Here is a 63,315-nt window from a genome sequence, read left to right as displayed (position 1 = left end):
CTTTGATAGTGTGTCCCAGGGTGCCTGCCCCCAGCACCCATTGCCTGGCTTGTCCATGGCTGGCCTGGCCCCGGGGGGTCCTCACTCCTGGGTGTTCCCTGCGGGAGGGCCCCCAGCACAGCCTTGTGCACCTAACCCACCTCCCTCTAGTCTACCCAGCCCCTGTTCCCATCCCTTCTAAGACCCTCCAGACCCCCAGCTATACCCCTCCTTCTGCCAACCTGGGGGTGGGAGGCCTTGCTCTGTGTCCAGGCCCCCACTTGAAGCCACCCTCCTTCTCTGTGCAGACGAGTACGCCTTCATGGGCGCCCTCATCATCCAGGAGGTTGTGCGAGAGCTCCTGGGCAAAGGGTTGAGCGGGGCCAAGGTGCTGCTGCTGGCAGGGAGCAGGTGGGCTGGGCAGGGGCTGGGGTGGGAGTGTGGATCGAAGGGAGAAGATGGGGCTGAGCCAGGGCAGGTGCATGACCGGGAAGCTCAGCATCACGGGGCATCTCAGAGGTTCGGCTCCCAGGTGCCATGTAGCTGGAAGCTGTCCAGAGGATGCTTCTGGGTCCATGGTTGTTGGGTGTGAGGGAAGCCTTGGACTGCAGTGACCTAGGCAGTTGGTTAGGGGTTAGCTGTGAACCTATGTACCACCAGGGCTGGGGTCCCTGTAGGCAGGATCACACCTGCTGGTCACTGTATCCCAGCAGGCATGTAGGGGACCCAGGGGACATCCAGGGAATGGACGGAGGGGCCTGGGCCACCTAGTTCATCTTAATTTTCAGATAAGGAAACTGAGTCAGAGAGTGAGAGAGAGGAAGGGAAGGAGGGGTGGGAGGAAGTGGGATGACCTGACACTTAGCGCTGGGTCAGTGCCAGGAGCTCTGCCAGCCCTTCTCTGTCTCCAAGACCTCGAAGGGCCCAGGGGACTTACACATGAACACAGAACGTGTTGGCAGCCCAGAATGCTCTCAGATCCCTGCCTGCTCGGGGATGGGCTTGGGGATGGGCCTGGGGCTGGGCGGGCCCTGGTGGGTGAGCGTCCTCCTCATCTGCCTGGCCTGACATCCCGCCTTCCCTGCAGCGCGGGGGGCACAGGAGTGCTGCTGAACGTGGACCGCGTGGCCGAGCAGCTGGAGGAGCTGGGCTATCCAGCCATCCAGGTGCGGGGCCTGGCTGACTCTGGCTGGTTCCTGGACAACAAGCAGTACCGCCGCACAGACTGCATTGACACCATCACCTGCGCGCCCACGGAGGCCATCCGCCGGGGCATCAGGTGCCCTGGGAGGGAGGGCCCATCCTGTGCAGAGGGCCTGGGGTGTGGTGGCATCTGTGGGTGGAGAAGCTCATGGGGGGCCAGGGGCAGCCTAACCTGCAGCATGTGGCCTAGGTACTGGAATGGGGTGGTCCCGGAGCGCTGTAGGCGCCAGTTCAAGGAGGGCGAGGAGTGGAACTGCTTCTTTGGCTACAAAGTCTACCCAACCCTGCGCTGTGAGTGGGCATATGGGGTGGCGGGGGGTGTTTAGACTATCTGCGCCTACTGGAAACCCAGCCTGGAGTCCAGCCCTCAGAGGCTAGGCCCAGAGACCACTGTCCCACCTAGGATGGGTGACAAAGTCATCTGGGCTTGGCTGGGACTTTCCTGGTCTTAGCACTAGAAGTCCACTTGGTTCGAGGCAAACCAGGATGGTTAGTCATGCTTTCCACATCCACGATGAGGAACGTGCTTTGGAGCTGGATCCCAGTGCTGCCCCTGTGTGGGGCCTTGGCTGTCCCCCCCAGCCCCACACTTGAAGGGACATCATCACCATGTTTTGGTCAAAGTGGAGTCCCTGGGAGCCAGGCCAAGGTGCGGGGAGGGAACAAGGCATCTCTTCAAGGAAGGGTGCTGGGGATGCTGGCGGCCGGCACCCTGCACAGAGAGCCCGGTTGGCCTGTGAGCCTGCTATGGAGCTGACTGCGGCCTCGGGCCCCCGAGCCTGGGGTGGGGGGCAGAGCACTGAGGCGAGGCCCATCTGAGCCATCCCCCCAGGCCCGGTGTTCGTGGTACAGTGGCTGTTTGACGAGGCCCAGCTGACTGTGGACAATGTGCACCTCACGGGGCAGCCGGTGCAGGAGGGCCAGTGGCTGTACATCCAAAACCTGGGCCGTGAGCTGCGGAACACACTCAAGGACGTGCCGTGAGTGTGTTGGGGACCCCACTCAGCCCCCACCCCAAATATACAGTAAACCACTTGACTTAAAAAGAGAGGCCTCAAAGATGGAAAACAGGAAGCAGCCAAGGGGTCCTTGAGTACATGATAAACTGTGGTCCATGTAGACAAGGGGATTTTACCCAGCGCTAGAAAGAAGTGAGCGATCAAGCTGCAAAAAGACAGGAGGAACCTTAAAGGCGTGTTACCAAGTGAAAGAAGCCAATCTAAAAAGGCTACATGCTGTGTGATTCCAACTCTATGTCATCCTGGAAAAGGCAAAACTACGGACACAGTAAAAAGATCAGTGGTTGCCGGGGGTTGGGGGAGAGAGGTATGAATAGGTGGGGAACAGGATTTTTAGGCCTGAGGAACTACTCTGTATGGTACCACAATGGTGGGTACATGGCATTATACATTTGTCCAAACTCAGAACGTACAACACCAAGAGTGAACCCTGATGTAAGAGTGAACCCTGATGTAAGAGTGAACCCTGATGTAAGAGTGAACCCTGATGTGAACCCTGATGTACAGACTCTGGGTGGTAATGATGTGTCAGTGTAGGTTCATTGATTGTAACAAATGTACCAGCTGGTGGGGGTTGTTGATGATGGGGGAGGCTGTGCGTGTGTAAGAGCAGGGGATAAATGGGAGCTCTCTATGCCTTCCATTCAATTTTGATGTGAACCTAAAACTTCGATTAAAAGCTAAAGTATATTAAGAAAAAAAAGAAAGAAAAACAAAATATTCACCTGTCCAGGAGAGCCCCCACTCCGAGCAGGATTTGGAGGGTGAAAGGGACCGGGGTTAGTAGGCAGCATGTGTGCTGGGGGGGACAAGGCCTGGGGGAGCTGCTGGCTGGCACAGCGGCAGGAGGGAAGTAGGAGCCAGGCAGGGGACAGCCTCCCAGGAGAGGGGGCTGAAGCTGCTGTGACCTGTGGGCTTTGGGGGTGGGGAAGGGCTGAGGTGGGACATGGGTGCTCACAGGTTGTCTTCTCCCCAACAGGGCCAGCTTTGCCCCTGCCTGCCTCTCCCACGAGATCATCATCCGAAGGTCAGTGTCGCCAAGCCCCAGGACAGCTCGTATCCATGGCTCTCACTCCAAGCATCTGCAGTGCCCCCATCCCCAGCAGGCCTGCCCACCGGCCTCCCCGGCTCTGGCTTCTTTCGGGGGCTTTCAAAATCACTTAGACAACCCACTGTGTGGCAAGAATTCAGTGGGAGCAATGCCGTCCTCTGCTTTGGCCACACCTGAGTGACCCCCACCTGGGTTTCTGTCTGCAGCCACTGGACAGACGTCCAGGTAAAGGGGACCTCACTGCCCCGGGCACTGCACTGCTGGGACAGAAGCCTCCACGACAGCCACAAGGCCAGCAAAGCGCCCCTGAAGGGCTGCCCCATCCACCTGGTGGACAGCTGCCCCTGGCCCCACTGCAACCCCTCTTGCCCCACCATCCGGGACCAGTTCACGGGGCAGGAGATGAACGTGGCCCAGTTCCTGATGCACATGGGCTTCGACGTGCAGACAGTGGCACAGCAGCAGGGCCTGGAGCCCAGTAAACTGCTGGGGATGCTGAGCAGCGGGAGCTAGGGCCCCGCCCAGGCCACCTCCCCTCCAGGCCCTCCTGCCCTCCTAGGGCAGCAGGGCCCCGGCCATCCCCATCCTGGGTCTGGATGCCCTCCCCTGGCAGCCTTCACTGCCTCTTTCCCACTGCCTCTGGGAGGCCCAGCCTGAGATGGACCCACCGTCAGCCCAGCTGTGGCCCTGGGTCCCCTCCCATCCCTCCCTCCTGACCCCCGCCTCCAGCCCACAGTGGGGAGTCAGAAGCACTGGATTCCTCAGCCCCCAGCCCAGAAAGGGCCCCCCCCAGCCCAGCCCCCAGCCTCTCCTGCCCGTTTGTATTATTTTATAAAGTGACTTTTTTTATTACTTTAATTTTTTAAAAAAGAAAAATAAGCAAGAAATATATAGTGAATGATATTGTTTTGTAACATATTTTTTTTAAATAATGAAGAAAAAAGATAACAAAAGAGCCTCACCCTGTAGATGTGTTTATTTGAGGGAGCACTTTGCCCACTTCACACCCCTCCCCCAACCCCGACTCCCCCAAACCCAGGGCGGCAGAGAGACTGGGGGCGACCATGGGGCCTCTTGCCCTTCAACCCCTGCTCCTTCTGTTCATCGTTTCAGCAAACAGCAGTAATGGGCTTGTTTCAGGCGAGCCCCCAGCAAGGTTTTAAGCTCCCTTTCCTCTTTATTTTGTTCTTGGGGTGACATTCACGCCGCAACCCCGCCATTTCTCAGTGCATGATTCAGCATTTGTACATCCACAATGTTTGTCTCCACCAGCAACCTCCACTTTGAAAACTTTATCACAAAACACTCCCTACCCAGCTAACACTTTCTTAGAAGTTTGTATTGTATTTATTTTCACTACGTCACACATGCACATGGTCCAGAATTTGAAAGAAGCAAAGCTTTGGAGGGTGAAAATTCTCCCTCTGGCCAGCCCTTGGCTCTGCATCTGTGGCTAGTCCCAGAGGACCTGGCTTCCCATAAACACGTACATACACACACACACACACACACACACTTTTCCTTCCACATGTGACTGCATGCCATACACTTGTCGCCTGGTTTCTACTTCCCGTTGCATCTTGGGGCCGCGGAGAGCTCCATGCTGGCAGGACATTCCCAGTGAGCAATGAGCTCTGTGCTTCACACCCTCTTCAGGTACGAAGGGTGCAGCGTGGCTAGCCTGTGTCAGCATCACTGCACGCGGCCGTCGCCTCTGTGGGATGCGCCCAGAAGTGGCATGTGGGTCAAAGACAGTAAGCAAGCACCTGTGGTTTCAGTGACACACTGATAAGCTCCCCCAACAGGTGGCCAGGTCATGACCCTCCAACAGACGTGGCTTCCTCAGCACTCCCTGCATTAAGTGCCCCACGCACATGGCACCCTGACTCCTCCAGGCGCCGGGCAAGTAGGTCTTATTATAAAACCCCAATTTACGGATAAAGAAACTGAGGCCCAAAGAGGCTATGTGAAGGGTTGAAGGGACAGAGGGAGGATTCATGCCTGGGCTCTGCTCCCAGCCTCTGACCACCCAGCCTCTCTCAGGGAGTCTGCAGCCCCAGTCCCAGAGTGGGGAGAATCACGGAGACCCCATCCTCTCACCCACGCCAAGACTGGGGGTATCCCCTGAGGTCTTATTAGCTCTGGGCCCACCTGCGGCCCACTCATCACCAATGTCAGCTTCCCCAGGGGGAGCTAAGTGGCCCAATCATGGTTTCCTCTGTGGACCACTCTTGTGGGAAGCCACGGAGTCCCAGTGGCCAAGGGAAACAGTGAGGTCAGGGAGGGGAGTGGCAAAAGGCTGGAGATGAAGGAAGGGGTACCCAGGGGCAACTGCTGGTTTGGGGGAGCAGCCCCATCCTTGGCCTCCCTGGAGGGCCATGGACAGGTCTCCCCATGCGACAGTGGGCTCCCAGTGGGAGAGGCGGCTGGGAGGATCTGAAAGGGACCTGGCCTTCACCTACCTGGGGAGACTTGTTTGGAGGGAGGGGCCCATGCTTCGGTCAGAGCTGGGTGGGGGGGACCTCGGAGGTGCTGGCGCAAGACCAGTTCCTTGTGTGGAGAAGGGCGGCAGGCAGTGGCATCAGCACAAACAGATGTCTTGCTCTGTTTGAGGTGGGCTGAAAAGAGTCAGAGGGTAGCTTTGTGTGTCTCAGGCATGCCAGGCCCACTGAATGTTATACTTGTGGGTTAGGCCCAATGGGATTTCACCAAATGAATAAATCCCTTCTTCCCATGTTCCTGACAAAGAAGGAACATGGGGAGAAAGGCCTACCTCTGACCTCTGTGCTTTACCGTGGGGACTAGTGGCAAAATGAGCCCAGGACCCGTAAGGACAGTGGGTGACGCCAAACCTGCAGTGCTTAGCGAGCCATCAATGTGACACACTGACTTCCTGACTTTTCTTTTTCTATTTTTTGTCCGTGCCACACGGCATGCGGGATCTAAGTTCCCTGACCAGGGATCGAACTTATGCCCCCTGCAGTGGAAGCTCAAATTCTTAACCACTGGACCACCAGGGAAGTCCCCAACTTTTCTAGAAATGTTGCTGCTTTACATTTTCCACATCACAGGCTTCCCGTAGCAGCAAAAATGCTCAGGACAGAAGCAACCAAGATTTCTTTTCAGTAGATGATCGGGTAAATAAACTGCAGTCCATCCAGACAATGGACTGTTACTCAGCGCTAAGAAGAAATGAGCTATCAAGCCATGAAAAGACGGGAGGAACCTTAAATGCATATTATTAAGTGAAGGAAGCCATTCAGAAAAGGCTACATATGGTGTGATTCCAACTCTATGACATTCTAGAAAAGGCAAAACTATGGGGACAGTAAAAAGATCACTCGTTGCCAGGGGTGAGGATGGGGATGAATAGGTGGAGCACAGAGGATTCTTAGGGCAGAGAAACAACTCTGTATGGTCCCACAATATGGTGGGTACATGTCATTACACATTTGTCCAAACTCATAGAAGGTACAAAACCGGGAGTGAATCCTGATGTAAACTGTAGACTCTGGGCGATGATGACAGATCAGTGTAGGTTCATCGATGGTAAAAAATCAATGGTACATCACTCTGGTGGGGATGTAGATAATGAGGAGGCTGTGCCTGGTTAAGGGCAGGGAGTATATGGGACTCTCGGTGCTTTCTGCTCAGTTTTGATATGAGCCATGTTGAGAGCACGGACCCTTGACATGACGTGGTGAAAACAGCAGCTCCAAGAGGACAAAGACTCTGGTCTCCCTTGTTCGTTGCTGTTTCTCAGTGCCTAGAACGAGGCCTGGCACTCAGCAGCTACTGCAGAAGAACTTGTTTAGTGAATGAAAACATTAATCAGAAGGAATAGAAAAAAATAATAATAACACACTCCTGGAAATTTTAAAGCCACAGGGAGATGTGAAGAGAAGAAACCCAGAGGTTTTGGTAAAACCTGATATATGTGTACTACCTAGTTTTAATGACCTTTGCAAGCCCTTTTAGGAAAATTCTTTAAATATATTTTGAATAACATTGTTTTATTTGTACATACAAATACTTGTTACAATGTGTGAAAGTTCACTCCAGCAGCAATGAGCACACCTGGCACCCAGATCTTAGTCTCTTACACCATCTCCAATAACAGGAACCAGGGTTCCTTGGAAAACACCTAGCGGGAAACGTGCAGGATGAGCCCCGGGCGTCTTGCAGTGCCTGCAGCGAGGAGGTGCCGAAAAACAAACCCCACCCCCATTGCTGGGGGTATGTAAGGGGACACATGGAAGGCTTTGAGCAACAGAATAAAAAAATGTAGTTTTGGACTATAACCCAAAGTATAAAATAAATGTCAGGCTTCCCTGGTGGCGCAGTGGTTAAGAATCCGCCTGCCAATGCAGGGGACACGGGTTCAAGCCCTGGTCCGGGAAGATCCCACATGCCACGGAGCAACTAAGCCCGTGCGCCACAACTACTGAGCCTGCGCTCTAGAGCCCGTGAGCCGCAACTACTGAGCCCGTGTGCTACAACTACTGAAGCCCGCGCACCTAGAGCCCGTGTTCTGCAACAAGAGAAGCCACCGCAATGAGAAGCCCACGCACCGCAACAAAGAGTAGCCCCCGCTCGCCACAACTAGAGAAAGCCTGGGCGCAGCAACGAAGACCCAACACAGCCAAAAATAAATAAATTAATTAAAAAATAATAATAAAAATAAAATAAATATCCTCAAGTCCATACTGATATAACTAAATAATTGAAGAAATTAAGTGGGGGAGAAAAAAACAATCTCTTTGCAGATTTCCAAATAATTTATTTCGATACTGTCCCCTCAAGGAGGGGAAGCATACACCCCCCTTAAGTGTGGGCCACGCATGGTGACATCCCGCCCCCAGAGAGAACAGGATGGAAAGGGGGAGAGAGAAGAACTCCCCAGTGGAGACACCTGACAGACATACCTCAGCCAAGTGACCAAGGGCACAGCCACGGTGAGGAGTCATGTTGAGAGCACAGGCCCTGAAGGGATGTAATGAGAAGGGCACTTTTCCTCTGTGGTCTTCCTCCCCCAAACCCACAAGCCCAGATTAATAACGAGAAAGACATCAGACAGACTAGCAGAGGGACAGTCTGCACCTCCTTGCCCAGCCCTCCTTCAAACCGTCAGGGTCGTTCAAACCAGGAAAGTCTGAGAGACCGTCCCGGCCAAGAGCAGCCAGAGGAGAACGTGATGACTAAATGTCCCACGTGGGGTCCGAGACAGGTCCTGGAGCAGCAGGAGGGCATGACGTTAAAATTGAGGAAACCTGAATAAAGCATTCACTTTGCTTAATAATAGTGTATTAATAATGATTTATCAACATTGGCTCATTAATTGTAACAAATGTCCCATAAGATGTTCCCAATAGGGGAATTCCCTGGCGGTCCAGCGGTTAAGACTCCACGCTTCCACTGCAGGGGGCCCAGATTCAATCCCTGGTCGGGGAACTAAGATCCTGCAGTCTGCGTGGTGCAGCCAAATAAAATAATAGAGAATTAAAAAAAAAAAAAAAAAAGAGGTGTTCCCAATAGAACACACTGGATATGAGGTATATGGGCGCTCTATCAGTGCAGTTTCTTTTTGCATCTACAGCTGTTCTAGAAAATAAAGTCTATTTAAAAATTTTGTAAAAGGAAGGTTTTTTTTTTTAATCTTTTTTATTTTTTTGGCCGCACTGTGCAGCATGCGGGATTTTAGTTCCCCGACCAGGGACTGAACCCGTGTCCCCTGCAGCGGAAACTCAGAGTCTTAACCACTGGACCGCCAGAGAAGTCCTTTTTTCAATTTTTTTTTTTTTTTTTTTTAATTTTATTTATTATTTATTTATTATTATTTATTTATTTTTTTTGGCTGTGTTGGGTCTTTGTTTCTGTGTGAGGGCTTTCTCCAGTTGCGGCGAGTGGGGGCCACTCTTCATCGCGGTGCGCGGGCCTCTCACTATCGCGGCCTCTCTTGTTGCGGAGCAGAGGCTCCAGACGCTCAGGCTCAGTAGTTGTGGCTCACGGGCCCAGTTGCTCCGCGGCATGTGGGATCCTCCCAGACCAGGGCTCGAACCTGCGTCCCCTGCATTGGCAGGCAGACTCTCAACCACTGCGCCACCAGGGAAGCCCCCTTTTTTCAATTTTTATTTTTTTTATTTTTTAAAGCAAGTTTTTTATTCATACAAGAATATAAACCTATTTATACTTCATTTATTTTTAATTAATTAATTTAAAAATTATTTCTTTTATTTATTTATTTTTGGCTGGGTTGGGTCTTTGTTGCTGCGCGGGGGCGTTCTCTAGTTACCGCGAGCCAGGGCTACTCTTTGTTGTGGTGCATGGGCTTCTCACTACGGTGGCTTCTCTTGTTGTGGAGCAAGGGCTCTAGGCGCGCAGGCTTCAGTAGTTGTGGCTCTCCAGCTCTAGGGCGCAGGCTCAGTAGTTGTGGCACACGGGCTTAGTTGCTCCACGGCATGCGGGATCTTCCCGGACCAGGGCTCGAACCCGTGTCCCCTGCATTGGCAGGCGGATTCTTAACCACTGAGCCACCAGGGAAGCCCTACTTCATTTATTTTTAAAATTATTCTTTTTTTCTGGTTTAGGAAGTAGCACATATTTATTTTAAAACTGGAAAACACTGAAAACCCAAAGGAGAGCCAAAGCACCTGCTGCCCCGCGCCTCGGACGTGACAGTGGGGCATCTCAGGCTTTTACTCGGCCTTTCTCTCTCTTCAGAGGCACATGTGCCCACAGGTCCTTTTGTCTTCACACAGATCGCTGCCCTTGTGATCTCCCACCACGTTACCTGCTCTTCTATGAGGCGACTTCAGGGCGTCCTAAGTGTCCCTCATGCGGATGTGCTCAAGTTTACTCACCAATCCCTACTGATGAACTTTAAGTGATTTCCAGCCACATTTACTTTGTTGATATTTCCACACTGTGGGAAGCTGTCAATTTAGAATCGCTCTGTTTCTGTAATTGTAACACGTTAGCAAAAGCTCACAAGCAGAAAACATTGTCACCAAGTAGCCCAGTGGCCAAGCAGCTGGGAGTTGGTGTCTAGAATTGGGAGCATGGCCTATGGCAGGGTCCAGGGAGCCTCGCCATGGTCCAGCCATGAAGCAGCCGCCCAGACCGTGGTGGGGACCCTGAGCTACCCCGGGCCCTGTGGGCGGGCAGAGCCAGAATGGCAAAGCAAGGAAAGATGATTTTGTTGTGATTTGTTCTCAGAATCTCAAGGCCTCTTTCAGAGAAGGAGCTGATAATTTTTAAATTATTTATTATTATTATTTTTTAAAGAATCAATTTTATTTAGTTATTTATTTTTGGTTGCGTTGGGTCTTTGTTGCTGTGCGTGGGCTTTCTCTAGCTGCGGAGAGCAGGGGCTCCTCTTCGTTGCGGTGCGCAGGCTTCTCATTGCAGTGGCTTCTCTTGTTGCATAGCATGGGCTCTAGGTGAGCGGGCTTCAGTAGCTGTGGCACACGGGCTCAGTAGTTGTGGCTCGCGGGCTCTAGAGGCCGCTGGCTGGGACACTTCAAAAAAATCAGTGTTATGAAATATTAAAAAAGCAGAGACTATTCCAGAAAAAAGGAAAATGAGAGACATGACAGCCAAATGCAATGTATAATTCCAATCAGATCCTGGTGCAAAAATTAAAAATGCTATCAAGTGTAGTTTGGGGGCAGGTGGGGGAAACTGCAGGACTGTGTATTAGGTGATCATTCTTCAATTTCCCAAGTGTGGTCGCTGTGTTCAGGTTCTGTAGGAAAACGGCCTTGCTCTTAGGAGGTGTCCATGGAAGTATCTAGGGGAGAATTGTCATATCTCCAGAATTAATTAATGTTATTATTAATTATTAATGGGGGGGAGAGAGAGCACAAACAGGGCAAAGTATTAATAATTCTTTTTTTTTTTGGCTGCAGCCCGCGGCATGCGGAACTCCCCTGACCAGGGATTGAACCCTGTGCCCCCTGCAGTGGAAGCACGGAGTCTTAACCACTGGACCACCAGGGAAGTCCCAAAATATTAATAATTCTTGAATCTGGGTGAAAGATATATGAGTGTTCATTGTGCTATTTTGCAACTCTTCTGTAAATTTGAAATTTTCCTAAATGAGAAGTTGGGGGAAATACACATAAGGCTGTATATATAGTGTCAGAGGGGATTGGTTCCAGGACCCCCCAGGATACCAAAATCCACTGATGCCCAAGTCCTTTGTATAAAATGGCATAGTATTTGTGTATAACTTATGCACATCCTCCTGTACACTTTATTTTATTTTTATTTATTTATTGGTCGAATTGCTCGGCTTGCGGGATCTTAGTCACCCAACCAGGGAATGAACCTAGGGACACGGCAGTGAAAGTCCCAAGTCCTAACCACTGGACCGCCAGGGAATTCCCCTCCCATATACTTTAACTTATCTCTAGATGACTTATAATACCTAATAGAAAGTCAATGCTATGTAAATATTTGCTGGCTCATGCCAAATTCAAGTTTTGGTTTTTGGAAATTTCTGGAATTTTTTCCCCCAATATTTTCAATCTGCCGTTGGTTGAATCCGTGGATAGGGAACCTGTGGATACAGAGGGCCAACTGTATACACGGGATGTTCATAGGGGTTGAATCTAGGAGATAGAATTACAGGCAAATTAATTACAGGCAGATTAATTACTGGCAATCTTTCCTTCTCTTTTTCTGTGCTGATTGGGCCTGAGCATGTACTACTTTTACAGTCAGAAAATTTTCTTTTCCTTTTCAAAAACATTTCATATATTTTTAACATTTTAGACTAAAAATGGGAGAGTTGAGTTTTTCCTAGGTGTTTACATGTCTAGGAGGGACAAGTAAAGTGGTCCATTATGATCCCCCCAAATAATAACTAAAACTTAACTCCCCCAGGTCAGGCTGGGGGCTGTGAGAAGAATGAGGGTGGGCACCTTTGGGAGTGGGGCACAGGATCTCCACTCCCCTTTCCCACCACCTCCCAGGAATCAGAGCTGAGTGTGGGCCAAGGGAAAATGACAATGTGGTCCTGAAACCATCCCAGCTCTGAACCGAGCCCTGAAGGCCTCCCAGATCCCCCACTGCCGCCCTCTCCTCCCTGTGCCCCTCCCCCAGCAAGGCCAGCCTTGAAGCTGCTGGAGCTGGGGTGCCTGATCCTCTCTGCTCTTCTCCCTCCCCCTCCCCCATGGGCAGTGGCGCCGACTGACCGACAGAAGCAGGTGCTTTGGAGGTGGGGGCGGTGCCAGCAGCCAAGGGGTTAATGGTCCTGGCAGGGGCTCAGTGGATCGCAAGGGTCAGATGTCCCTCCCGGATAGGGACAGGCACAGGCACGCAAGCTGCTATTCCGGGGCTCTGATCACCGTCACCTATTTATAGAGCTGGGGGGGCCTCGGCCCTCCCCACACAGGCGGTGGAGAGGCTGCTCTGCTGCAATGTCACCAGCGTCACTGCCACTGCAGCCTGCTGGCATCTGCCGCTGCTGCAGGCTCCGGGGCCACCAGGCACTGTGTGAAGCAGAGACGCGGCCGGCCACATGGGCAGCACCATGGAGCCCCCCGGGGGTGGGTACCTGCACCTGGGCGCTGTGACATCGCCAGTGGGCACAGCCCGTGTGCTGCAGCTGGCCTTTGGCTGCACCACCTTCAGCCTGGTGGCCCACCGAGGCGGCTTCGATGGCGTCCAGGGCACCTTCTGCATGGCCGCCTGGGGCTTCTGCTTCGCGCTCTCGGTCCTGGTGGTGGCTTGTGAGTTCACCCGGCTGCACAGCTGCCTGCGCCTGTCCTGGGGAAACTTCACAGCAGCCTTTGCCATGCTGGCCACGCTGCTGTCCGCCACAGCTGCGGTCATCTACCCACTGTACTTCACCCAGCTGGAGTGCCCACCCGAGCCCGCGGGCTGCACAGCCAGGGACTTCCGCCTAGCAGCCAGCATCTTCGCCGGGCTCCTCTTCCTGGCCTATGCCACGGAGGTGGCCCTGACCCGGGCCCGGCCAGGCCAGGTGGCCAGCTACATGGCCACAGTGTCGGGACTCCTCAAGATCGTCCAGGCCTTTGTGGCCTGCATCATATTTGGGGCGCTGGTCCATGACAGCCGCTACGGGCGCTACGTGGCCACCCAGTGGTGTGTGGCCGTCTACAGCCTGTGCTTCCTGGCCACAGTGGCCGTGGTGGCCCTGAGCGTGATGGGCCACACGGGGGGCCTGGGCTGCCCCTTCGACCGTGTAGTGGTGGTGTACACCTTCCTGGCTGTGCTCCTCTACCTCAGCGCTGCAGTGATCTGGCCCGTCTTCTGCTTCGACCCCAAGTACGGTGAGCCTGGGCGCCCCCCCGACTGCCTGAGGGGCAGCTGCCCCTGGGACAGCCAGCTGGTGGTGGCCACCTTCACCTATGTCAACCTGCTCCTCTACGTCGCCGACCTGGCCTACTCCCAGAGGATCCGCTTCGTGCCTACCTTGTAGCCCGACAGGCAGCGGCCCACCCACCTCTGCTCTCCACGGGCTCAGGCACCATGAGGGGACCCAGGTGAACCCAGACCTCCAGGGACAAGCCAGAGGGAGGCAGCCAGTAGAGCCATGGCTGGGCTTCTGGCCGTGCTCAGCAGCTCAGCTCAGGGAGGGGCGGAGGGGGGACAGAACAGGTCTCAGAGCCCTGAACAGGTCACGGGGAAGGAGTCTCTGCCAGGCAACTCCCAGCCCCTCTCTCTCCCTCTCTGTCTATCTCTCTGTCTTTGTCTCTGTCTGTCTCTCTCCATCTCTCTTCATTTGCTGGCACACCCTGCCTCAGTGCTGGCCACTGTAACACATGAGAAGACTTTGAAGCAGGCGCTGTTGTGACCCACTTTGCAGATGGGGACCCTGAGGCTAGGGTTAAGAAGTTGGCTCCAAGCGTCCATAAATGTCTGGAGACCACATTTGGGCTGAGTAAACTAAGTAGTGTGGAAAAGGAGCGTGGTGAGCCTGCACTTCCTCTAGCCTTGAAGGGGCAGTTCCTGGAACCCTGGAAGGACAGCTATCCAAGCAAGGCCCTGCTGGGGCATCTGTGCCAACTCGAGGAGGAGCTGGGAATCAGGACCCCGCCTTGCCGCCTCTGAGTGGCCACAGCTTTGGAAGCTGAGCAAGGACTCTGGTGTGGTCACACAGGGCAGCCTCAGCAAGCTGGAGACAGTGCAGGCTTGGAGGGACCCATGGGGCCGGCAACACTGACAAGAGCAGAGCATGCTAAGGAGAAGCTGGGTTCCCACCCAGGCAGGGAGCCACCACTGGGCCCCCGCTGTCTGCCTCGACGCGGCAGCTTCTGCAGTGCCTGCCATGGGCCCCGGGGGGCTGGCCTAGGGCAGCCCTGACCCAGGGGAGGACCAGTCTGGGGCAGCCACTGGGCACCAGGCATCACCCTGGTGCTCACAGGCCCACCACCTCTGTTCAAGTGTTCATTTGCCTGGCTGCCAACCACGAGGGCCTGCTGGGGCCATTGCCCTCCACACTCCAAGCAGCTTCTCCCACTCAAGAACCCAGACTGGGCCAGCCCAGAGCAGCCCACTAGCTGCTGAAGCACAACAGCCGCTCAGCCCATAGGCTGGCCCCTGGCCTTGAGCAGAAAATAAACACCAACGCTGATTTGCATGGAGAAGTTTCTGCTTAGGGGGTGGTAGCCAGAGGGGGTGGTGGCCAGCTGTACCTCCTGGGCCATCCACCAGCATGTTCCCAGAGAAGAGCCTAGACTGGGCTTGGCTGAGGAAGGAGGCAGCTGTGGGAGGGCTGGGGCACTCTGGGGGTAAGAGTGGTCTCCTGAGGAAGTAGTGTCCTCTCCCCAGGTGGGTGACAGCAAGGGGAGGATGGGGGTGGGGAGCTCTCGGCACTCACCACCACCGCCAGGGTTTCCAAGGGCCCTGGGCACAGCAGTGGGCAGAAGGGCTGCTACACCCGTGGCAGCAAAGCCCAAGCAGCTGTTAGGCACGGGGTCCAAGGGCTCCCTGTGCTGGCGCCATGCACAGTGTGAGAGAAGTGGCCCGCCCACTGGGGAGGGCACAGGGGTCCTTTACCTGGAGAGGCCTGTCTTCAGCAGCAGATCCCTGAGGGGGCAGGGACCCCTGTGTCCTGAGGTGTCCTGAGGGCCCTGCTGGCTGAGGGAGGGGGGGGGTTGGGAGTGTGTTACCAGGAGACAAAGGAGCATATAGGCCACACCCTTCCCAGCTCACTGGGAGGCCTAGACAGTCTTCCTTTTCTAATCAAATTGCTGAAATGAGTTATCTGTCACCAACTCCCAATTTCCTCACTGTCCTATGGCCTTCTGCCCCCAGAGCTCCACGCACCCTAAGTTTCAAAGATCCTGAGGGGGAGAGAGAGGAGGGAAGGGGTTCCAGGGCTCAAGATACACATGGCAGATGTTGTCCGGCCTCCGGGAGGCTGCCCTGGGAATTGTCTTCATGCTATTCTCTCCCTGGATCAGAGGACTCTTGCATTTTGGAGGAAGGAGTTATTTGTTGTTGTCACTTGAGAAACAATACTTTTTAAAGGATGGACTCTGTTCTCTGATTATATACAGTCAGTTAAAATGGAGTGGGACCCCCAGGTTTGCATCTATGGGTTTGAGTCTGGGCCACTCCCTGAACAGTCCACTTTGAACCAGATCTTACTATAGATCCTCCCTCAGAGGGTGAGGACTGAACACCAGAATAAACATACAAGGAGGCCTGGACATTTGCCGTGTACACATGCTCACTACACAGTGGTCTGGTGGTGTTGATGTTGGTCATTATTATGTCAAGGAGAACTCACAGCCTTGCTTCTGGGGCACAATCATCCAAGTAACACTGAAATTACATTTCAGAACAGTTTGTCATCATTTAAGATACAGAACCCAAAAAATAAAGCAGCTCACTCCCTCCCCTGGTGGGGGGATGGGTTGTCAATGATGACGCTTCTTACTTTGCTCTTAACCCTGCTGCTGACTGGGACCCCAGACTATCCTGAAACCCAAATGCAGACTCAGCTCAGATGAGCCCTGAGCACGTCCTCAGGGGGAGATGACTAGAGCTTTGTTCTTCGGAAAACCCAGGGTCAAAAAATTCCACGGACCCTGCAGATGAGATGTCAGGAGACACGGGTGCTCCGTGGGAACTGGGGGCACTAGGGGGATCATCTTCCTCTATCTACTGGTTGACCACCACCCACCCTGAGAGCCTGTTTGAGGAGGTTCACGTGGTAACAGGCCAGTGGCCCCCAGTGTCATGCAGTTTTCAAAGGGCACCTGAGCCTTAGAAGAGACTTGGAGAGCAGAAACTCCAGGTGGGAAGGAGGGGGTCCAGATCTCAGGGGGACCGACCTAGACCTCCCAGGTGCCTCTCCGTTTTGAGATTCTGAGAAGGTCCGGGCTATCTCTCCAGTTTCCAAACCCGAGTGAGGGCCACGCCGTCAGGGATGCCAGCCTGACGTGTCCGTGTCTGTGTCCAACGACAGGGCCCCGAGAGAGGAGCCCTAGCCCAGGGCCGCTCTTTGAGGGCCCGGCTCCTGCCGCCCTCCCCCGGCGCCCTCAGTCCTCAGGCGCGGTCACGGTGGGGGCGGGGGGGGGGCGGCGGCGAGTGTTTCGGTGCGCTGGGGCCGGGACTGAAGGCGCAGGTTCGGGAGCGCGGGGGCGACTGGGCCCAGCTGGAGGGGGCGGGGGTGAGCGGATGATGCAACTGCCCCTCGGCACCTCCCGCGCCTCCGGATTGGCCGGCTCCAGGGCGGCCGCGCCGCGGATTGGCTGGGGCGGGGGGCCCCCGGCGCTGGGTGCCGCGTGGCGGGCGCGCAGCTGCGGACAGGGGGCGACCCGCGCCGAGTAACTGGGTAATTGGGAGCCAAGCTGGGGGTCGGGGTTCGGCTCGGGCGGGCGGTGGTGCCGCCGGGCAGAGGGAAATGCGCGTCCGCGCTCTCGCCTCCGGCGTCGGGGGGGCTCGGACCTGGGGGAGCGTGGGCGTGGCGAGGGGACTCGGGCGTGGGGTTGTCCCCCTTACCCCATGCCTCTTCCAGACCCTTTCCGGAGGCTGGCTCGCCCCTCCCTGCCCCCTGTCTGGGACCCTCGGGAGCAGGTCGGGACGCCGCGGTGGGCGGGGGCACCGGAGCGGGGGAGAGTTAGACCCGCTGGGATGGGGGTCACCGGTCGGCGGTGGAGTGGCCAGGCCTGGCACTGCCCGCCTAACTTCTTGTTCCGGATTCTGCCCCATCTTACCGCAGCTGCTCCTGCGGAGACGGTGCCAGCTGTGAGGGCAGTGGGCGCAGGCCTCCAGACACCATGAGCGTGGGCTTCATTGGGGCTGGCCAGCTGGCCTTTGCCCTGGCCAAGGGCTTCACAGCAGCAGGTAGGCTCTGCGGCCAGGAAGGGGCCAGGCCAGGAAGGGGCCAAGCGTGAGAGGGTGGGCCAGTTGCCCTTCCCCAGGCTGGGAGGTGAGGGTGGAGTCTGCATTAACGTGCCTCATTTGAGCGCTGTGGGAAACGGTAGCCTTGGAAGGTTTGGGGTAGGGCAGGGGTTGCTGTCTTACCCTGGTTGGTGCGATTTCTGTTCTTCCTGAGGATGTGGTGGAGGGACGCCAAGACTGGCCTTGAAGGAGGAACTCTGTCTCTCACAGGTGTCCTGGCTACCCACAAGATAATGGCCAGCTCCCCAGACATGGACCTGGCCACTGTTTCTGCCCTCAGGGTAGGTGCAGGGTGGAGGGTGACCAGTCAGTGTTTCTAGAGGCCAGTGTGTGACAGCCTTGACCCTGGAAGGCCAGGAGTAGGGGCCCCAGAGGGAGGCACCATGCCACAGTCCCCCACGCCAATGAGAAGAGGGTCTTTGGGCTGGAGTATCTAAAAGACCCTGCCTCCTGGCCTGCAGCTGGGTCCCCTCCCTAAGCTCTTGGGAATTTGGTGACTGGCACATGTACAGCTGGTGGTCAGGAATGGGGTTCCCCAAGTGGAGCCACCGCAGGGGATCACAGTATGGGGGCTAGGAGAGACCACCTGGGGGCTAAATACAGTTTCAGTTTGCCATAGCTGAGTGAGGGCTCCATGTCCAAGGGTGGGGACAGGCTACCAGCTTGAGACCACTATCCACACCACCACTCGCACTTGACGAGGTGGTCAGGGGTTTGGGGGCTGCAGCCCTAGGTGGGGTGGGCCGGGACTGTGGTTCGAATGCAGTTTCCCTTGTCCGCCCACAAAAAAAATACCTTCCAGAGTAGGATGCTTCCTCCACTTTTGGGTGGGAAAGGCAGTTAGAGGGTGTCAGAGCCTCGTGCCTTGAGCCCCCAGCCCTGCCATGCCCACATTCCCATCATCCTCTGTGCTGTTCTACACGAGGGGCTCTCGGCCTGCGGGGATACTAAGGGGGCCAGCCAGCCACAAAACGGCAGGCTGAGCTCGCCTTGGCGCTCCCTGCAGAAGATGGGGGTGAACCTGACGCCCCACAACAAGGAGACCGTGCAGCACAGTGACGTGCTCTTCCTGGCGGTGAAACCACACATTATCCCCTTCATCCTGGATGAGATTGCTGCCGACATTGAGGATCGGCACATCGTGGTATCCTGTGCAGCTGGCGTTACCATCAGCTCCATCGAGAAGGTGGGCACTGCGGGTCGGGGTCCGGCGGGGTCTGGAGATGGGGTGGAAGTGTGCACTGCAGAGGGCTCAGGAGCCCTGGCGTGCTCCACACCTGGTTCTCCCATCTGTGGAATGGGTGTGTTTGCATAGCTCACAGAACTCAGGAAGCGTTCAGTTGGGTGAGCATGTTCACACCCGCACCCAGCACAGCATGCTGGGCAAGGGGCTGGGATGGACACACAGCAGTTTCTCCCCCAGAAACTAACAGCGTTCCAGCCGGCCCCCAAAGTCATCCGCTGCATGACCAACACACCAGTCGTGGTGCGGGAAGGAGCCACTGTGTACGCCACGGGCACCCACGCCCAGGTGGAGGATGGCAGGCTCCTGGAGCAGCTCATGGGCAGTGTGGGCTTCTGCACGGAGGTGGAGGAGGACCTGATTGATGCTGTTACGGGACTCAGCGGCAGCGGCCCAGCTTATGTGAGGATTGAGGAGGGGCGGGGGCAGTAGGCAGTCCCCAGGACCTCAGGGCATGTCTGCCCATCTTCCACTCTCCTCCTTGCTCTGGGTCCCTGCGGGCAGAGCTGCTGGACTAACCACTGCCTAGAGGAAATGGAGAAAAGGCCTGGGACAGCAGCTTAGGTGCTTTCTCTCTGCAGGCATTCACAGCCCTGGATGCACTGGCTGATGGGGGCGTGAAGATGGGGCTTCCAAGGCGCCTGGCAGTCCGCCTCGGGGCCCAGGCTTTGCTGGTTAGTGTTCTTCCTGACCCTCTGGTGGGGGCCACTCCTTACCAGAACCAAGACTGGTGCTCTGGGGTGGATGGGTGGAGAGTCAGTGGGTGCTGCATTGGTTGGGGCTGGGAGCAGTACCCTCACAACCTTCAGCCCTTCTCTCTGGCTTCAGGGGGCCGCCAAGATGCTACTGGACTCCGAACAGCACCCAGGCCAGCTCAAGGACAACGTCTGCTCTCCCGGCGGGGCCACCATCCACGCCTTGCACGTGCTGGAGAGCGGGGGCTTTCGCTCCCTGCTTATCAATGCCGTGGAGGCCTCTTGCATCCGCACACGGTGGGCCCCTGCTGCTGCCCGCCCACTCAGTCATTCACTCACCAGATGTTTATCAAGCTCTGGCCTAGCAGCGGGTAGGGCGCGGGGAGCCCTGAGGTTCCCTGGGGTGGCAGTGTGCAGCATCCCTCACCACTCTCCATCATCCTGTGAAGAGGGGCTGCCCTCTGGGCCCACGCTGGGCTCCGCACGTGATTTCATCACTTGTGGCCTTCAGACTGGGGTGGTCATCCAAGCCAGGGAGGCAGACCAGGGGGAACCTCTGTGGGGCTGATGATAACACCTTCCTCTTGGCCTTGCCGGGGAGACTGAGAGAGTTAGAAGCACAGGATGCGCTGGCACAGCGACAGCACATGAGAGCTGAAAGAAATCCAAAGAGCAGGGGACGGACAGGCCTCCAGGATGGACAGGGCTCTTTCTCACCACACTGCCTGCCCTCCAGTCCAAGCCCACAGGCTTCTCTGCCACTGCCTGACAGTGAGGCTAGAACGCAGTGCTCTTCTCCTGGCACCAACCTGCAGGGGAGACAGATAAAGCATGTGTCCTGTGCTCAGGGCTATGAGGGCTCAGTGTCTGGGGGGCTGCTGGTAGATTTGGTGACCCTGAGCTGGCTTGAATGAGGTGAGAGGCAGCTGAACGGCAGTCTAGGGGAGGGGTAGCTGGTAGCAGGAACTGCAGGGGCAAAGGCCCTGAGGTGGGAGTCACAGCACAGCAGCACCCTAGGCTGGCAGGTGCTGGGAGCCGTGGGCTTCTTCCCACTTCCCACTTGGACCCCTGGGCTCGGAAGGAGGCGGAGCCCTGGACACAGCCCTCCTCGCTGTCTCCCCAGAGAGCTGCAGTCCATGGCCGACCGGGAGAAGGTCTCACCAGCTGCCATCAAGAAGACCATCCTGGACAAGGTGAAGCTGGACTCCCCTTCTGGCACCTCACTGGCCCCTTCTGGCCACTCCAAGCTGCTGCCCCGCAGCATGGCCCCGGCAGGCAAGAAGGACTGAGGTGTCCAACCTGCCCGCAGGCCACTCTCTGCCTTTTCCTCCTGGGCTCGGAGCTCCGTGCTGGGAGTGCCTAGCCCCAGGCCTCACAGGATGTCCTCACATTGGCCCACTGCCCGTGGCTCTGGTCCACTTGGGTCAGTGGAGTTGTAGCCAGGGAGGGGGCACATCACTTCCCAGTGGGAACCTCCATGGTCCCCAAGTGTGTCCTGGTCCAGAACAAGGAAGGATTCTCTGACTTCAGCCTCCCCCTTCCTCTGCCCCCAAACCAGGTCAGGACCACCTTCCTCCAGAGCTCAGGAGGCTTGGGGGGCTTCAGCACCCAGTGTCAGCTGGCTTGGGCTTGAGTACAAAGGTCAAGGTCCCCCCCACCCCCTGGCCCCAACCATGAAGGCCCAGCCAAGGAGAGAGCCTGATCCCACTCGTGCCCTTTCTCCACTCTCCACTCCTTCCTCAGTGTGGGAAGGGCCAGAGGGTCCCTGGAATCCAGCAGAAGGGCCCATGGTTCTTGGCCAGCGTGACATTTGAGAAAAGGGCTCCTCAGATGGTTGAACTCCCGAGGCCCCAATACACTCAGGCCATCATCTCCCATTCCTGGCCCGACCAACAGACGCTGCCATTTCTGTCTCTGACTTTCTAGGTTAAATAAATTGGTTTCCAGCCCCAGTGTCCTGACTTCTAATTTTGTCACCACCTGTGGAGGGAGGCCCAGACCTGTGCCAGAGGGTTGTTGCTGTCCGATGTAACATTGAAGGCTGAGCCAGCAGCCCACAGGCCCAGAGCCCTGCATTCCAAGGTAGCCAGTCTGGCTGGTGGGGCTGAGTCTCCAATGAGCAGAGGGGGAGGGGGCTTCTGGGGCCTCAGACACTAGAGGCATGACTGGAAGCTGGCACTGTAGGCTGGGCTTGGCAGGCCCTGCTGTGGGAGGGGCATCAGCCTCAGCACCCTCTGTGCCTCCTGGTTTGGTGGGGGCAGATGTCTCCCCACCTCACCCAGGTGAGGCCAAGGGCAGGTGAGGAAGAAGCTTCCTAGGAAGGTGTATTAGGGTTCTTCAGAGAAACAACCAGTAGGAGATGGCTTATATACATAAAACAGGGAATATAGAAACAAAGAGATTTTTTATAAGGAGTTGGCTCACACAATTAATGGAGGCTAGCAGGCAGGCTGGAGACCTGGAGAGAGCCAATATTTCGATTCAAAGGCCATCAGGCAGGGAGAGCTGATGTTGCAGGTGATGTCTGAAGGCAGACTGATGGAGAATTCTGTCTTACTCTGCAGAGGGTTGGTCTTTTGTTCTATTCAGGCCTTCAACTGCTTGAGTGATGCCCACCCACGTGTGGAGGGCAATCTGCTTTATCGGTTAAAATGTTAATTTGGTCTAATGTTGAAGTCTACTGATTTACATGTTAATTTCATGCAAAAACACCCTCACAGAAACAGAATAATATCTGGTCACCCCATGGCTCAGTCAGGTTGATGTAAAATTAACCATCACAGGAGGCCCACAAGATCAAAGGAGCTGCTGAGGGTCAGAACCCTTTATGGGGCCAGGAGGGCTCACATTTGTTTGATCAACAGTTACTGAACATAGAAACAGTAAGACACACACACACACCCGGGTGAGTATATCAGAGGAGCGGGGCTGGGTGTCTGTAGGGTGTTGGCAGGGGGCACCCAGGTGAAGCGATGGGTCCCAGGAGGGGCAGGGGAGGAGACCAGGAGAGCCCCTGGGCAGAGGTTTTCCAGGAACTACATTGCAAGGTCTCAACTCCAGTTCATTTCTTTCCCCTGGGCCCACTTAGAACCAAGGCCTGATGCAAGTGGGGTAGGTGGAGGGAGCACTCTGCGGACAAGGACCTGGCCTTCCAAATCTACAGGAGACGAAAAACAGAGCAAGTGAGGGGCAAGACCACATACCCTTGTCCCTGCCAGGGTGGCCTCCAGAGTCCAGGTCACACCCCATGTACGGACTGCCCAAGGCCCTCACGGGGCCTAGAGTCCCTACAGGGCCCTCCTAAGGCATAAGCCCCTGGCACAGGCCACCATGCTGGTGGGTAGAAGCTGCATGAGGTGGGCTGTGGGCCTCCCCTGGCAAAGTACTTGGCAGTGCAGGGAGACCCTGGCACCCTCCCTCTGGGGAAAAGATGTCCCAGAAGAGATTGTCCCAAAGGCCACACATCTGCCCAGGACCAAAGCTTCCCCCTGACTGTTCCCTTAAGTCAAGGTCAGTCTCACTGTTTGAGTGCCTGCTGTGTGTGGCAGGTGTTGACCAATAAGACAAGGGGGGCATGCTGCTCCCACATGTGCCCTGGGTCTGGCGTCTGGAGGAAGCCAGCAGGTGGCTCTAAAGTGAAGAATCACACGTCACAGCCTGGGAGGAGGCACAGGAGTCCAGACGAGCTTTGCGGCGGGCTTTGCGCCACCCCGTGAAAAACACACTGGGTTTCAGCAGGCAGGAATGTGAGCCTTGGTCCCAACCACCAAAGGCCAGATGTGGGGAAGTGGGGCAGAGCCACATGGGCCTGAGAAGGGGTGTGATGCGGGGAAAAAGCTATGAGGTGTCTCTGGTGTTCTGCAGGGACTGACACCTGGGGAAACCCCTGCAAGTGTGAGCACAGACCTGAGCAGAGCAGGCCAGAAGGAGCCGGCAGCTGGTGGTGAGGATGCTAGAGGTCCAAAAGGACCTCTTTCTTGGCCTCAGGGGCAGGTCTTTGTGATTTAGTACATTAAAAGTTGAGGGCTTTAGAAGTCTTGCCCTGGGCATATTAAGGCCCTATAGTCTGCGAGACTCGGGCTTCACCCAGTGCAGCGGGACATGCCCTGCACTTAAAGAGCATAGGATGATAAGACAACCACATGCAACCCTGCAAAGCAGAAGGTGACAAGGTGCTGTGGGGTTCAGAGGGAAGCTACTGGAGTCTGGCAGGGAGAGCTGCTGACGCCTTGATGTCCCCTGGCTCTGGGGGCCTCCTGGGTTGGCCTCCATCATTCATTCAATGGCACTGAATCCCTTTGAGGACCCAGCAGCCTGTCCCTCACTCATCCCTCTTTCAGCTCACCTGATTTCTACTGACCTGCCTGGCAGGGTAGGTCACCCTTCCTGGCTTTACACTTGAGAAGGTAAGTCAAAGTAGAAATTGGATCCCTTCAATGTCCCTTCTTCCTTTTGTCACCTCTTTCTCTGGGAATTTTGAACAGCAGTGAGAACTCCTTACAGAAAGTGCAGGAGCAGACATGGACCAGCGACCTGAGTTCCAGGCAGATGCTGATGAAACAGGGAAGGAAAGGTGCAATTCCTACGTCAACTATTAATTCAACAGATGTTTACCCCACACCCACCCTGAGCCGGACTCGTTCCAGGAACCGCCTGAGTCCTTGTCACTCATGTGAGCTCTCGGGATGTTGCGTGAAGACAGACCACACTACACAGAGGATCTTGGAGGCGGCCTTGAGCAGACCTAAGTTTTGAATCCTGGACAAGCCCTTCACCTCCGGGAGCATATGGGTCTCCTATGTGCCAGGCCACTGTTCCTGGCAGGGATGAGACCCGCTCCAGTTTCGGAGGCAGTGCATGCAGTCTGACAGGCGGCATCAGAAACACCATGAGAATCTTCTCCATAATGCGTGGGGACGTCGGGTCCGCACCTGCACCCTGGACACGTGGCCTTTGAAACGTCTACACAGAAAGCTCAGGAGAGCATTTGGGCAGGATCACCAGGCCCCGCCTCGAAGGGGGCGGGGCCGGTCGGGAGCGCGCGCCCGGGCCAGTCCCGCGAGACCTCACCCACCGGGCGCGGCTTGCGTTGCCCGGGCGACGGCGCCCGGGCGCGCAGGCGCAGTGCGGGCGTGCCCCGCCCCCGCCGCCGCCGCTGCCGCGCCTTCCCCTTTAAGCCCCAGCCGGTCGCGTCGCCGCTTCATGAATGGAGCCCACGTGACCAAACATCATGTGACGTCTGTGGAGCGGCGGCGGCGGCGGCGGCGGCGGCGGCGGCGGCGGCGGCGGAGGAGGAGGATCCGGAGCCCCAAGCCTGGTCCGGCCCGGCCTTCCCAGCGCGCTCGGCCCGGCCCGCGCAGGCGGCGAGCCCCCACTCTGGGCCCGGAGCCCCCGCGCGGCCAGCCCCGCGCGGCCTCGGAGCGCCCGCCCCGCCCCGCCCCGGCCTCGGCCCGCCGGGCCCGCAGTGTGGTGGGTGAGTGAGGCGGTGGCCGGGCCGGGGCCGGGGCCGGGGCCGGGGGCCGGGGCCGAGAGGGGGGCGGGTGGGTGCTCCGGTCCGGGGGCGGGTGCTCGCGGGGCCGCTGCTCCTTCCGGCGGCCTGTGGTGGCGTGGTCCGGGTGCTCCGGGCTTTGGGTCTGCCCTGTGCCCTGCTGGCGGCCCATGCCTCGATTTCCCCACCGGTCCGGAGCGGCTCCTGGTCCCTCCGCCTGGGGTGCTGGGGTGGGCGCGCGGGCCCGCAGGGGCGGGGCGGGGCGTGCGCTGGTCTTGCTCGGTGAAGCCGGGGAGTCCTGGAGGGAGGGACGGCCGGGGTGGCGGGAGGAAAGGGTGGGGTCGAGCGGGGCGCCCAGGGCTCCGTGGAAGAGCTCGGCGGCCCCAGCCTGAGCTGCTGATTCATCAGGTGTCTGTGTCAACGCCTCCCAGGCGCGGGGTCCTCGGCTGGCTAGGGGAAGGAAGCGGCACGTGGGGGGGCGGGCTGGGAAGACCCTGCCCGCTCCGGCTTCGCTCCGTCACACGCTTGCCAGAGCCCAGAAGGAGACTTGCTGAGTCATCAGCATGAGGTCACTCGATGCTCGTCCTGATGCCTGGGGGGATTAGAGCTAGGGGCCTGAGAGGCCGGGAAACGGGGGTGAGAGGGAAACCGTGGGGAGTGAGAAGGGGCCAGGCCCCGGGCTGGGGCGCCTGCTTAAGTTTGGGCTGATATGGGAGTTTAGGGTAAGGTGGGTGAGGAGTAAATGGAGAGGTCACGGTGCAGGTTATCCCGGGGTAGAGGGTGAAGTCTCTGGCCTGTCCATCCCCTCCCAGGCAGGCTCTTCTCAGGCTGCTGGTCCCTGACCCGCCTCTGGGACAGCTCCCCAAACTGGGAAATAGTTCTGAGTGAGAAGAGGGGAGGAGCTTAGGGGGGCCGTGCTTGCGGGCTGGGAAGTAGGCTTTCCCTATGACTGGTCTGGTTGGCCAGGCTGGGAAGTCTCCCGGTGGGAAGAGGCTGAGGCAGTGGGAGAAGGAGGGGTGCCTGTACTAGAGTCCTGGGTGACAGTGGACAGCGCAGAGGGCGAGTAGGCGCAGCTCTACCAGGAAATTGCAAATGAGAGGAGGCAGCAGGACTTAGACTCTCATCAGGGGAGCGAGGTGTCTGGTGAGCAGGCTGTGGCTCTCTTCGCAACCTGGCCTTGGGGTCCGGGTTGAGGCTGCGGGTGGTGGTAACTTTGAGGGTGCCCAGCAGGTGGACTGGTGTGGATAGCATGGGTTGAAGAATCCCAGTCACCCCAAAGTTGTTCCACTTGAGGTTGGGGCGCAATATTGTGCAGGTTAGCAAAGAACGTGGCCCTGATGGGTGTCAGGCCAGGTGGTAGGGAATCCTGGGGAGTGACAGCCTCAGGGTGGTGTGGCTTGAGCCACTTTTCCTGGGTGTGTGAATGGTTCCTGGTCTTCAGGGGTGGGGGAGTGTTTCGTCTAGACCAGAGCTGACCCTTCTTGCCCATGCGTTCATGGCTAGGTAAGGCTGACCTTGTAGTTTGTCCTCAGGCATTCCCTTCCCTCTCCCCCATTCCTGAGCTTATAGATGCTAGATGTTTTAACACTTCAGCTGATCTTTTGGCTGGAATTTTATGCCCCAGGAAAATGCAGATTCCTGGAGGGATGTTTCTTCAAATCTTCTTAGCTACTTATGCTTTGGTGGAAATTAAGTTTTAGACTTTTTTCAGAGGGCTTCTGGAGGAGGTGGGTCTAAAGGGCAGGGTGGGAGTGTAGCGGGCTAGGTGGGGGTGCCAGAGTGACCAAGGCCACATCTGCCTTGGCTTGGGAGGTTTGGCCACTGGGGTTTGCAGGACAGGAGAAGGAGCAGGGGCGGGCTGGGCTCTTGTCTACTGTCCATGCCCTGGAGTTTGGGCCCAGGGGAAGGGGATGGAGTTCTTTCCCCTTTCCGGCTGGCTCTCACCTTGAGTGGGTGGCCCTGGGTACCTTGGTGGATCGGTGCCCTTGGAACCACCCATGCCTTCTCCACAAAATGTGCTCAGCCTCAGGGGGAGCAGAGGCGGGAGGAGGGCTGAGGGTTCTCCTTGATCCGGTCTCTGGGATCCCCTCCCTCTGGTTTCTAGAGGTGCCCTGAGCCATCAATCCCAGCCCATGCCCAAAAGCTGTCTCTGTCCCATCAGTGTGTGTCCCCAGGTAGTGGAGACAAGGCCAGGAAGCTGGAAGCATGGGCTTTGCTGAGACCCACCCCTCCCCCACCTGAGCACAAGCACACCTTTGATTAGGAGGCGATTGGCTTCACTTGTGATGTGCTGAGTTCAGGGCTTCTGTGGCGGGTGAAATCTGCTGAGGAGGCACTTTTCAGCTCCCAGCCACCACGCTCGGCACTTTTCTGTGTGATCTCTTCAGGAAGTCACCGTGTGCTCAGCATTCGTGGGGTGGAGGGAGGATGGCAAGTGGGAAAAGCTGGTGCCAGGGCTTTTCCTTTGGACTGACAGTGGCAGGACCAGTGCAGTGACACTGTACCTGGACCTGAGGTTGGGGGAGCTCCTCCAGCTCTGCCTTGAGGACTTGACTCCCGGGGTAGGCGTGGGGCCCTGAGGACCTTCTGGCCTCCAGCTCCTCTGCCCCATCCTCTGCTCTGGAAGAACAGTAGGGCCGGAGCCTCGGGGCATGGCTGTGGGGAGGCGTCTCTGGCCCCCTTGCCTGCAGCCTCGCATCCTGGTACAGGGCTGGGTGAGGAGGGGTTTCTACCCAGAGTGAGTGTTTGCCTCCACCTCCCCAGCCATACTTTAGTGACCTGATAGGGCTGAGAAGACCCTGCAGGCCCAAATTGCCTGAGTGCTTGTAGCTTCTCCAGGAGCGCACCACAGTGCTTGTTAGGCCTCCGTTTACCTCCCTGCATCTAACCTGGAAGGTCATGGAGGGAGTGGGGGGGGCAGAGGGGGTCCAGCTGAGCCAGGAATCCCAGGACTAGGTGGGTAAAAATGTCCTTGGCAGGGCTGTGGAAAAGATGACCAAGTGGGTGGGAGGGGGGCCTCTGGTTTTTGTTCCTTGCCCTGTGGGTGCGGACCCTGAGCAGGGAGCCAGAGAGTAGTCAGTGGCCAGAGAGGGCTGAGCAGGCCGCTGGGGGGTCGATTGTGGGCACTCTTGTGCAATACCCTGGATGGGGTGGGGCAGAGTACAAAAGGCTGCAACCCAAAGCCACAGGATGGTTACTCCATCAGCAGCAGAGGTGGACAGAGAGGGCGAAGGGGCCCAGGGCCCGGCTTCTCTGGCTGGAGTGTCTGCCACCAGTAGGTCTGGGGAACTCCCACCAGTGTTAAAGACAGAGTCAGAGCTGGTTGGACAGCTCCGTTTGCTGCTCTTCAAAGTGAGCAGTCTGGGAGAATTGGCACTCTCCTGCATCCTCCCCTCTGCCCGAGTCCCCAGTGGGGACGCCCAGTGAGCCTTCATGGGAGCAGGGCTTTGCCCCAGGCCAGCTTAGGGGAGGTAGAGCCCTAGAGTACACACTCACAGGGGCGCTGGCCCCGGGCCTCACCTGCTGTTGGCCAGGCTGGCCTTCGTTGCCCCAGCAGCTTGCTGCTGCCAGTCCCCTGGAGCTGTGTTGGCGGGCGGCCTTGGGGAGTGCCAGGCTGGTGAGAGAGCGGGAGCGATGTGCTGAGTCAGCATGACTCGCGGGAACAGCCGTGCTCTGGGGCGCACTGGGGTTATTTTTAAAGCTCCTGGCTTCCTTCTAGGCTGGCCCCTCCCTCATCCTTCTAATCTCTCCCCTGGCCCCTTTTCTTGCCTCTGCCTCCCTAATAGCCCTCCAGTTCCCCTTCCCCCATCAGACCCTCCTGGTCTCCCCCCTGGTTCCCTAGGGGCAGGGCGGACAGGGAGCAGCCCAGCTTGGGAGAGGCGAGGCTGAAGGGCGGTCCTTGAGGCCAGGTATCAGGGGAATGGGCAGGCAAGGGGTGAGGCTGGGGACTGGGTGCCTTCCCCTGAGCGGGCAGAGGGTGTAAGGGGGCTCAGGGCTCTGTGTGGACTGGGGAGGGGAAGGGTCTCCAGGGTCCTGACCTGCGCTCCCTGTCTCACAGAGTGCCTGCTTGCTGTGCCCTCGGGTTATGACGACCCCCAATAAAGGAAACAAGGCCTTGAAGGTGAGCAGATAGGGTGGGCAGTGTCTCAGGGCTGGGGTGGCACAGGGGCAGACTGCCCCCACTTGGCCTGTGACCTCGTGCGCTATGCCCTCCCCAGGTGAAGCGGGAGCCGGGAGAGAATGGCACCAGCCTGACAGATGAGGAGCTGGTGACCATGTCAGTGCGGGAGCTGAACCAGCACCTGCGGGGCCTGTCCAAGGAGGAGATCATCCAGCTGAAGCAGCGCCGGCGCACGCTCAAGAACCGCGGCTATGCCGCCAGCTGCCGCGTGAAGCGGGTGACCCAGAAGGAGGAGCTGGAGAAGCAGAAGGCAGAGCTGCAGCAGGAGGTGGAGAAGCTGGCCTCGGAGAACGCCAGCATGAAGCTGGAGCTCGATGCCCTGCGCTCCAAGTACGAGGCCCTGCAGAACTTCGCCAGGACCGTGGCCCGAAGCCCTGTGGCGCCAGCTCGGGGTCCCCTTGCTGCTGGCTTGGGGCCCCTCGTCCCCGGCAAGGTGGCCGCCACCAGCGTCATCACGATAGTAAAGTCCAAGACGGACGCCCGGTCGTAGGGACGCGCTTGCCCAGGCGGGTCTGCAAGGGGCCAGTAGGCGCATGGCAAATTCAGCAGCCCTGTCCCCCTCTCCCTCCCTCCTCTTCCTCCTCTTCTCTTCTTTTCCTCCTCTCCTACCTCCTCCCTTCCCTGCAAAGCACAACCTGCACCCCAGGGGCGCCGGGCTGAGCCCCTTTGATCTCGTCGTTGTCATCGTGTGTTTTGTACGTTGGGATTGGTCAGTTTGGTGGTGACGTGGGGTCGCCCCCGCCCCCTTTGTACCACGGGCAGGTGGGCTTGGAGTCCAGAGTCGGCCTGTGGGAGTGGACAGAGAGAAAGATTGACTGGGTGCTCTGGGGCACATGTGTCCCTGAGCAGGGAGGGCTGCAGGGCAGGAGAGAGTCTGTTCTCGCTGCAGAATGGCCCACAGGCTCTGACAGCCACCAGGCTAGCGGTGGGGGGGGGGGGGGGGGCAATTCACTCTCAGCTCGACCTGCAGGCATAGACGGGCACTGCTCTGCAGAGTAGGCTGTCCCTGAGGGCCCTGGACAGGGGGGCCACCAGTCTGGCGCTGGGGGGATGGGGTGTCGTGTGGCTGTGGGCCGGGGGCCTTGGCACTCACACCTGACGTGTTGCACTGAACAAGACCAAATCACTGGTTGTGAGCGTACGTGAAGGGTGTGTCCAGTGTCCTGCGATGGGTCCCGTGTCACTGTTTACATGACCTATTTGTGTGGTTACATAGCCCTTTATTTAAAAGAGAGAAGTTCCTTTTACGAAGTTATTAAATTATATGTTTAAAAGCTAAAGAAAAAAAAAGCTGCAGAGTATTTATAAAACTGTCTTTTTAAAAAAAAAAAAAAAAGCGAGAACATTTGACCGTATAAACAGAAAAGGGAAGAAAGTATAATAGAAACTTTGCTAGTTTAAAAAAAGAAAAAAAAAAATCCTTTCTTGTAAACTTACAGACAAGTCTTTGTGGCTGTTGGAGTTTAGTTTTTATATACACAGAGTTATCAGACGTTATTTATAAAACTTAGTTAAAAAAAAAGACAAAAAAAAAGCCAAGCCGTGAGCGACCAGAAGGCGCGTCCTGACGTCCTCTTTGCTATCTCTTTTGCAATTGTACCGAAAGTGACTTACTCCTTTGCCCTTCCTGCTTCCGTCTCTTGCCGGTGCCGTGGTGTTGTCTGTGCCTGGTGAGGTCTTGTGCAGCGTCACGTGCTGGTGCTTCTGGTGACCTTTGACCTGTGGGTGTCACTTCTTGTGTCTGTTCTCCCGTGTTTGTTTTTTGGATTTGGTTGTGGTTTTACTTCTGCTGGCTTGTCAGGCCTGGGCTGTAGTGCCAGGCTGCGCCTGCTCCAGTGGAGCTTGGGGTGTCTGTGCCTCCAGCCCAGCCTCTTCTGCTTTGGCGCCCACCCCGAGCCCCCGGGGAGGTCAGATGCAGGGCTCTGCCACACCCCTCTGCTGACCCTTGGCTTCGCATGTGTGTCTCAGGCTTGGGCTGATCCAGTGGCAGGGTAGGTGAAACTGGGGGTCATCCTGGGCCCCCGTCCCGCCCCCTCACTACTTCCTTGCCCACCGTCTCTGGCCCTGGGTGGGGGCTTGCAGGGACCAAGGAGTCACTGTGGGTGCCCGCCAGGCCAGGGCCAAGCTGCCCCCGACTGTCTTCCTTCTGGCCTCCAGTCAATGTGTTTGGGCTCCAGCCACCAATCTGGGGTTTGTTCCGGTGGGTTTTGTGTAGGCCTCAGCAGGGGAACCCCAGGGGCCCGCGGCTCACTCATCCCAGAACTGTTTCCATGCTGCGGGACGGTGCTTCCCAGGCAGAACCAGGTGGTTTTGGGGCCCACCTGGGGCAGCGCCTTCTCCTTGCCTGAGGGCCTGGGGGTCTCCACCAGTGCCAGACAAGGGCTACGGTCTCCAGGGCCAGGTCCTGTCCCCCATATCCCACTGAACATGCTGGCAGCTCTTGCCTATGGGCCTTCTTTCAACTCCCTTTGGGGTCTGTGTCTTCCAGGGATCCACTGCTCGGCTTGTGGAGGTGCTTCCCCGGGGCTGAGCCCACCTCCCCGTCCTGGCCACTCGGTGAGGCAGCCAGGTCTCCCAGACTTGGCTCAGGCAGCTGCTCGTAGGCATGTGATGGGGCTGCCTGTGGTGCCTGCCCCCCAAGAGGCTACTGCCCTGGCTCTGGCCGTGTGGGGCTTGGCTACTCCTTGGGGTTGCTGGTTGGCTTCTCTGGGGGCCCTGAACCCCTGAAAAAGCACAGACAAGTGGGCTAATGAAAAGAAAAAACAGTGCGGCCAGGCAGGGTTTAACCTTGTGGACAGCAGAATCTTCATCCCAGAGTTTACAGTGTGCCTGTGGGATAGGAGGGGGGATGTGCTGTCAACTTCTGTTGTCTTGATGGGCTGATCTTGGCCCTAGATATTCAGAGACATTCCTGGCTGTACCCAGGTTGGCCTGCAATGGAGATTTTGACCATTGACTCTGAATCACTTAGTGGCTTCCTTTGCCTCCCTGCAGTCTGGCTCTGTCTACCTAAGGTCCAGACGAGAGTAGTTGATGTTTCTTGTAGCAGCAAGTTGGAACACATCATAAGAATCCCTTAAGAGAGATCATGCCCTGTCCTGGACAGGGGGAGGGACAGGCTCCCCGTGTCCAAGTACGGTCCCCACTTTTATCCTGGCTGGGAGGTGGGCCTCCATCTCTGTGCACCCCTGCCATGCTGTAGACCTAGAGAGAGGAGGGTTTGAGGGTGGGCATGTGCTGAACAGAAATTGCAGGTCCTTGGTTTGGTTTACAGCCGCTTCTGGAGTTAGTGAAGCTATACTTCCTTTCGAGGTTTTTGGATTTGGAGCAACTGTTCCTTGGGTCTGGGGGAGCATCCTGCTCCCATCAAGCCAGTCTCTTGGGGCTGCTCTGCCCCTTCTCCCCTTCTCTTTCGTTATTGACAGTAGATCCTGTGTCCACATGTGACCGTTTGGCGTCTTTCTGATTCTCGTTAATTCGTTTTCCCTAGTGTGAGCGTGTTGTGTTCTCTCTCCTCAACTTTTTGACACAGCGAATTGAGGGCTTTGGCTGAGGCCAAGTCTCCCAAACTTGTCCGCTAAGTAAACCATAATGTGCACCTTCCTTCACACCTTGCCCTTGCCCAACTCCTCCCTATCCCAACATGGACACTCAGATTTCAGAGGAGAACCCTTTGAGAACAGGTCAGCTCCTGCCCAGAGTATGGCCCCAGGGAGCCCACCCCATGGCTCTTGGCTGCTGCTCCAGGTGGCACTGCGTTTGTGCAGGTGAGAAGTTGTGGCTGCTGTGTGGTGTGCTGGTTTCTGCCGGGTGCCAGGCCTCCCTGGAGGCTTTTCTACTCTTGGTCCAGGCTTCAGGTCTGGGCACAACCCTGATCAGCAGCAGCAGCCTTGCTGGTCTGTGGCTGGGCCCACGGCTCTGATCAGCTGCAGCCTGCTTTGGGATGGGTGGTCGAGCCCCATCTTGTCCCTGCGACTTCCCTCTCTGGGGTGGCCGGTTGGCCAAAGCTTCCGTCCACAGCTGGGAAGCCACAGCCTGCAACACTGTTTCCGCTCTAGGATCTTTTAAGTTACTTTTTTAGGCTGTGGTTTGGTGAAAGGAACCAACACATTAACGATTTTTTTCCCCCAGAAGCCACTGAATAATTCTTGCTGGCCGGTTTTCGCCTTCCTTTTGGCTGCCTGGTTTTGAAGCAGATGGGAAGAGGCAGGGGTGTGCCCTCGAGACTGATGGCTTGTCCTGCTCTGGCCTGTGTGTCCTGAGCATGTGCTGTACCTGTTGGACCAGTCGCACACATTTCCACCCCACTCTGCAGCAGCAGCCTTGGTACGTGGGTGTCCCTTCAGTCTGAGCTGGAGTGTAGGAGAGCTCGTCCCCGATGACCTGTGAAGGGGGACCCCTCTAACAGCCTCATGTCCCAGCCCCACCCTTCCCCACATCCCCTCAATCTGAAGCCTTTAACCAAACGGGAGTGGGTACAGAAAGCCTTCTCCTGGCATCTTAGGGCAGCAGGACAAGGGCTGTCCAGTGTGTCCAGCTCTGCTGCTCTCCTGGCGCTGAGAGGTGGGCGGAGCAGAGTTGATCAGACCCTGCCTGCCCTGCCTAGGGCTGAAGACAGGAGGTGGGGTGGGTACGCTGGGATCTGCCGGGGTGGGCGGGGGGTTGTTGAAGATCCAGGTGGGGAGGGGCCCTACTGGAGCACTCTGGCTGACCTGGGTGGCGGCGGCCTCGCGCCCTCCCTGCCCTGTGCAGTATTTATTGCTAAATTATTGTCCAGGAGGGGCGGCACTGGGCCGGGCCCCGGGTATTTATTGCTGTACATAGTGTATGTTTGTGATATATAAGGTTTTCTTTATTTTGTATATGATCAATAAACACCTTTTAAAGAGACTGGCAGGTGCTTCCTTGGGGCGACGCAAGGGTGGGGCGGAAGGGCGGGGCGGGCCTCGTGCGCATGTGTCGGCGCGCGGCCTGCCGGGAGGCGGAAGCGGAAGCGCGAGTCTCCCCGGGAGTGATGGCCGCCGGGGGTCTGAGCCGGTCGGAGCGCAAGGCGGCGGAGCGGGTCCGGAGGCTGCGGGAGGAGCAGCAGAGGGAGCGCCTCCGCCAGGTACGGCGTTGCCCGCCCCGCGCCGCGCCCCCAGTCCGCGTCGTCCTCACCGCCCACCCCGCGCCCGCAGGTGTCGCGCATCCTGAGGAAGGCGGCGGCCGAGCGCAGCGCGGAGGAGGGCCGGCTTCTGGCCGAGAGCGAGGACCTGGTGACCGAGCTGCAGGGCCGGAGCAGGCGGCGCGAGGGCCTGAAGCGGCGGCAGGAGGAGGCGAGTCCGGGGTGCGGGCGGGCCGGGCGGGGGCCGGGGCGCGGGCGGGCCGGGGCCGGCTCACGACCGGCCTCGGCGTCTCGGCAGGTGTGCGACGACCCGGAGGAGCTGCGGAGGAAAGTCCGGGAGCTGGCTAGCGCCGTCCGCAACGCCAAGCACCTGGTCGTCTACACGGGCGCGGGGATCAGCACGGTAAGGAGACGAGGCGGGGACGGCCGCGCCTCGGGTCGGCTCCCAGGTTGTGCGAAACACGGACCGCCGGGGGCGGGCGGGGGGCGCCCCCTTCTGGGTGTCGGACCCCAGCACCAAACACCGTATTCTGTTAAGCAACAGTACCTATTCGCAAAAGCTCGCCTTAAAAGCACCTGTTGAGGGTCTTTGTTTTTTTAGAGAAACTCAGAATGACTCTATTTGGAACTTCGCTAAGTAGATAAACATTCTTAAATGCTTGAATTTTCTATTGTACCCAGTTAGAGACAGTAAAGGAAGAGAGATAAAAACGGGGTGTAATACTTCGGTGCTTGTCCCAAGGTTATATGGGCCGAGCTAAGCCCTAAACTACCTTCTGATTCCCCATTCATTGTGTGTCCTGAATATTGAAGTAAGGTAAGTGGAATACAAGGCAGTATGCATTAGAGTGCACCAGGTAAGGAAGAGAAATGTTTTGGCTTTTGATAAGTTTTATCAGGAAGCTACCTGGGTGGTAGAACGTGACTAGCTTTGACAGTGTGGGTAGCACGTTGTTTAATTGCTGGGTGCAAGCTGAGTGTGATCTACATGTAGGCCCAGCAGAGGTGAATAGCAAGGATTTCTGTGGAGAGGTCCGTAGGTGATGATAATAAACCATATAAATGAATGACTGTAATGTGAAGCTGGCTGTGCTAGGCTGCTAGAATAGAAATCCAGATATGCCCTCTGTGGTCTCTGAGAGCTGGGAAACCCATCTGGTTGTTTTTCTGTGAGAAGTGGCATTGAGTCTGGGCCTTGAAGGGTGAGTAAGATTTTACAGACACGAAGTAAGACACTCCATACAGGGATGACTGAAGAAGCCCAGTAGTGAGAATGTGTGAGGTATGTTAACTGCTTTAACTTATCAACACCTGGAGCCCTGGCACATGTGAATTCTTGTCATTAGATTATGTAAAAGCAGTAATACCACCTTTTAAAGAACTGTAAGCAGTTACTAAAGCCACATGCTGTTCATTAATTTGCTCTGAGTGTTACTGTTTAAGGTTCCCTTTTTCCATGTGAGTCAGACCCACTGGTCAGGTGGGCATTTTTCTGAGCTTTAGCAGCAGGGAAGAGACAGGGCTCCCTACGAGGGAGGTCACTCACACCTCAGGAAGCACAGGGCACCTTGATCCTGGCACACTCTCTGTTTTCTTCTCTCGGGGTGGCTCTGTTTCACTGGATTGGGAACTTGGGAAATTCAGTAATGTTTATCTCATTGAAGAGGTTGGTCTGTGTGAAGGTAGGCCAGGAAACATTTACAGCATCAGGATGTGAGAACGTGGAGGGAGGCGTGCAGTGAGCCTAACCAGTCCTCGCTCTCCGTATGAGGACAGACATGGCCACAGAGTCCAGGCTGTACTACATGCTAGAGAGGCTCCCAGGGCGGGCAGGGCTCCTTGGAGCCTAGAAGGATGAGCTGGACCGGGTTTGGGTGCAGGGGTCCTGGCAGAGGGAAGGAGCCACAGGGGGTGCACTCCATCTGGGAGGACAGGTTAGACTAGGAAATGCTCAGCCTGAGGAACGAATTGAGGCCAGTCTGTGGGCCAGCACTTCTCAAAGGGCTGGGAGAAATTATTGGGAATTCTGCCAGTGCCTACAGTGATGTCTTTTCACTGGGCTTATCTCCTTTCTGAACCTGCAGGCAGCTTCTATCCCAGATTACCGGGGTCCTAATGGAGTGTGGACGCTGCTTCAGAAAGGAAGAAGCATTAGGTAAGCAGCCTAGCACAGCCTTCCCACCTAGTTGAGCAGGGACCTGACCTTGAAGCTCTCCTCACCTTCATTTCCCTTCTACCTGGCAGTGCTGCTGACCTGAGTGAGGCCGAGCCGACCCTCACCCACATGAGCATCGCCTGCTTACACGAGCAGAAGCTGGTAAGAGCCCAGGGTGGCTGGTGTACAGCCATCCTTCGGTATCCCCCTTGGATACCAAAAGCTGAGGGTGCTCAAGTCCCTTGTATAAAATGGCGTAGTGTTTGTATATAACCTGCACACCTCCCCCCCATACTTTATTATTTACTTATTTATTTATTTTTAAAATAAATTTATTTTATTTATTTTATTTTTGGCTGCGTTGGGTCTTCGTTGCTGCGAGCGGGCTTTTCTCTAGTTGCGACGACCAGGGGCTACTCTTCATTGCGGTGCGCGGGCTTCTCACTGCGGTGGCTTCTCTTGTTGCGGGGTTCAGGCTCTAGGCGCGCAGGCTCAGAAGTTGTGGCGCACAGGCTTAGTGGCTCTGCGGCATGTGGGATCTTCCCGGACCAGGGCTCGAACCCACGTCCCCTGCATTGGCAGGCGGATTCTTAACCACTCACCACCAGGGAAGTCCTCCCCACCCACATACTTTAAATCATCTCTGAATTACTTGTAATACCTAATAAAATGCCAGTGCTACTTAAACCGGTATAAATACGACGTAAATGCTACACAGATGCTTGCCAGTGTGTGGCAAATTCAAGTTTTGCTTTTTGGAACTTTCTGGATTTTTTTTTCCCCGAATATTTTTGATCTTTGGTTGGTTGAATCTGCGGATATAGAACCGTCGGATATGGAGGGCTGATTGTACTCACTGGGTCCACGGCGAGGACCAGGAGGGCCACCTTGGTGCCCAGGTGACAACTGCATCCTACTTCTATCAGCCAGTGGACCCTGTGATGAGTGCCCACCAAGCAGTTTAGATTCCTGGTTTGAGCCTACCTCTACTCCTCCTGTGTTTCCTCTCCAAGAGTAGAGGGCCGCCTCTCCACTGAATCTTCACATAGAGGGTCCACACAGGCCCAGAGCTCGTGAGGGTAGCCCCTTCCCCTTGTGTTTCTCTTGCATTTTTCCCACAGACCTCAGGAGCCACCTAGATACAGGGGAGGCTAGTAGGAAACCTCTGGAGATCCTCTGCTAAGCACCTGCAACCGAGTGGGGAAGGGGTCGAGCCTCCTGGGCCTTCAAGGACCTGAAGCATGATGACCCAAGAGAGCATCAGTTTGGGCCCCAAGCTCCTTTCCAGCCAAGAGGGGGCAGTGCAAACATTTGCCCTCCTGGGGGCTTCTAGGGCTTCTGAGTCGTTGGGGGCGGGCCCAGTGCCCTCCCCACCGGAGCCTCCTGAGTCCTGCTGGGACCAGCCTGCTGCCCTGGGTTTGCCTTCGATGCTTTGTGCAGGGTCGGAGTTGCTGCTGGTTTGGGGGCTCTGGGGCGGGCAGGGCTCGGTATGGTTTCACTCCTGAGTGCTGCTTCCCCCCTTCCTCCTGCTGACTGCCACTGTCGCCCTTCCAGGTGCAGCACGTGGTGTCTCAGAACTGTGACGGGCTCCACCTGCGGAGCGGGCTGCCTCGCACAGCCATGTCGGAGCTCCACGGGAACATGTATATTGAAGTGAGCGGTCCCTCTGGGACTCGGGGGCCTGGGCAGGCCAGTGGCTCCTGCTCACAGGGCCCTACTCTCTTCAGGTCTGCACAGCCTGCACTCCCAACAGGGAGTATGTGCGGGTGTTTGATGTGACGGAGCGCACCGCCTTGCACCGACACCAGACCGGCCGCACCTGCCACAAGTGCGGGGCCCAGCTCCGGGACACCATCGTGCACTTTGGGGAGAGGGGGACACTGGGACAGCCTCTGAACTGGGAGGCGGCCACCCAGGCTGCCAGCAGAGCAGACACAATCCTGTGCTTAGGTTCCAGCTTAAAGGTATGCGAATGGCACCGTGGATGGGAACAGGGGTGAGCCTGCCCACATCTGGCCAGCTCAGCCTTAGACCCCAGCTTCCTGTAGCCTCCTTCCCTGGTGTGTGTGTGTGTGTGTGGTCTGTCTGTCCATCCGTCCATTCCCGCAGGTTCTAAAGAAGTATCCACACCTCTGGTGCATGACCAAGCCCCCCAGCCGGCGGCCCAAGCTCTACATTGTGAACTTGCAGGTAACTCAGGTGCTCCGAGGTGCCTCCTTAGACCCGGGCCTTAGGAGAGCCAGCGATCCCTGGGACATTTATGTCCCACACTAATGCACCACGGAGGTCTGGCTGAGTAGGGGCCAAGGCCAGCAGGCCATTGGGAAGGAGTGAGGTGCTGTCCTCACTTACCTTCTCCTGTCCCCAGTGGACCCCGAAGGATGACTGGGCTGCCCTGAAGCTGCACGGAAAGTGTGATGACGTCATGCGGCTCCTCATGGATGAGCTGGGCCTGGAGATCCCCCGCTACAGCAGGTGAGGGGGCACAGGCACATCCCCCGCTTCCCTGCCCCTGTGTGGATGGATTGTGTTTGTTGTCTTTCGTGAGCTGAGTGTAGAGAAAGCTCTGAGCTGTGGCAGATGGCATCTGAGGTGTGACTGTAGTGTGGTGGCCTCTGCAGGGACCAGCCCCAGCATTGGCTGAGGTGTCCTGGCTGGCGTGATTCCTGCGGGGAGAGGGAATCTGCCAGGGTACGCCTGGATGTCCCCCTTCACCTCAGGCAGCCTGGACGGGAAGGTGCCTTGAAGGGATGTGCTCTCAGCAACTCTGCTCATCAGGATCTGGGTGCACTTGGCTTGGGGAGCTGGAATACTTTGGGGAAGCTTAAACAAATTGTGCCTTAATACAGAATTTGTGATAATTTAGACGTGGTGTGTGTATTGAGTGAAAAGTTTACACTTTCTTTCTCTGTGAATTTTCAGGGTCTTATAGGGGAAATCAATAACTTCTTTTAATCAAAGGGTTCAAGAATTAAGGATCCCTTCACCTTCTGGGCCTGGCAATTCTTGTATGTTATGTTCGTGGTGTTCTGTAATGTGGGCCTATTGTGTACTGTACTTTTTTTTTTTTTTTTTCACATTAACTTAGCTCATTTTCTTTATCAGTGCTTATCTGTATATTAAGTTTATGATATGTGGTTCTACATCTCAGTCAGACACATGATCTCTTCACGGTGTAGTGTTTAGGCCACGTCTCCCTAGTCAGCTTCCCTCCCGTCAAGTCCTGCAGTCTGGGAAGGGGAAGAGGGTCTGGTCTACCTGTCCCTGGCCATACAAGTGAAAGGTGGGGCCCAGAGTTGGCTAGTGACTCACCCTTCCTGGGGCTACTGCCGCCCTACCCCATGTGTGCACAGCCCCCTCAATCACCGACGAGGACTGAGTTCTGCAGAGGCTGGGCTAGTCTGGGTGCTGGCCTTTGAGTTACTCGCGGAGCTTACTCCTCTCGCAGATGTTCTGGAGCTACCACTGAGCAAAGCGCAGCTGTGGTTAAGACGTGGGAGGGACGCAGGGTAACCTCAGTCAGCTTTCCCGTCCTGGGGCGGGTTGTGATTGTGAGGGGCTCCCAGGCACGCCTGACCCAGCTTTCCCTTTGCGTAGGTGGCAGGACCCCATCTTCTCGCTGGCCACTCCCCTGCGTGCGGGTGAAGAAGGCAGCCACAGTCGCAAGTCGCTGTGCAGAAGTCGAGAAGAACCTGGGCCTGGGGACCGGGGTGCACCACTTAGCTCAGCCCCTGTCCTGGGCGGCTGGTTTGGCAGGGGCTGCACCAAACGCACAAAAAGGAAGAAAGCAACGTAACCTGGTGCTTGACTGAGAACAATGATGGCACTTTGCAAATGGCCGGGACTCTTGTTCAGGGGCAAGTGGCACTGTTAAGGCCAGGACTGCCCCTGGAATTCTCTGGGGGTGACATTTTCACCCTGACGTGTTTAGCCATTTGTCCTTGTGGAAAGCTCCCTTGCACTGCTGTGGTTGCCCCCCGCATGGGCCTAATGATGGAAGACACCTCGCCCAAGCAGCCTCTTCTAAAGAGGTGGCAGCCACACCCTCTGTGAAAACAGGACTCGGGTTATTTCACACCTGGCCAGCTAAGAGGAAGCACACGGCTGCCTTACCTCATTCACTAGGCTAGTCTCAGGGGCCTCAACTCTTATTTCTACCACTTCTTACCAAAAATGTTAAATTTATAGAAGCCTTTTTCTGTATTGGGTATGCTGCAAAGGAGTGGTTTTTGAGCCTTGGCTCTCAGCAGGCCTTTTTATTGTTATTAAATATCTCTGCACTGTCTTCCTAGTGTCACCGAGTGACTGACTGTGTTTCTGAAGCGGTGGGTGGCAGCGGGCGCCTGGCGAGACTCCTGGAGGGGCGGATGCGCCCCACGTGGTCCTGCCCCATCCGCTGCTCCAGGTGGGAGCTGAAGGCTTGTGGGCGCAGGCCATTGGCCGGGAGCGGAGGGGCGGGGCCCGGCCCGGGCGGGGCTCGCCATTGGCCGCGCGGGGGAGGTGAGGGGGCGGTGCTCCACGCGTGGGGCGGGGCGGCGCTCGCCATTGGCCGTGAGAGGCGGGTGAGGCCCGCGTGACGGCGCGTGCGTGCGCGAGCTGCGGCGGCTGGGAGTGGGGAGCCGGCTGTGCCGCGCCGCCGGTTCGGGGCCATGATCCGGAACGGGCACGGGGAGGCAGGCGGCGCCGAGCGGCCGGGTCCAGGGGGCAGGCGCGCCGTGCGGGTGTGGTGCGACGGCTGGTGAGCGCGGCGGGGGGCGGGGGTCGCGGGCGGGGCCGCGGTGACAGCTGTGGCCGCCTTCGCCGGGGTCGGGCGGCCGGCTAGCGCGGGTCGGGCGGCGCCTCGGCCGCGTAGGACGCCTCGAACCCGGGCCACCGCGTCGCCGCGGGCAGCGCGGTTGAGGGTTGCTGGAGTCTTTCTGCGGATCCCTACATGAGCGCCTTCCCCGGACGCTCCTTCTCTCACGTTTGCCTTTAAGCCGGAGACCCAGCCAGGCGGTCTCACCTGCCTAACTCGTGCACGATAGTGGCCAAAGTTGCGTGTCTTACCTTGATGACTTTAATCATTTCGGTGCCCTAGGAGCTCTCTTTCTCCGAAGGAGCCGTGCACCCAAAATGTCTTCCCAGAGTTCTCCCTGTCCGGCTCGCAGCTTGCCGGCACAAAACCAGGAAGGTTCTCCTAGGTATCTGGGCAAGCGTCAGCGCAGGCATTGCCCGATCTGCGTAGGACCCTAGTGAAGCCCCCAGGCTCCTGGGTCCATCTGAGGAGGGCTACAATGCCCAACTTCCTTTCTTCTGGCAAGCCAGACAGCTGAAGTGGTGTTGAGATAGGTTTGAGGCTGTCAGCAGACAGGAGGAAAGTGAACCTCTAGTGATAACTTGACGTCTTGGTTGCTTCCTCAGACCTTATTTGATGGAAGCAGAGAAAGAAAAACATCTGGGCTAGCCCAGGGCTTCAGCGGCCAGCAAGTGGGGCTGCCATACTCCTGGGCCTGCACCTGAGTCACCTTGTGGAGGGGGCGTGGCTTCCTGTCCGTTGACTCTGACCTTGGCCCTGACCAGGCCTGGCCCCTGCTCCAGCAGGCCACAGCCACAGGCCACAGTGACTGGGATACAGCCTGGACCCAGGTCCACCCTGCATTCTGTGCCGTGCACCCTTCTTCTGCCTAGCCTGTCCAGTGGGCACAAGGGCCTGCCAGGCTCCTGAATTTGGACTTCCCTCTTCCCTTAGCCCAGGACCAGAGCCCTGTGCCCCACTGGCTTGTCTGCTGGGGCCTGATGTGCTGGGGTGGGGCTAGCAGGTGGCGCTGAGTAGAATGGTTTTGTACACCTGGGTCATCTGGAGAAGCAGGGACAGCTCCACCTACTCAGAGGGCAATACAAGGCTGGGAAGAAGCAGAGTGAGCATGAGGGCCCACCTCAGGGCCCACAGAGAAGTGGAGGTCCCCCCCGCCACACATGGCAACCCGAGTGGAGCTGTGGTGCTGTGTGTGGCCTTCAGCTGAGAGTTCACTCTTAACCAGGCCTGGATTTGAGGATGAAAGCTCTAGAACCAGGCGATAGGGAGGTGGTTGTTGGCCCCAGAGAGCAAAGCCTCACTGAGTTACCAGAGGCCCTGGGGAGCAGGCAGGATTTCTAAAGCCAGCAACAGCCCTTGTTCATTGGCTGGACTTTGTTTCGTGTTGGCCCCCGGGACTGTCTGGCTGTTTCACGGTAGTACAAAGCCCAGTCCACCAGTGAACTAACATTGGTTTCTATTATGTCTCAAAGGGACTGCCCGTGACAGTTTGCATTTGGGAAGGGGAGGGGCTGAGGGCAGAGTGCTGTCCCAGGTGTGGGGAGCAGGGGCTGTTCTGTGCACTCACCAGCCCTCAGGTCCGCCAGGCCTTGTCCCCGGGCACAGCCATGCTCGCTCAGTCTGACCTTGAGCCCAGGGATCAGTAATGTGGAGAGCTGAGCACCCCGCCCCTCTGAAAGCCCAGGCCCAGCCGGACCCTGGGAGCAGTTCCCCATGGTGGCTTCTCAGAGGGCTTCCTAAGGACACTGTAGAGGAGCAAGACTGCACCCCCAACACTGGGATGACGGCCCTGCCCTCTTCACAGCTATGACATGGTACATTATGGCCACTCCAACCAGCTGCGCCAGGCACGGGCCATGGGTGACCACCTCATCGTGGGTGTACACACTGACGGTAAGCCGGGCTGCCAGGCCCACCCTCCTCCCCCACGCCCGTGACAGGCACCATAGGTCCCCGTGGTGGGTAGGGCCAGGCCCAGCCGTCCTCCCCAGAAGTGCAGCTCCACAGGCTCGCCCCAGCCCCAGCCCACGCCAAGCCATCCAGAGCTTTCCCATCTTGCATCCTGTCATGAGCTTGGGGGGCAGGGGTGGTCCAGTGGATCAGTCCAGGTATGCCGCCCACTTCCTACCCCCTTCCTGGTTCCCAAGGCTTTTGAGGACAGAGCACCCAGCCATCAAAGGGAGCCCCGGACCGTACCTGGAACTCTGGTTGGCTGGGGGTGAGGGGCATGCAGTTACCCAGCAAGTGCGTCCGCAGCGCCTGTACTGGCTCACAGAGGACAGAGCAGGGCTGCTTCTTGTGGTCCTGCCTCGTGGGCTGAGGGCCTGATGAGAGACAGCCTCCCACCGTGAGCCCTCATGTAGCCGCAGACCCTGCTCAATTCTGGGAGGGGACTTCTGAGGAGGGGCCAGTGGTCCTGTGGCCAGCCTTCCAGGGGTCACCCACCTTGTCCTTTGCCCTCTTCTCTCCCTAGAGGAGATCGCCAAGCACAAGGGGCCCCCGGTGTTCACTCAGGAGGAAAGGTACAAGATGGTGCAGGCCATCAAGTGGGTGGACGAAGTGGTGCCAGCAGCCCCCTATGTCACCACGCTGGAGACGCTGGACAAGTACAGCTGCGACTTCTGCGTCCACGGGAGTGAGTGGGCAGAGCAGAGCCCCCGGGGCAGGGGACTTGGGCAGCTCCAGACATGACCATCAGAGGGCGTCCGGAGGTGCTGGCCTCCTCACACTTTGGGGAGCGCAGAGCCCTTTGAGGGTCTGAGGAAGCTCTGGGTCCTTCCCCCAGAAAGGAGCACACTCACACCAGGGCAGGCCTGGAGTGGAGGTGTGGGCCTGGAGGTTTTCATGGCTTTGGGTTAAGATCCTTGTTCTCGTGTGCGTGTCACCCCTTAGATGACATCACGCTGACTGTAGATGGCCGGGACACCTACGAGGAAGTGAAGCAGGCTGGGAGGTACAGGTAAGCTCTACTTGCTGAGTGCCCCGCTTTTCGAGGAGCGGGGCACCCAGCTCCCATCGAGCACCTTCTGCCTGTGAGGGCAGCGTCCAGGCCACGGCCTGTTTCTCGTGGCCTGGACTGGAGCTGGGGGTGCCATACATCTGCACCGCCCAGTACGGTAGCCACTGGCCACGGGCGGCTGCTAAGCAGGGGAAATGTGGGGTATGACTGGGAAGCTGGCTTATATTTGAGTCACTTTAATTGAAAAGGCCAGTGTGGCCAGCGGCTTGAGTGAGGCAGTGAAGCCTGGGGTTCCCTTGGCAGGGAGTGTGTAGTGAGGCAGGACCTGGGCGTCAGTGGACAGAACAGGACCAGAGCCACCCCTGTATGGCCTGCTCACCCCGACACTGCGAACTTGGGGCTTGGTGACAGCGTTCTTCTGTCCAGTCATTTCCTTTGGTTGATAAAATTTCAGTGGTCCCTCCACTCTCCTGGTCTTGGTTTTTTGTTGTGGCTGAGAGTAGCAAGGAGACGCCTGGGTCTGTGCACAGCATGGCTGGGGGCTGGACCACGGTAGACTCGGCCACAAGCAGAGTTGCCCTTTAGGTGGGGCAAATTAGGTGCCCGTAGGAGGTGCAGCCTTGCAGGTGTATCCCAGGATGAGAGCCCCAACCCCACCTCTTTTCCCAGAGAATGCAAGCGCACCCAGGGGGTGTCCACCACAGACCTCGTTGGCCGCATGCTGCTCGTGACCAAGGCCCATCACAGCAGCCAGGTGAGTCTTTGGGGGCCAGAGCGGAATCCCCGAGGTCTCAGGGCTGGGAGGGAGGGATCGCCTACCCCACCCTTGCCCCTCAGTGGGCACTAGGACAGCAAGCTTCGGTGTCCTGGGGTTGGTTGCGTCTGGAGGGCAAGGCCCCTCAACCCCCTGCCCTTCCGTGCAGGAGATGTCCTCCGAGTACCGGGAGTACGCAGACAGCTTTGGCAAGGTGAGTGTCGCCTGTGCTGTCCGGGCCGCTGCCCAACCCCCAGGCCACCCCTGGGGAAAGGCTGGCCTGGAGCCTTGCCCTCTACCCTGCTCCCTGCTTTCTGGACACTGACCGGGTACTGACCGCCAGTCTTGCCGGCTGGCCGGTCGCAGCGGCCACTGCGTGGAGGAGGAGTGAGGACTGCCCGCGAACGAGGGGTCTCTAACCAGGTGGCCTGGTCCTCTCTCCCTCTGTAGCTCTCTCACCCGACACCCTCCGGGGAGACACTTTCCTCAGGAGGCTCCTCCCGGGTGACCAGACGGTGGCCTCAGGGTGCCAGGTCCCCACGAGGGCCGTGTCCGCTGGCCGCTTCCTAGCGGGTTCGTTGCCAGGCCAAGGTGGTGTTGGCTGCAGCACCTGCTGTGGCCGTGGGGCAGAACCCCAGTCCCACCGGCCAGAGCAGCCCCGCCCAGCCTGGTCGTGGTGTGAACCAGGCACCTGCCAGCCAGGCATCTCTGCCTGAGATGTCTGCCTGGAAACAACAGCGGAGCGACAAGCGAGTGGCAGGCTGTGGCTAGGGGTTTGGAGTCCTGGCCTATAGCCCCCATACCTGCCCCCGCCATCTCACACCTGTGCCTCCCAGAGCAGACTGACAGGCGGATGTGGGCAGGCCCAAGGATGGGCACAGGCAAGGGACGTGCCTGCGAGGCCTCTGTCGCTGACCAGGTTGTTCTCGGCTTACAGTGTCCTGGGGGGCGGAACCCTTGGACGGGGGTGTCCCAGTTTTTACAGACATCCCAGAAGATCATCCAGTTTGCTTCGGGGAAGGAGCCCCAGCCAGGGGAGACGGTCATTTACGTGGCTGGTGCTTTTGACCTGTTCCGTATCCTCTGGGACTTGGGGGGGGGGGGGGGTTGTCCCTGCCCCAGGACTTTTCTGTGCGCTTCCACATCTGCCCCAGTGGGCTGTGGGGCCTAGAGGGGCCTCCCTGACTCTCAAAGGCCCAGGATTGGGGTGGGGTGCAGGGGCACCGCTATCAGCATGGAGAGGCATGAGCAGGTGGGTGGGAAGGTACCTGTCCGAGCCCCTGCTTCTGTGGGTGGCCGCTCCTCGTTGGTTCCTCGATCCTTAACCTGGGCGCAGACATCGGGCACGTGGACTTCCTGGAGAAGGTACATGGCCTGGCGGAGAGGCCCTACGTCATCGCCGGCTTGCACTTTGACCAGGTCTCAGCCAGGGCAGCCGGTAGCGTGGGGGCTCTGGAGGGGCTCCTAGGGTTGGGGTTGGGCACAGGCGAGGCAGAGGTGGCAAGCTTGGGCCTCTTCCCAGGGAGAAGCCCAGGGAGAGCCTCCCATCCAGGGCTTCCCCACACTGGCAGACGCCCCACGAGGGATTGTTGGGAGGGAGCACGGCCTCACTCCCACCCCAGCCCACCCCCGAGGTCACCAGCTGACCCAACCGTGCTCTGGCTCTAGGAGGTCAACCACTACAAGGGGAAGAACTACCCTATCATGAACCTGCATGAGCGGACCCTGAGCGTGCTGGCCTGCCGGGTGAGTGCAGGCGGGCAGGTGGGCAGGCCCAGTGGCGTCTCCTTCCCAGGCTGGAGCTGCTCCTCCCCAGGACCCTCCCCGGGGTACAGGAGCCTGGGGCTTCACCGTGCTGCCTCTCAGCCCCTACCCTGCAGCCTGGTGAGGCCCATCTAACCAGCTGTGCTCTCTTTCCGCCCAGTACGTGTCCGAAGTGGTGATTGGGGCCCCGTACTCGGTCACAGCAGAGCTCCTGGATCACTTCAAGGTGAGGACGGGGCTCCTGGCGGGCGGCTTCCAGGGAGGGTCTTGACTGAGTGGGGCCAGGCCAGCTCTCTGAGCCCAGGCTGCTTCCCTGGAGAGGGCCTTCTGGGGGCAGGGGACCATGGGGGGAGATGCTGGGAGGGCTCCGTGACCCCCGCCTCCTCCCCAGGTGGACCTGGTGTGTCATGGGAAGACGGAAATCGTGCCTGACAAGGATGGCTCCGACCCATATGAGGTGGGTCATGCTGGGCCCTCGACAGACATGAGGTGGCCACTGTCTGATGCTTCCCAGCCACCTAACGCCCCCGCACCTCATCATGCCTGTCTGGGAAATGGGCGGGGTGACAGCTGCCACGCTGATGGCCTCACGGCTTAAGGAGGCAGGTTGCTAACGGGTGGGAATAACTGCCCCCACCATAGTGGGGTGGGAACTCTCTGAGCCAGGGCAGCAGGGCAGTCTCCTTGGGGTCCAAAGGAGGGCTCTCACCTCCTCCTCCTCCTGGCCTCCAGGAGCCCAAAAGAAGGGGTATTTTCTGTCAGATCGACAGTGGGAATGACCTCACCACGGATCTCATTGTCCAGCGCATCATCAAGAACAGGTGAGTCTCAGCCAGGCTGCTGGGGGCACGGGGAGCCGCTGAGGCCTGGGTCTGGGTGCACCACTCACCCCCACCTGGCCCCCAGGCTGGAGTACGAGGCCCGGAACCAGAAGAAGGAGGCCAAGGAGCTGGCCTTCCTGGAGGCCATGAGTCAGCAGGAGGCACGGCCCGAGAGGGAGAGTGACTGTGACTTCTGACCAGAGGGGAGAGGTCGCCAAGGGCCCTCCGAGTGCTGGCCCTGTCCCAGCCCTGCCTCGGGAGCTTGGCTCGGTTTTTAACGAAGCTGCGGTGCCCTCCTTTCCAACCACCCGGCCGTGGAAGGGCTGGTGTGGAGGACACTGCCTTTCCCCCTGCCCGTGAGGTGTCCGTCTTGCAGCAGGCCCTCCTGCCCTTCCTGCCGAGCTGCACAGTGAGGGGATCCAGCACAGTGGAGCAGCCCAACAGGCAGGATGAGCAGGGGGCACCTTCAACAGAGGGGTGCCAGCCTGCATGCCCGGGAAGGCCCAGTTTCCATCCTTCCGGCTCCGCTGCTGCTCCCCATTCTGCCCCCAGGAAGCTCGTGCAGACCCTGGATGTCCCCCACTGCCCAGCTCGAGGCGGTGGCCTTCCTGCCCGCCCGGCCTCCGTGGGAGCCAGCTTCAGGGAGCAGTGACCCAGGGGCTCGCCCCCTTTCCTCCTCAGAGTGCAGACCATGCCGCCTCCCACGTGAGCGGCCTCTGCCCTGCAGTGTGTCCCTGATGCCCCGGGGCCTGACGCCCGGACGCTGCGCCCCCTGCTTCCCGGGCCAGCCTCCCCACAGACTGTTCTCGGTTTTGTACCTGACCAGCTGGTGTGCAACTGAATAAACCTGCTGGGAGGTGCTCTGCCTCAGGCTCCCCACCCTGCAGGGCAGGACCAGGAAACCCACCACCTTGGCCCTGCTCCCCACTGCCCACCCAGCAAGGAGGGGGGCAGCAGGCAGCATGATGGCAGCAAGGAACCCCCCAGATCTGGGCCCCCAGGCACCTCCAGCTTCCTCCCACGTGGCAGGCGACAAAAAAAGAGGGGAGGGAGGCAAGGACCAACAGAGTACCTTTGGCCCCAGGATCTGTCATGGGGAAAATGAGAGGCTGACACCCCACGGCCCACATGATGTCGCGTGGGCTACCCTGGGCTACCTGATCCAGGAAGGAATTAGGGGCTGCTCCCTGGTCAGGTCTACAGAATCTCAGGGTCTTCTGCACCCAAGTCAGAGTACACTTGGAGTAGTGCAGTGGCTGCAGGGTGCTGACCCCGGTCACCTCTTGATGGGGTGGGGGGGGGAACAGTGGCAGTGGTTTATGGCTCTGTGGTGTTCAAGAGTGAGGACTGTGATGTTTTTTCAGTCCTCTGCCAGTTCCTTCCAGGATGGCCTCTGCCCTGCAGCTGCTGAGCTAGATGGGGCTGGGGTACCCTGTGGCCTGGCCCCATGGGAGCCCCTGGCCAGCGTTCATTCCTTCTGGAAGGTGGGCCTGTCCTTTCTTTTGGTCCTTAAGGTCCAGCCTAGAACCCGTGCAGGAAGCTGCAGTGGGGGACTGCGGTGCACGCACCCTGGCCGGGCAGCTACTGCCCTGCTTCCTTTGTTCCCTCCTCGAGTGGGGGGAGCTCACTAAGCTGTGAGAGGCACAGGGCCCTCCCTGCGCCTCTGCCCCACCTGGGCCCCCAATTTCAGGAGCCCGGTGATGGCAGACCTTCCCACGCTCAGATCCCTGGGCGGCAGGGATCAGCCAGTCCCCTGTAGACTCTGATGTGAGGGTGGGACACAGGAGCGGCCGGAGGGTTCCTCTTGAGACTGGAGTCAGCCCTAGGCCTGCTAAGAACCCCCTGCTGGGTGGCACCGCAAGGTGAGGACTGGGGGACAGTCCACAGCAGCAGTCAGGAAGCCCCAGGTGAGCCACGGTTGGAGGAGACTCAGGGCCTGGGCGGCCAGGAGGTAGGCGCCTCCAGAGACTGGTCCACCCAGGTGCAGCAGGATTGCGGTCCCACCCCCAGCCTAAGTGGAGGGCCGGTGGGTCCAGCTCCCTTGGGCCCCCTGAGGCTCAGCTGGCAAGGCCCCATGGGGGTGGGGGACACCACTGAGACAGGCTGCAGACCTCTGGGACCAGGGCTCAGGCCAAGGACTCAAGTCAACTTCATTGGGGGTGGGGAGGGCAAATCAACCTGCTAAGATCCCCACAAGTGAATTAAGGAATTAGCCTGAGTGTGGGGCGGGGGGAGGTTGGGGGAGGCTGGCACAAGGCAGTTGTGCTCAGGAGCTTTGGCCCTACACAGCCCCTCCCTCCTCAAGGTGGGGCAGCACCCATTGCTTTGGGGATATCTGCTTCCCTGTGGGTCTAGGGAGGGCTGAACAAAGAGCTCCCAGGCCTGGGAGGAGCCAGCTGCCTGACGTCAGATTCAGGACTCAGCTGGGGTGGCGCCCAGCTTTGTCAACCCCGTGGTGCAGCCCCTCCTGGTCCTGGAGCTGCACATCTGGCTGCCTTCCCACTCCTGCTGGGCCCAGCCTATTCATTAATTCACTTGGCACAAGTATTGTCCTGTGCTGTGTACTTTGAGGAATTTTGGGGGGCTCCAAGAAGAGTGACCCCAGAGCTGCCCCTCTGGTAAGGGAGATCTTTGGTCTCAAGAAACCTAGGATTTGAGGCAGGAGGGCCTTCCGGTGTGGAGTGTTCAGGGGAAGCTTTTATAAGGCAGGACATTTGAGCTGGCCTAATAGACTTGATGGCTAGTGGGCGACCCAGGCACCACCTCCCTGATCCAGGAGCTCCGTGGACAAAGGCAGGAAGATGTCGGGCAGGGGCTGGAGGTGGGGGACATGGAGAGCAGCCTTGCAGAGCCAGATGTGGGGCTCCAGAAGAGGTCTGGGGCTGATACAGCTGGAGGCCCAGCAGCGTTTTGCCAGCAGTGGGGTTTGGGAGCCCCTGTGTTGGTGTTTCGGTGAAGCCTGTTGGCCTGAGGGCCCTAGTTGCTGTCTGTGCTCCTAGGTGGCCAGAGTCCGGGTTTGGAGATTCACAGGTACTTGCCCACTCCGTCTGCTGGGCCCACCCCCCCCCACCCCAGAGGCTGCGAGTCTCATTTATTCATTAAGCCATTTACTATGGGGATGGGTGGGCGGTACTGGGTGCCATCTGGCGCCAGGGCAAGGGCGGGCCCCAGGGTGTGCCCGCGGGAGCCAGGCCAGGTCCACGTTCCAGGGTTGGGGTTCACGTGCTGCGACAGTCCGCGGCGCGGAGTGACAGGAAGACGTCGGCCTTGCACTGGAAGATGGCGCGGCCGTCGGGGAGCCGCTCGCAGCTCTGCAGGTTCGGGGTGACGTCCTCGACGCACACGGCCTGGGGGCGGGGGGAGGATGAGGGGGCGCCCGCACCCTCCAGCGCCCCGCGCCCCGCACCCTCCAGCGCCCAGTACTCACGAGGCTCCGCAGGCTGGGGCGCAGCTCCGGGAAGGCGCCGGCCCGTCCCGGGGGTCCCGTGCCCACGGGGGGCTCGGAGCGCCGCGCGTACGGCGACCTGCGGAAGCCGGACAACAGCCCCGCGGCGCGGCCCACGGAGTAGTAGCCCGGCCCCGCCGCCTGCTTGTACCACGCGAGGCCGGGGGGCGCCAGCAGCAGGCACAGCGCCAGGGCGGCAGCCACCAGCATCGCGAGCCCGGCCATGGGGACGCGGGTGGCGGCGGGCGGCGGGGAGCGAAACAGCAGCACCGGCGCCTTATATCTGCGGCTGGGCGGGGCGAGGCGCGAGGGCGGACGCTGGGACGCAGGGGCCTCCCCATCCCAGAGGGAGAAGCCCCATGGGGTCAGCGCCTCTTGGGCACAGGGGCGCGCTGGAGGAACAGATGGTCGAGAGCTTGGTGGTGATGAGACGCCCCCTTCTCCCCCACCCCGGCCCACCTCCCCGTTTCTGACCCTGCCTGCTCTTACTGGGAGGCGGCCCCCAGGCCACTCCCACCAACCTTGGTCCCTCCTGGGTCTGGCCTCAGTGGCAGCAGGGACAGCAGTGCTGCACTGAACCCTCAACTAGTCCGATGGCGCCCCAGCCCCGAGTCACCCCCGGAGGTCCCCAGCGCTCATGAGGCTGGAGAGAGAGCCACTGACTGCACTGTGCCCAGGGGACAAACGAGCAGTTCCCACCCTAAAGGGGAACCGACCAGAGGACAAGCGCTTCTTGAGGAGGCAGGGAAGTCTGGGAGGGCCTGGGGGCAGAAGTCAGTTTCAACAACTGGTCTGGTCCTCAGAGCTGGTGGCAGGACAGGCAGAATGGCACACAGGAGAGATGAGGAGGGGAAGCCAGGGGAGAGCATTTGCAAAGGCAGGTGCTGTGATCCTGTGCCACCATGACGGAGAGAGAGCTGAGGTTATGGGATCCTGAGAGGACCTGGTGTGGCCCCTGAGCTTCCCGGGACGGGGCAGATGGCTGGACTCTGGGTGTGTGCAGGGCCTGGCAGGCAGTTGTGTGTCCAGCTCAAGGGGACCAAGCAGGCCCTGGGAGGACTGGGCTGGAACCCAGGAAAGAGTGGAGAGGAGCCCACCTGGCAGGGAAGTGGCAGTGGCCTGCCAAGAGGACCATGTGACCTGTGGCAAGCTGTGGACCCCTCTGGGGTGAGTGCACCTGTCCCAGTGCACGAAGGCTAAAAGCCTGGAGGCTGGGCTTCCCTGGTGGCGCAGTGGTTGAGAATCTGCCTGCCAATGCAGGGGACACGGGTTCGAGCCCTGGTCTGGGAAGATCCCACGTGCCGCGGAGCAACTGGGCCCGTGAGCCACAACTACTGAGCCTGCGCGTCTGGAGCTTGTGCTCCGCAACAAGAGAGGCCACGACAGTGAGACGCCCGCGCACCGCGATGAAGAGTGGCCCCCACTCACCGCAACTAGAGAAAGCCCTTGCACAGAAATGAAGACCCAACACAGCCAAAAATAAATAAATAAATAAATAAATAAAAAAAAAAAGCCTGGAGGCTGGGCTCAGGGTCTGGCACCCCAGGTATGTGGGTACTTCCTGTCACAGGAGAGCATTCCTCAGGGAAGGAAGAACTCCAGGGAGGGGAGGCAGACTGGGGGTAGGCCAGATGGAGGCCAGACCCCCCAGTGGGATCCTCTATAGTTGCCACAGCCCACTTCCCAGTGAGGGCTGGTCTTCCTACTGGTCTGTGAACTCCTTGGTGACCCTGGAGCCAGACACAGTGTAGACAGGCCCCTAGAGTAGAGTTGCTGCCTAGAACCTGGCAGCTAAATAGGAGCACCCAGGAGGCTGAGCCCAAGGGTCCAAGATGGAGGGCACATGGCAGGTGACGTCAGCCATTAGGCTTGCTCAGCCGCTGTCTGTCCTCCTGCTCACACTTTCCAAACATCCTGGCCACGTGCTTTCCCAGGACAGACACCAGCACAAGGGCCCTGGCAGTTGGGCTTCGGGGCAAGGAGCACATGACCTCCAGGTTCTGTGAGGGCTTCCTCTCCTCTGGGCACAATGTTCAGATGGGAAGCGTGGTACCACATGGGTGACCATGCACTGCCCAGTCTTCTTGCCTGGGGACTGGGGACAGGTAGAGTAGTATAAACGTGCTTAGCAACCAGCTACAGGACAGCGGCCCCGACGGGGGAGGTCGAGAATAGACTGGAAGGAGCCAGTGCTCTTAAGACATGCAGCCTGCAGCGGTCTCCATCCAGAAGCTGCACAAGACCATTAGGTCTGGGACCGCTGCCCCCCAGGGGCCACCACCCCATGGGAGCTGTGGTGGAACAGAAGTGCTCAAAGATGTCCCAAGGGCTGTCCTTCCCTAGGAAGGGAGACCCTCAGACACCTGCGGACACACATCCTAATGTCAAGGACATCAGCCCTGACAAGGAGCTGGCCTTCAGTTGGAGCAGGGGAGAAAGGGATCAAGACAACCCATCACAGCTGCCTTGGCAGAACCGGTTCAGCACCACCAGCACCTGCTCAGGGACGGCCCACCGGCGGGAGGAACCAAAGCAGTGGCCACCAGCTGTGTCCAGCCAGGGTCCTAACGACCAGCCTGAAGAGTGGTCCCCAGGCCTCCACACGGCTAGGCTCTACAAGCCCCTGAGCCCATCCCTCCTGCCCCGGCTCCTTCGGTTGATCCCAAGCTCCTTCTCCTCCAGGGGATGTGACTCAGGGCCTCGCGGAAACCCATCGAGATGTTTATTCATGAGAGTTTTCATTTCGGCGCACACCAAGGCAGCCTCAGCACCAAGAAAACAAGCAATGGGAGGCCTCCGGCGAGGCTCAGGTGGTTTAATGAGTTTTACTTATTGGATAAAAGTGTCAATGTTGTGATGGAAAAAAACAAATGCAGCTCCAGTCCTCGTTTCAACCCTGTCACAGCCCAAAGGGGACTGTCCCACTGGAGACCATGGCCACCCAGAGCCACTGTGGGGGTGGGGCCGTCTCAGGGCGAGGGGGGAGTAGGGCAGTGCAGCCTCACTCCTTGAACTTCCACTCCTGGCGGCACATGGGGCAGTGCTGCTGCACCTGCTGCGCGTTGAGCCACTTGAGGATGCAGTGCATGTGGAAGCAATGCGAGCACTGGCCCCACACCAGCGGGCAGTCGTCACCCGGCACCTTGCCTGCGGGAGGGATGAGAGGACCAGTGAGTCACAGAGCTCGGGACAAGCCAGGCGGGGGATGTGCACCCAGGGTGGCCTCGTGTCTGAGAGAGGACAGGTTTCAGGAGTGAAACCACGGAGTCTGCCATGCAGCTGCCCCAGGTAAACATCTGCAAAGCCCACCCAGGCTGCTCCTGCTTCCACTCTCCCCTCCCAAGGCGGAGCAGCTCAGGGAGCTCAGCGGCAGGAAGAGCTCTGGCCTGGCCCACATCCCTGCCCGCTGGCCTCCCAGAGGCTGGGCCCATCTGCAGACACACCACAGCTCTGCCACTATCAGCTGGCACCTGTGATGCCAAGAAAGTTACATCAGTGTGTCAAGGAGCCCACAGAGGTGACCCGCCTCTGAGCGGTGAACTAATCCTCTTGATCAAGGTGAGGTGGGCTGGGGCCTTGGGACCTAGACGGCTCCTTCCCTAGGTGGCAGGGACCCAGTGCAGTACCAGGGAGTGGGCTGGGGACACTGAGGTGCTTATAGCCCAGGCTGTTGGCAGCTGGTAGTGACACAGCACTACCTTCCATTTCCTTTCCTTTTCTAGCCTAAAAGGGTCCTACCTCCAAGGCCCAGGGTACCTGCTGCTGGCACTCCACCCCACACACCTGGAAATGCTACCTCCGTGGAGAGGGCCTGGCACAGAGAGGACATGCTACACTGCCTGTCATCAAGAGAAACTAGCCTCTCTCTGATTTTCAAGAATCTAGAAAACCCCATCACGCAGCTGGTGCCAGCAGAGCACAATGACCTCCCCCAGCCTCGAGTCAGGTCCCCACGGGCATTGAGGAGCTGCAGCTTGCTTCCGCCACCCTCTCTTAGGGGTGTCATTCCCCCAAATCATTGCCCTGGGGGCCCTTCACACCTATCAAGCACAAGCTGTATCCAGATGTCACTAGTGCATAAACACAGTGGACCAGCCGGACAAGCCAGGGTGAACAGGGTACATCTTGTCCACGAAGTGGTTCCTAAGTGCAGGTCTGAACCCCTGTGACCACAGGGCTGGTCTAGTCCTGTGGTCCTGGTCCTCACTCTTGACACCAAACACAGGGAGGGTTGACTGTACAATGCGTTAAAGAGATAACACCATGGCTGAGCCACATGACAATGCTCTCAGTACCTCATGTAGCACCTGCTCCGAGCTGCACAAGGAGCTGGGAACCTGGCCTGTGCTCTCGTCCAACCTCACAGTGCTCCCGCAGCCTCCGTCACCCCGCCTGACAGACAGGAGGCCAGGGCCACACGGCTCACGAAGGCAGATGCCCCTGCCTGAAGGGAGCAGGCCGACCAGGAGGCTGGTATGGGTGCCAGGTCTTAAATATCCTTCAATGGCTGCTGAAAACATGCAGCTCCTTCCCAATTCCCAAGCAGCCCCTGCCCCACAGTGGTACCTACACCCCATGGAGTCAGAAGGGATGGGCACTTCCATCTTTCTACTCTTTTGTTTGGGGCAGTGTTCCTCAATCTTTTAAAAAAATCCTTTCAATAACGAAACACCACACCCTTTCTGAAACTTTTATGACAAAACAACCAGAAAATAATTTACTTGGCAAATACAAAACGATCTAACTCACTCTGCTTCCCAGGCCAGGGGGGTGGAGCGAGTAGGACTCTGTGCCAGGAGCCCACAGTGTGTGACACCTGATTTATATTGGTTCCCACCCACCCAGGGTCTTTCCAACCTCAGCAGAACTATGCTTGGAATCACCCCTAAAACATTAGAGTCCTTACAGAGTCTGGAAGAGGGTGAGCAGGGGCCAGCCAGCCCATTGGTGGGGGTACCCAGCCATCCTGTCCGTTTGAGGCAGGGCTCCTGTAGGCAGCCCGCCGGGGCATCTGACAGCACAAGCGCAAGCCGACGGTGACTCATGCCAGTGCTGGTGGAATCTTCTTAACAAGACTTTCACTCCCAAAGCCCAGGGACGAGGAGCAGATTTAAGACAGCCTGAGTCACTCTGGATTCTCCATAGGAGTTCCATTTCAGCAGAGAAACCCAGCGTCACTTGATCTGTATAGAAAGCGTTCTGGGCTAGCCAAACACTTGCTCATTACAACTGGCCCACTCTAACCTCATAACCAGCAGGTCCAAAGTTCAGACTCTAAACCCCCTCTTCCTAGCAGCCAGCACACTGGGAAGCGGCCCCCGGTGCCATCTCTGACACACAGGCTCACTGGCCCGCATTAGGCCAGGGGCATGGCCACATAAATGCTTCCGAGGACTTTTCTGTTCAGAGGCCACAATCTGCTGCTGAGAAAGTTGCAAGTACCTAGCCACAGCCTGTGTTGTACCCTTAGGAGGGTGGTTTTAAATGGATTAAACCAAGCCAGACCTTGTGCTTCTACTTTCCTTCCCTGTTATGTAAAACCTCATCAAGTAGAGCCAATCACTGATTTCCTAAGATTACATCCCACCTGTTTGATTAAATCAGGAAAGATTAGCCCCTGGGTGATGAGATTTTCTCTCAGGAGATGTAAAGATGTAAAGATGAAAGATAAAATAATATTTGCACTAAAATTCAATGATGTCAATTTCATGGTAAGAAGCAAAAACCTATGATTATTCCAATGCTCACAGCCCCACAGTGACAGGCCTGGTCACTGACTTCTCAGCAGTCCCCAAGTCCCACTTCTCTCTTGGGACCACCCTTGTCCCCTAGGCAAAGCCTTAGATCCTTTCACTTGGGTCTGACCAAAAACTAAATTCACTGGTGCAAAAATCTGCTTCTGACCCAAATGTATAACCAAACACTTTCACTTCACAGAACACAGTGGGGACAAAGGAACAATGCAAAAGACACCACCAAGAAGAAATCTGATAAAACCTGAGCGCAGGCATTCTGCAAGACAACACTTTCTGAAAGAATTAGATGTCTTTTTAAAAAAGGGTAAGAGAACTCGAAGCAGAACTGTTCTAGATTAAGTAGCGAAGGGACAAAGTGATCACACCTTGGGTCCTGGCTCACACCACCCAATAATAAAAAGACATTTGGAAACAACTAAAGAAATCTGGACAAGGACTAGGAATGAGGGGCAACAGTAAGGAACTATCGTCATGTTATCTAATGTGACAACAGTGGTGGGTAAAAGCACTACATTTAGAGACGCAGCTGAAGTGAGTGGGGTGAGGCTGCACATTTACCATTAACTTTAAAACATCTGAGCAAAAACAAACAAATACGGACACATGTTACCCATTGTTCTATGTGCTGGATGGGGGATGACCTTATAACATTACGTTTTTTTGTTCGCTTGAGAATTTTCAAATAAAAGGTTTTAACACAACTTTTTGTTCTACGTGTCTCATAGCGACTTTCATCAGGATAGGAAGCTGTGCTCTTTTTCTTACAAAACTTTTGACGGAGTCTTTGTACAAATATGGGCCCAAATAGCCTAGCTTTTCTCTATTAACTTTTCTTGGGGAAAGGAAACCAAACCCTAGGGACGCTGTGCAGGTATTTCTGGGGACACGCCAAGGCCGGAGGGTAAGCAAAGCTCGAGAGAGAGCGGGCAGGGGTCACTCACAGTCCGGGCAACAGCCATTGAAGGCCATCCGGCAGATGCCGCAGTTCTCGTCGTTGGCCACCCAGAGCCAAGTGGCCACGCCGTTCCAGCACTTGATCTTCACCTTCATGGCGCGGGGAGCCTGCGGGGAGGAGAGAGACCACCAGGCTCCGTTGAGTCTGCAGAGCTACAGCACTTGGGAGCCAAAGAAGGAGTGCCGCCCCGAGCCAGAGGGTCAGCGCAGGCAGGAGGCGCCGCCGAAGGGCAGCACAAGCTGTCTACAAGGGGGCTGGGGCTGGGACCGAGTCCTCGGGAGACCCGGACGCTCAAGGCGTCTGCCAACACCGCACTTGTGCGCGGGCGTCCAGAGAAAGGCGCGTCGAATTCCGTTAACAATTGCAAAAACGTGCAGCAACTTCTGAAGGGGACACAACCGACGAGGTGAGATGGAGACCCACGCCCGCTCCCCACGAGGTCACGCCGGAACAACCCCGGGCCAGGTCGCGCGAGCCGCACCCCCTCCCCCCCGCGGAACTGGGGTGCGGGGTCTGGGTGCGGTGGGGGAGGGGCAAGGGAGGAGCAAGGGAGGGTCGGCACGCCCGGCCCCGCCCCAACGGCCTCACCCCCACCGACCTAATCGCGCGCTGCCCCACCCGCCTTCAGTTGTGAGCGCCGGCGCCGCGCGGGAAGGTATGTAAACGACTGCGGCCGCGGCTCGGCAATTCTCAGCGGCGCCCGCCGAGCCCCTTGGCCCAGCGCGCACGCGCCTCCTCGCCCCTCGCCGACGCCACCGACCCACAGCCAATCCACGGCCGCTCCGAGGACGCGGCACCGGAAAACCCCGCGCGGCGCAGGAAGTGACGCGCCGACGTGCTGACGCGCGGGCTCCAGCCGAGGCCGATTCCGCGCCCGCCATGGCCGACAAAATGGATATGTCTCTGGACGACATCATTAAACTGAACCGGAGCCAGCGAGGCGGCCGCGGCGGGGGCAGGGGCCGCGGCCGGGCCGGCTCCCAGGGCGGCCGCGGAGGCGGGGCGCAGGCCGCCGCTCGAGTGAACCGAGGCGGCGGACCCATTCGGAACCGGCCGGCCATCGCCCGCGGCGCGGCGGGCGGCGGCGGCAGAAACCGGCCGGCGCCCTACAGCAGGGTGAGTGCGGAGGCCGGGCGGCGGGCCGCGGCAGGGGAACGGGCCGGCGGCGCGGCGCAGGGGCGGGCGACCAGTCGGCCAACCGGGCTGGGGGGCGCGGGCGCCGGCCGGCCGAGCGGACGGGGAGGTCGCGCGCCGAGCCGGGCTCCAAGGCGGAGACCCCGGCGGCCTTTGTCTTGGCTGGGCGCCCGGCCTCATGGCGCCGGGGGCCGAAGGGCCGTTGGCGCGACCGCCCGGGAGACGGGAAGTTAGGTGGAGGGAAGCGAGAAGTTGCGGGACGTGTGGCCCCGGCGGTCGGCTGCGGCCTGGCGTGGGCGGGAAGCGGGGGCTGCGGGTCCCTCTACGCGCCTTTCTCCCTGCCGTGATGGGGGAGGGTCTTGCTATGGTCGTGAGGGAGAGGGTCAGCTGTGGAGTGAGACTCACGGGTCTCTTTCTGTTCTTGTGTTTCCTTTTTCTTTAGCCGAAACAACTTCCTGACAAATGGCAACATGACCTTTTCGATAGCGGTTTTGGGGGTGGTGCCGGTGTGGAAACCGGTGGGAAACTGCTGGTGTCAAATCTGGATTTTGGAGTGTCTGACGCTGATATTCAGGTAAGGGAATTGAGCTTCTCGGTGGGCAGGTCACCCCGCACGGAATTGATTGTGGTGTTTGGGACGTAGTCCTGAATCCCCACCCACCTTAGGACAGTGAGCCCTCGCAGGCACCCAAGGGCTAGCCACTGTCCCTTGTAAGGGGCTCCAGGAATGCAAAGCAGAGGTCAAGCTAGAGTTGAAAGTCTGACCAGTGGGTCAGTTTGTGTTGGAAGACAGGCCCCCAGCTTAGTCTGAGGAGCCACTGCTCTTCATTAGTAAGACGTGTTCTGTGGATGAAGGCCCTTTGCCTGAGCTTTTGTAACAGAAGCTTGGTTGAATGTGTGTCGTTTCTGTATTATTGAAAGAACTACGTTATTTGCTTTCTTTACTTTGTGCCTGTTTTAACGGTTTGTTGCGAGGAGAAAGCTTTTTCTCTGTAGAACTGACAAAGCACAGAAGCAGGATGGTGCCAGCGTCACTGTGGCTCCATTTGCCTTAAGGCCTATGTTTTATATGGAATTTTGTTCCCTGTCTTATTCTCACTTGTTTTCACCCCCTGGGTTTTGTTAGTGGCATGATTGTCGAACTCATCTTTGGTTGAAGCCTCCTTTTCCTCTTTCTTTTCTTTTCTTTTTCTTTTTTTCTTTTTTTTTCCCCCCCCCCCTTTGATTGAACCCCAAAGACATTTAAATTTGCTTTCTATAATGACGGGGGTCAGTCCAGGAGATGGCTGGGTCAGGGTACTGGGCCTTCCTGAGTTCAATTTCCCAGAGCCCAGCCACTTTACTTTACCGTGGGAGGACAGAGCAAGGCCGGTGAGCACTCACAGTGTCTCAACACTTTTTTTAAGGTGGTTTCTGGCATCCACTGGAAACCGCTTTTGGTGAACTCCACTTCCCGCTGTGTGCCTGCGGCCGGAGTAGCCCCACACTCTGGGTTCCCTCTCCAACTCCCAGCCTGCCTGAGGTCAGGGCAGTTTCCATGGCAGCGCTTGACTTCAGGCTTTGCGGCAGGCTTGAGTAGGAGGAGAGGGAAAGGTGAGCCAGAATCTGCCCTGGGGGAGGGGCTGGGTCAGGGCTCCCAGTCAGCGGGCCCTTGGAGCTGGTCCACAAGTGGATAGAGCCCCTTGCTCTGTGATCTTGACCTTTGCTGCTTCTTGGCACAGTCCTTGGGTGTGTTGTAAATTTTCCTTTGTTGAAGAAGATAGCGACTTAATTTTTGTGCCCTTCACTGGTGGGCTTTGTGATCCTTTACCTGCATCGTGGTACAGATGTCAGGTCCCCAAGTAGGCAGGAGCCCTCGGGCCCAGCTGCTCTTGGAAATTGTTGTCCCACCTGTCCCATCCCATACCCCAGATCCCACTACCACTGCCCTGCCCCCAACATGTATGTCTGCCTCCCAGGGAAATACCCCAAAGCAGTTCATACTTCCAGGGAGTGTCCCTGGGGCTCCAGAAGAAAAACTGCTTTGCTGACAACTGCTCTTTCTGACTCTCAGGAACTCTTTGCTGAATTTGGAACTCTGAAGAAGGCGGCTGTGCACTACGACCGATCCGGCCGCAGTTTAGGAACAGCTGATGTGCACTTTGAGCGGAAGGCAGATGCACTAAAAGCTATGAAACAGTACAACGGTGTCCCTTTGGATGGTGCGTTTGGGATTGGCCGAGAAAGGCTACAGCACTGTAGCCAGTTTGTGGAGCCTGGGGCTGGCCCCAGCCCTGCAGGAGTAGGACCCCCTCTACCTGAGGACACTTTGCATTCGCCCCTTTGTCTCTCTCTTCCATTCTGCCACTTCTCATGCTGCCCCGTACATCTGGACCAACTTCTTGTGAACCCCCATCCAGCAAGCTACATCCCTCCCCTCCTTCAGCTCCTTCCGGAAGATTCACTTCTGTGAAGCTTTCTCAGAACCACCATAGTACACCTCTGAGTATGGGGCTGTAGTCGTAAAGACAAAGGTACTTTTCCGCTTGTGAGCACCCCGGACACCTGACAGACACCCACCTACACTGGGTGGAGAAGGAGCAAGGAGGCGCTGGTGGGGCTGTCGTTGGCAACATTTCGTTCTCCCACCAGCATCTCCAGGCTGTTGCTCTTGTTGGGAGCATTGAGGTGCACAGCGCCCCTTTCTAGTGCTTGCGTGGAGGCCAGGTTGTGTGCCGCCAGCAGGCCTCAGAGCCCTCTAACAGGAGCTGGCCCTCTTGTGTTCTCTGCCACAGGCCGCCCCATGAACATTCAGCTCGTCACCTCACAGATTGACACACAGCGGAGACCTGCACAGAGGTGAGTTTGGGGCCTCTGGGCGGGGCTGGCCTGTGGGTATCCACTCACCCCGCAGGCCTTTCCAGGCACGTGAGCAAGTTCCCTTTTTTTGCTAGCGTAAACAGAGGCGGGATGACTAGAAACCGTGGTTCGGGAGGTTTTGGTGGTGGCGGTGGCACCCGGAGAGGCACCCGTGGAGGCAGCCGGGGCAGAGGCAGAGGAACCGGCAGGAGTTCAAAGCAGCAGCTTTCTGCAGAGGAGTTGGACGCCCAGCTGGATGCTTATAATGCAAGAGTAAGTCCCAGAGGAAGACTGGGTGGGGGCCGGTCAAAGACCAACTGGAGAAGGACCTCATTTTGAGTGAGAACCTCTCTTTCTCTGTTTCAGATGGACACCAGTTAAACAGACCGGCAAATCCGTGCATGGACCAGGACCCGGAAGTCTCGTCCGTGCTCCCTGGTGGGAGGCGTGACAGACTGGGGCTGTGTGGCCAATGATGGATTTGTTTCTTTTATGTTTTAAAATAGGATTTAAAATTCATGTAAAGGTTTCCTTTTTTTTTTTTTTCTTTTTTTTTTTTTTTTTTTCTTTTTTTTTTTAATTCTGAAACAGACCTGTTTTGTACTGAGTTATTTTTGGGATAAATTTTACTGGTTGCTGTTGTGGAGAAGGTGGTGTTTTCACCTTTGCCATAATAAAATAGAAATGTGTGTAGAACTGGAACTGTTTAATTCATCTCACTCTTGGAGTCCTCACCTGGGCCAGAACTCTGGTGTGGTCTGGCGGGCAGGAGGGACACAGGATCTGAGGAGGAAATGGGGCAGGCCTGCCAGGCACATGGCACTTGGCCTGCAGGAGGATGGTGGCTGCCGCTCTCCCATCTCTGTTCCCGCAGATCCGAACTCCTTTCTCTCCACTCCCAGCCCCAGTAGGTGGGAGGATTTGGAGCAGTGGTCCGCTGCCTGTGCACTGCCTGCACTGCCAGGTGAGGGGCGGGGTGCCCTGTGTTTCTGCCAGATTTCAGATGGCCTCTGGGTTGAGCTGTCCTTTCCTTCTGATGCTCCGGTTCTCAGAAATGTGATTTAGCAGTTCTGACTTTGCAACATAATCCCCTCGTGTTTCTTGTCTTTTGTGTCATCAAGGAAGGAGCACTGTGTTAGGGTGTTTCCTTAGTTACGTACTTGGTGATGTAGCTAGTGGGAGCTGCGGAAGAATATAATTTGATCTGCAGAGAACTGGAGGGGCTGGCAGACACAGGTGCCCATCTGGACCACTCCTGGGACAGAATAGAGCTGGACAGTGACGTCACACGCTCGAACGCCAGTGACCTGCCATGCAGTTTCTGTGGTTTAGGAGGCGCCGAGATCCCTGTGGGATGCAGGGCACGGACACCCCTTTGTGCCCCCTCTCCTGAGGGCATGCCTGTGAGCTACTCACAGGGTCCTGGTTCTGTGGCTCACAGGTACATTCCAGGGTGGGGTGGGAGGGGGAACCTTTATCACCTGATGCTGGGTTGGTTAGAATATGGTGACAGCTTTTTGAGAATAGAGACTGGGGGGAGGGGTGGGTGGGGGCCTGCAGAATGGAGCTCAGAGTCACCCCAGCCTTGTGGCAGC

The 63,315-nt window shown here is 57.9% G+C and overlaps 9 protein-coding genes and 2 long non-coding RNA genes across 25 annotated transcripts in view; 8 read left to right on the top strand and 3 right to left on the bottom strand.

The window, feature by feature from the left end:
* The window catches only part of NOTUM (notum, palmitoleoyl-protein carboxylesterase), a 7,025-nt gene extending 2,818 nt beyond the window's left edge, over positions 1-4,207 (top strand). The window contains exons 6-11 of the mRNA XM_082374227.1: positions 288-390; positions 1,067-1,258; positions 1,373-1,473; positions 2,015-2,162; positions 3,181-3,228; positions 3,459-4,207. Of these exons, the coding sequence (XP_082230353.1) occupies positions 288-390; positions 1,067-1,258; positions 1,373-1,473; positions 2,015-2,162; positions 3,181-3,228; positions 3,459-3,765 (899 nt within the window). The 3' untranslated portion in view covers positions 3,766-4,207. The remainder of the gene's footprint in view (positions 1-287; positions 391-1,066; positions 1,259-1,372; positions 1,474-2,014; positions 2,163-3,180; positions 3,229-3,458) is intronic.
* Positions 4,208-10,542: 6,335 nt separating this feature from the next.
* LOC309619254 lies at positions 10,543-16,806 on the bottom strand. 2 transcript variants are annotated; one of them, XR_014238834.1, is made up of 3 exons: positions 16,563-16,806; positions 15,280-15,360; positions 10,543-10,769 (listed from the first exon to the last, which is right to left on the bottom strand). It is a non-coding gene; the product is annotated as an uncharacterized lncRNA (long non-coding RNA). The 2 variants fall into 2 exon arrangements; XR_014238833.1 differs by having other exon boundaries at positions 15,280-16,806.
* MYADML2 (myeloid associated differentiation marker like 2) lies at positions 12,454-14,860 on the top strand. Its single transcript, XM_082374285.1, has one exon. It carries the CDS (start codon positions 12,776-12,778, stop codon positions 13,697-13,699), a length of 924 nt encoding a protein of 307 aa, XP_082230411.1. The 5' UTR covers positions 12,454-12,775; the 3' UTR covers positions 13,700-14,860.
* Positions 16,807-16,947: 141 nt separating the features above from the next.
* On the top strand, positions 16,948-21,524 carry PYCR1 (pyrroline-5-carboxylate reductase 1). 3 transcript variants are annotated; one of them, XM_082374261.1, is made up of 8 exons: positions 16,948-17,065; positions 17,453-17,577; positions 17,845-17,915; positions 18,641-18,820; positions 19,058-19,279; positions 19,459-19,551; positions 19,706-19,869; positions 20,696-21,524. In XM_082374261.1, the coding sequence occupies exons 2-8, from the start codon at positions 17,511-17,513 to the stop codon at positions 20,859-20,861; spliced, it is 963 nt and encodes a 320-aa protein (XP_082230387.1). In that variant the 5' UTR covers positions 16,948-17,065; positions 17,453-17,510; the 3' UTR covers positions 20,862-21,524. The 3 variants fall into 3 exon arrangements, with proteins under 3 accessions (XP_082230387.1, XP_082230388.1, XP_082230386.1); XM_082374262.1 differs by having other exon boundaries at positions 17,040-17,065; positions 17,789-17,915; XM_082374260.1 differs by lacking the exon at positions 16,948-17,065 and adding an exon at positions 17,066-17,307.
* Positions 21,525-24,816: 3,292 nt separating this feature from the next.
* MAFG (MAF bZIP transcription factor G) lies at positions 24,817-34,130 on the top strand. 6 transcript variants are annotated; one of them, XM_082374267.1, is made up of 3 exons: positions 24,817-25,041; positions 29,118-29,180; positions 29,278-34,130. In XM_082374267.1, the coding sequence occupies exons 2-3, from the start codon at positions 29,145-29,147 to the stop codon at positions 29,728-29,730; spliced, it is 489 nt and encodes a 162-aa protein (XP_082230393.1). In that variant the 5' UTR covers positions 24,817-25,041; positions 29,118-29,144; the 3' UTR covers positions 29,731-34,130. The 6 variants fall into 6 exon arrangements, with proteins under 6 accessions (XP_082230393.1, XP_082230395.1, XP_082230394.1 ...); XM_082374269.1 differs by having other exon boundaries at positions 24,911-25,045; XM_082374268.1 differs by lacking the exon at positions 24,817-25,041 and adding an exon at positions 25,676-25,696.
* Positions 34,131-34,189: 59 nt separating this feature from the next.
* On the top strand, positions 34,190-40,784 carry SIRT7 (sirtuin 7). Of its 4 annotated transcripts, none has more exons than XR_014238820.1 (11): positions 34,190-34,347; positions 34,418-34,555; positions 34,643-34,747; positions 36,429-36,499; positions 36,589-36,661; positions 38,054-38,152; positions 38,227-38,463; positions 38,548-38,689; positions 38,868-38,974; positions 39,422-39,507; positions 40,097-40,237. XR_014238820.1 is itself a non-coding variant. In XM_082374249.1 (10 exons), exons 1-10 carry the CDS (start codon positions 34,195-34,197, stop codon positions 40,293-40,295), a joined length of 1,263 nt encoding a protein of 420 aa, XP_082230375.1. In that variant the 5' UTR covers positions 34,191-34,194; the 3' UTR covers positions 40,296-40,784. The 4 variants fall into 4 exon arrangements, 1 of the variants encoding a protein (XP_082230375.1); XR_014238821.1 differs by having other exon boundaries at positions 34,191-34,347; positions 38,609-38,689; XR_014238822.1 differs by lacking the exon at positions 39,422-39,507 and having other exon boundaries at positions 34,191-34,347; positions 40,097-40,236.
* Positions 40,785-41,077: 293 nt separating this feature from the next.
* PCYT2 (phosphate cytidylyltransferase 2, ethanolamine) lies at positions 41,078-48,452 on the top strand. Of its 3 annotated transcripts, XM_082374266.1 has the most exons (14): positions 41,078-41,237; positions 43,099-43,187; positions 43,768-43,929; positions 44,187-44,253; positions 44,923-45,007; positions 45,177-45,221; positions 45,458-45,511; positions 45,945-46,083; positions 46,344-46,426; positions 46,676-46,753; positions 46,932-46,997; positions 47,163-47,228; positions 47,504-47,592; positions 47,678-48,452. In XM_082374266.1, exons 1-14 carry the CDS (start codon positions 41,149-41,151, stop codon positions 47,787-47,789), a joined length of 1,224 nt encoding a protein of 407 aa, XP_082230392.1. In that variant the 5' UTR covers positions 41,078-41,148; the 3' UTR covers positions 47,790-48,452. The 3 variants fall into 3 exon arrangements, with proteins under 3 accessions (XP_082230392.1, XP_082230391.1, XP_082230390.1); XM_082374264.1 differs by lacking the exon at positions 45,458-45,511 and having other exon boundaries at positions 41,080-41,237; XM_082374265.1 differs by lacking the exons at positions 43,768-43,929; positions 45,458-45,511.
* A 2,230-nt stretch (positions 48,453-50,682) lies between these two features.
* NPB (neuropeptide B) lies at positions 50,683-51,425 on the bottom strand. The gene is made up of 2 exons (XM_082374308.1): positions 51,020-51,425; positions 50,683-50,939 (listed from the first exon to the last, which is right to left on the bottom strand). The coding sequence occupies exons 1-2, from the start codon at positions 51,260-51,262 to the stop codon at positions 50,811-50,813; spliced, it is 372 nt and encodes a 123-aa protein (XP_082230434.1). The 5' UTR covers positions 51,263-51,425; the 3' UTR covers positions 50,683-50,810.
* A 722-nt stretch (positions 51,426-52,147) lies between these two features.
* LOC309619249 lies at positions 52,148-52,549 on the top strand. Its single transcript, XR_014238829.1, has 2 exons — positions 52,148-52,204; positions 52,298-52,549. It is a non-coding gene; the product is annotated as an uncharacterized lncRNA (long non-coding RNA).
* Positions 52,550-53,836: 1,287 nt separating this feature from the next.
* Positions 53,837-58,496, bottom strand: ANAPC11 (anaphase promoting complex subunit 11). 2 transcript variants are annotated; one of them, XM_082374312.1, is made up of 3 exons: positions 58,347-58,496; positions 57,735-57,855; positions 53,837-54,184 (listed from the first exon to the last, which is right to left on the bottom strand). In XM_082374312.1, exons 2-3 carry the CDS (start codon positions 57,841-57,843, stop codon positions 54,039-54,041), a joined length of 255 nt encoding a protein of 84 aa, XP_082230438.1. In that variant the 5' UTR covers positions 57,844-57,855; positions 58,347-58,496; the 3' UTR covers positions 53,837-54,038. The 2 variants fall into 2 exon arrangements, with proteins under 2 accessions (XP_082230438.1, XP_082230439.1); XM_082374313.1 differs by having other exon boundaries at positions 58,371-58,488.
* Positions 58,497-58,557: 61 nt separating this feature from the next.
* Positions 58,558-62,416, top strand: ALYREF (Aly/REF export factor). Its single transcript, XM_082374294.1, has 6 exons — positions 58,558-58,864; positions 59,325-59,456; positions 60,936-61,083; positions 61,657-61,720; positions 61,816-61,993; positions 62,087-62,416. The coding sequence occupies exons 1-6, from the start codon at positions 58,628-58,630 to the stop codon at positions 62,099-62,101; spliced, it is 774 nt and encodes a 257-aa protein (XP_082230420.1). The 5' UTR covers positions 58,558-58,627; the 3' UTR covers positions 62,102-62,416.
* Positions 62,417-63,315: the final 899 nt, after the last annotated feature.

This window comes from Balaenoptera borealis, assembly GCF_965194805.1.
Source record: "Balaenoptera borealis genome assembly, chromosome: 20".
NCBI lineage: Eukaryota > Metazoa > Chordata > Mammalia > Artiodactyla > Balaenopteridae > Balaenoptera > Balaenoptera borealis.
The sequence above is the reverse complement of the archived record's forward strand: the minus strand, read 5'-3'. Positions and strand labels throughout refer to the sequence as shown.

What these genes read in the sequence shown, in the direction of transcription:
- SIRT7 (XM_082374249.1), top strand. Translation starts at nt 34,195, where the DNA reads ATGTGTCGGCGCGCGGCCTGCCGGGAGGCGGAAGCGGAAGCGCGAGTC. An exon ending in CAGAAAGGAAGAAGCATTAG is followed by an intron (nt 36,500 to 36,588) that starts GTAAGCAGCCTA and finishes TCTACCTGGCAG; the next exon opens with TGCTGCTGACCTGAGTGAGG. An exon ending in TCTACATTGTGAACTTGCAG is followed by an intron (nt 38,690 to 38,867) that starts GTAACTCAGGTG and finishes TCCTGTCCCCAG; the next exon opens with TGGACCCCGAAGGATGACTG.
- NPB (XM_082374308.1), bottom strand. Translation starts at nt 51,262, where the DNA reads ATGGCCGGGCTCGCGATGCTGGTGGCTGCCGCCCTGGCGCTGTGCCTG. An exon ending in GCCCCAGCCTGCGGAGCCTC is followed by an intron (nt 50,940 to 51,019) that starts GTGAGTACTGGG and finishes CCCCGCCCCCAG; the next exon opens with GCCGTGTGCGTCGAGGACGT.
- ALYREF (XM_082374294.1), top strand. Translation starts at nt 58,628, where the DNA reads ATGGCCGACAAAATGGATATGTCTCTGGACGACATCATTAAACTGAAC. An exon ending in GGCCGGCGCCCTACAGCAGG is followed by an intron (nt 58,865 to 59,324) that starts GTGAGTGCGGAG and finishes CTTTTTCTTTAG; the next exon opens with CCGAAACAACTTCCTGACAA. An exon ending in TGTCTGACGCTGATATTCAG is followed by an intron (nt 59,457 to 60,935) that starts GTAAGGGAATTG and finishes TCTGACTCTCAG; the next exon opens with GAACTCTTTGCTGAATTTGG.
- PCYT2 (XM_082374266.1), top strand. Translation starts at nt 41,149, where the DNA reads ATGATCCGGAACGGGCACGGGGAGGCAGGCGGCGCCGAGCGGCCGGGT. An exon ending in CGACTTCTGCGTCCACGGGA is followed by an intron (nt 43,930 to 44,186) that starts GTGAGTGGGCAG and finishes GTCACCCCTTAG; the next exon opens with ATGACATCACGCTGACTGTA. An exon ending in TGAGCGTGCTGGCCTGCCGG is followed by an intron (nt 46,754 to 46,931) that starts GTGAGTGCAGGC and finishes CTTTCCGCCCAG; the next exon opens with TACGTGTCCGAAGTGGTGAT.
- PYCR1 (XM_082374260.1), top strand. Translation starts at nt 17,135, where the DNA reads ATGCGCGTCCGCGCTCTCGCCTCCGGCGTCGGGGGGGCTCGGACCTGG. An exon ending in GCGGCAGCGGCCCAGCTTAT is followed by an intron (nt 19,280 to 19,458) that starts GTGAGGATTGAG and finishes TTCTCTCTGCAG; the next exon opens with GCATTCACAGCCCTGGATGC. An exon ending in TCGGGGCCCAGGCTTTGCTG is followed by an intron (nt 19,552 to 19,705) that starts GTTAGTGTTCTT and finishes CTCTGGCTTCAG; the next exon opens with GGGGCCGCCAAGATGCTACT.
- MYADML2 (XM_082374285.1), top strand. Translation starts at nt 12,776, where the DNA reads ATGGGCAGCACCATGGAGCCCCCCGGGGGTGGGTACCTGCACCTGGGC.
- ANAPC11 (XM_082374312.1), bottom strand. Translation starts at nt 57,843, where the DNA reads ATGAAGGTGAAGATCAAGTGCTGGAACGGCGTGGCCACTTGGCTCTGG. An exon ending in CAATGGCTGTTGCCCGGACT is followed by an intron (nt 54,185 to 57,734) that starts GTGAGTGACCCC and finishes TCCCTCCCGCAG; the next exon opens with GCAAGGTGCCGGGTGACGAC.
- MAFG (XM_082374267.1), top strand. Translation starts at nt 29,145, where the DNA reads ATGACGACCCCCAATAAAGGAAACAAGGCCTTGAAG. An exon ending in AAGGAAACAAGGCCTTGAAG is followed by an intron (nt 29,181 to 29,277) that starts GTGAGCAGATAG and finishes TGCCCTCCCCAG; the next exon opens with GTGAAGCGGGAGCCGGGAGA.